This window comes from Adiantum capillus-veneris, chromosome 11, assembly GCF_014529385.1.
Source record: "Adiantum capillus-veneris isolate H3 chromosome 11, ASM1452938v2, whole genome shotgun sequence".
NCBI classification, from domain to species: domain Eukaryota; kingdom Viridiplantae; phylum Streptophyta; class Polypodiopsida; order Polypodiales; family Pteridaceae; genus Adiantum; species Adiantum capillus-veneris.
This window is the reverse complement of record NC_140941.1, coordinates 29,007,838-29,079,926: the sequence shown is the minus strand read 5'-3', so window position 1 is coordinate 29,079,926 and position 72,089 is coordinate 29,007,838. Positions and strand designations below refer to the sequence as shown.

The following is a 72,089-nucleotide window of genomic DNA, read 5'->3' as shown; positions in this document are numbered from 1 at the left end:
TCACTACAATATTCCTTTCTCAATGGAATATCATGGCCGAACAATGGCCTAAAAGTGACCAAAAACTACCCGGCATGTAGTCATTGCTCGATGGCCAAAATTCAATGATTGGTGGTTGGCGTTCAATAATTGATGGTCAAGTTTCAGGTGGACTCATCTACATGTGGAGGGCTACACATTGACACATTTAGACATTGACACGTTCCGGACCGTGCAACAAGAGAAGCGACCTCTAAACACTCCTCAAGACCCACATGTTGTTCAATTGGGGCTAGGAAAACCACATGTATGAAAAACAACAACAAACCCATAGCCAAGCCCAAACAAGAAAAGGGACATCACCTAGTTAGGGGATGCGAACTAGGATGCAAGAGAGTTTTCTTCATGACCAAGAAGAGGCACAATAAATCACACACAAACACCCTTACCCAAACACATGTATCAAGTGGTGCAAGAAAGATGTAGAGCAAAGGGGAGAGAGAAAGAACTGCAATATCCGGTTTGCAACTTGTAAAGTGATGTTTATTATGATTCTATCATGAAGCTTGCATAGAACTAAACTTAGTGAATTCTAAACATTGCCATCACACATACATTTTCTTAATGTTGTGGAACCTCTCACCACAATACCCTCTTACAATGGATAAGAATTAGGCAATGAAAACACATTAAATCACTTTCACAACAAGCTCAAGTGACACAACTCAAAAGATACAAATCATCTTGAATTCACCAAACACAATGGATGGAAGAAGGTTTGAAAGCTAAATCACATCTTTGAAGCACCACAACTCAATTTTATTGATGGTGAAAGAGCATGTACAACAATGATCTTGAGAGCATGTACAACAATGATATTGATGGTGGAAGAGCATGTACAACAATGATCTTGAGATGTGAAACTCTCTCTCTCTCTCTCTCTCTCTCTCACACACACACACACACACACACACACACACACACACACACACACACACACACACACATGCAACATGTAACATAAAAAACAATATGGTGACTACACCTAGTCTCTCTCTTACACATATAGAGTTGTGGTACTATGTAAGAGATGATTTACAAGAAGGACAGGGGCCTATTTATAGATTGGAGACCCCTTAATCCTATTTACAAACTAATAAACCAACATTAAGATACTTTGAATATCATAATATGGCAGGTCTCCCTTGTCTACTTGAGTCATGGAGGTGGGCTCAAGGAAAGGGCATTGCTAAGGGTAAATGAAGATGAAATGAGAGAGAGAGGGGAGAGAGAGAGAAAGAGTTTTTCCTATATACATGTCTTGAGGTGAGGTGCCTTTTAAGGTTATGCCAATAGATAATTGTGTTAGTAGGTTAGTAGCTTGAGGAATGACTAGAATATGCATACAAGGTGGATTGTAGGGGAATTACAATGGCTAAGTCTTCAAGGGGGATGAGCAATCACATGGAATGCGTGAAAGTTATGAAAATAATGGAAAATTTTATCTAATGGATCAATGGAGCAGTAAGTGTTGACAACTCGTATTGTAGTTGTATTTGTTATTAAAGTCCTATTGGATTGAAGAATCTGGAGTACTCAATGCGAAAAATCCTCCCTTTGAAGAGGTTAACTTGGATATACTATTGAAATTTTGTGATTTTGGAATGGGTGAAGAGGGAATGATAAGATGGGGGTGATTTAGAGAGAGACATGGAGTTACATGTGTGCAGATGCATTGATTTGAAGCTATGGAAATGAGGAGGGAGGGGAATGGTGAGGAAGGTGAGAGAAGAAGATGGAAATTGCATTTTTGAGTGAGGTACGGAGAGGATGAGTGGGTGTGTGTATGTGGAAGTGTGTAAGGAGTAAAAGAGATTATGATGCCTCCTTGTGTGAAATTATGGGCAGAATGAGGTCGGCTAAAAAAATCACTTTCAAAACCACGAGCTTAAAAAATCCCAAAACAATCTAAGCATATTGCTAAATGAGTAGGCTATCTTTTTGATGTTGACCACTTCTTCAAACTTGGAGTGGAAGTGGATACAAAAAATTCCACCAATACACATGTCTTTTCTCATTGCAAAAGTCTTTTAGTGACCTTCCTTTTGTTGAACTTTCATAAAGCTTCAAGAGTTGGCCCCCCCCCCCCCCCCCCCCCCCCCCCCCCCCCCCTCTTCTTTTCATGCATGAGAGCATGACATAGGATTCTCAAGTGATTATAAACATGTGTATGGAGAATGATTATTCTCAAATATGAAATATATACATGATGGGAAAAAACAAGCTTGTGCATATACTATTCACGGAATCTAGAATAATGGCACCTTATAAATAGTAAATTTCAAAAAAAAAACATAAAAAATATAGGGAAATTAAGTGAGGACCCTCATTTGTTTTTATTGATGCAATTTATTTACTTGAAGGAAGAGAAAATGCATGTAGAAAATACTTATCTAGCAAAAAATGAATAACCAAGTGAAAAGTATTTTTGTGCATTTTTCTTAGAGTGGATTCACACAAATATTTAGGAAGGCTTGCATGAATTTGTTTATTTTTAAAAAGGGGGTATGCACAATGGTAGGGACATTATGCATGCAGTGAGCCAATGTAACTGACATGTTTAGGTAAAAAATAGCACACATTTAGGTGTAACTATTAAAATAAATATCAAAATAATAATAAAAAATACATATATCTATGTCCTCCATAGGATGAAATACTTACACACAAATAGGCCATAATATATATTTTTATTTTAATTTTAATTTGTTTTTTTGGTTCAACTAGCCAAGTGACTAGTTAGTTTTGAGGGTTTTCAAGGACATATAGGAAAAGTCCCCTTACGCACACACGCTATGTACAATGAAAAAGTGAGGATATCCATAGTGTTAAGGTGATTTTACTAAGGTGAGGAGACTGACTATTGCAAACATATATATCCAAAAATTGGCTACCATTTAGCCCCCCCCCTCCCCCAGATGATGGTATATTCTTGTACCATCATAAGGCCTCTTTTCTAGTGCAAGTGTGTTGGTTATTATCAACGGTTTATTTTAAACATTGCTGAGATAGCTCGTCCATTGTACAAGCTTCTTATTGAGTTTCACTGGACCGAGGAGTGTGACCATGCTTATGAATTATTAAAAAAAGGCCTTGACAAGTACCCCAATCCTACGAGTACCCAATTGGAATGCAATTTTCCATATGCATATTGATGCATCAAACTTTTCTATTGGGTGTGTTAACTCAATCGAGAGAACATAAATTATACTACCCTATTAGCTTTGCAAGTTGCCAATTAAATTATGCCAAGATGAACTACACGACTACAGAGCGAGAAGGTTTAGCTATGATTTATGCTGTAAATAAATTTTAATATTACCTTCTTGCTACCAAGTTTGTGTTTTACGTAGATCATCAAGTGTTGTTGTATCTAGTAAACAAGCCATGTTCCATGGGAAGAATTATGTGATGGTTGTTAATTTTGCTCAAATTTTATTTCACTGCTGTTGTAAGACCTGGCAAGAAACATGTTATGGCACATCATTTGTCTTGCATACCCAATGGTGAAGTCCCTCTTTGAGTTGATGATGAATTGCCCGACACTTCCTTATTTATAATTGAGACAATTCCTCAATGGAGTGAAAAGATTGTGAATTTTTTAGCCCCAAAGAGCTTCAAAAGGATTTAGCTCCAAGGTTAATCAAGGAATGTGAACCTTATTGCTTGATTTTTGGAACTCTCTATAAGCAAGGACAAGGTGAAATTCTGAGAAGTCGTGCCGGTGAGGATGAATATTTGTATATTTTGCAAGAAGCACACATGGACGTAGCTGGTGGTCACTTTTGAGGAGAATTGGATACTAGAAAGGTATTACAATCAGGCTATTGGTGACCCACTTTATTTAAGGATGCATCACTCTTTACGAAAGGATGTGATGAATGCCAATGTTATGCAAAACGAAGACGATAGAGGCTCATCATACAGATTGGGACTTGAAGCTTACATCGGCTCTATGGGCTTATCGTACTAATAAAGTGGCCATTGATTGCACACCATTTAAAATGGTGTATGGTCAAGAAGCAGTAATGACATGGGAATTCATCATTCCTAGTCTTTGAGTAGCTTCTCAAGAAGGTTGGGATGGTAACCCATTAGTCAAGCATTTATATATCCTTGAAAGGCTAGAGGAAGAGAGGCACTGTGCATAATGCGCTTGTGGAGAAAGAAGTGGTTTGATTGCCATTTAAAGAACAAGGACATCAAAGTCGGTGATCAAGTTTTTATGTACGAAGTGCGCAACAAGAAGAAAAAATTGAAATACGATGGCAAGGAGCCATATAGAGTATGTGAAATTACCCCACAATGTACCCTTCGTGTGGAGACTCTAGACGGAGTTGAAACCATTGGATTCCTCAATGGGAGTAAATTCAAAATATACTATGATCCCTTAAGCCAAGAGGAATTACATGCCAGGATTGAAGCTCGAGAGCAACAACAACATATTAGACGCCAATGAGAAGCCAATCTAGGTGTTTCACATCCTTTCCAAGTCAAAGCAGATGACAATTCTATAGACTTTGTTATCCTATGGAGTGTGGTGTCAGCTAGGAAAACCACCCTTATCCACAAGTACCATCGAAGTCAAGGGTTCCAATAAGAAGAAGACCACTTATTTTGGAATCCTACACACTCTTGTCATTTATGACAATGGGACTGTGGTTCAAATCTTTTTGGTCATGCTTGTTGGCACTAAGGAGGGTAACATAAACCTAGGGTGCATGTAGATGTCTGCAACTAAATGTAGTATTGATCGGGGAACCCAGAGTATCACAACACAAAAACCAACTATCAACCCTACTCCTCAAGAAGTGGTCCCTGAGTTATCACCTCTCGAGGAATCATAAAACAAAACATTGCAGATCCAAGAGGTTAAAGCATCCGTACATGTAGCACAAACCTCTAAAACTTCAACTGCCATGCCTAAAAAAAGAGAATGTGGAACCCATGAATCATCATGTTTTGACAATGGAAACATACAAATGGGTCCTTAAAGATTTGTTAACAACCACTTTCAATGTTTAATGTGGCTCAAAACAAAAGCCTTGTAAGAGACGCCCCTATTAGAAGCCCAAGGTTACTATGACAGGAATGATCAAACCTGGGTGCCTGAATGTAAATTTTGTTCTTCCTCGTCACCTATAGAAACATGTGAGTCAAATCTTGTAACTGCGGAGCCGATTAAAGACCTCGGGAAGGGAAGACCACGGAATACTACATGCCAGTCCCAGAGATAGTTTGGGTACCAAAGCAAGACCAATTTGTATCAATTAGCACATGAATAGGGAATTCAAATGAAGCTTCATGTAGTTCATCCACAAAAATACAAACTTCTACACAACCTCCACCTACCATTGTAAATATCCAAAAAAACAAGTAAGAATTAGCACCTTCCAACAATGTTACAAGTAAGATAATGGGAGATACCTTACCACCCTTGCAACTTGATGAAATACCTCAGGTGGCAAAAAAATATTGGTCAAAGTCCTCACCCATTACAACTTGGAACAAATGGTATCAAAGGGTGACAACATCTTTCTAAAAGGTATGATACCCAAAGAAGGGAGAGTTTTTACTAACATTCATATTTCGCTTGCTTTCCTCTTAACCTTCCTCCCTGACCTCTTAACCTCCTAATTTTAGGGAATGTATATATATAGCCCTATACTAAAACCCAAAGAAAAGAGAGTAAAAGAGTAAGAGCTACTAGACAAAATGCTTGAAACCAACAAGATTTGGTCCATAAACCAAAACTCATAGTGACACATCACACACAATCTGTGTGTACAAATATGGCTAGTTCCCCAAAGTCATTCACTCCTACCTTGGGTCAAAGGCACCCTCTTTACTTTTCTCAAGTGTTTCACATGATCTACCCTATGCTTACCTCTGAATGGGATTTGGTAGATACACTAGTGGGTGAGAAAATTTTTGAGGAATTAGGATGATGATACATCTCTTGACTACGACTGATCCCTACTCAGTAGAGAACGTCTCTCCAATTGCAAAAGCTTACCTTTTTGAGCAAGATGAATATCCATGCCTAGTGACCTTCTTAGTGAACCTATGTGCATCTGATGATAAGAAGATTTACATGATTTCACGGATGGGACACATGGTCTCATAGAGGATGACTTTATTTATCTTGACGATGATGAGGATAGAGGTTTAGACTTAGGACTGCCAGCCCATCTATACAATATCTTGCTCCCTTGACCCTATAGGGGGATGCGTAATGATAGTTTAGGGCTCTTTATGCTGTTTTGATTTTGTTCAATAAGGGTTGGTGCCTCTTCCCACTGATGTGCCTCCTAGAGGTAATTCCTAGTGTTTTCTAGTCTGTACAAGAGCGCATTGTAGTAGCTGGCCTTCCAAACATCAGGCAATATTTTTCAAGTCCATCATCGAATCAAGCATGATGGCCACTACAAATAGGCGTTTCTTGTCCATTATCGGTGCTTGTTGTCTTTCTAGAATCCATGTTTATTTGCTTTGATCGTGATTGGTAGCAAAATGTTCATCACATTTGCTTACTATTAGACATTAGATTTGATAAAATTTTATGTCATAGTCGCTTGTCTAGGTTTATTGATCAAGAATTTTGGCTAAGCTAGTTTAACCAAGCTAGAATATTAGAGATCTTCTCTTAATACCGTAGAAGATGCCTTCCTATTTTTCAATGGTTACTTATGCTCTTAATCCAATATTATGAAGCATTGCGTAGAATGTGCTAGTGCTTTCTAGTGGGATTAACTCCTCTTAACCTTTAGCTCAAGTACTATACAAGGAGTTTGAGTATTGTGATGAGCCTAGGGAAGGTAACAATGTCAAAATGACCCCCAAAGTTACAAAATTGAAATGCAATCAAAGAAAAACAAACAAAAAAACATAAAACAAAAGTGCCAAAAATATAAAATCTTAAGCTGAAAGAGAAATCCCAGCTTGATTTGGTACTTCACTAAGAGGTATTGCCTATGGTATTAAATTCCTAGAGGTTCACAGTGTGGGTGCTTTTCCTTGAGAAGGAAAAAGCCCTGGGCATACAAAATGATCACATACATCAAATGACTTTGAATCAATATGAAAAAAAAGAGCCCAAAAGATCAATTAAGGCTCTATGTGAAAACAAAGCATATATCATAAACACTTTGGGGGTCCAACAAAGGAAACAATTCAAGCGATGATTTCATGTGCAATTTCCTTTATCGTATCTTAACTAGACGATATTCTAGGTATAGCCTCTAGTTAGCCGTGGGACATGAAGCACTTTGCTATCGCGACTAAACAACTTAATTGGCTATAGAGAATTGAGAAGCTTGTCCATGGTATTAATAGTTGACATTTAGTGCCTATTGACAATGAAATTAGAGACCCTAGAATTTTTGATTTGTTGATCTTTACAAGTGGTTATGTGCTTGATTATATTTCATTTTAATGTTTACTGTTCAACAAATTCTTGAATATAATGTTACCAATCATTATGTGTGCCTATGCACTACATATGTGTTCTTATGAGAATGCAATTACTGTGCCATTTTTGGTTGATTTTACAGTGTTCGAGTGAAGCTAAAGAGTCGAGCTCTTGCAGAGGACAAGTGAAACATCTTATAGAATTCTACTTCTTGATTGATAGAACATCTATGGGCCACTACTCGCATCAAAATGTTAATGACTACAAGACCCTATGAGTGGACCCACCAAGTTCCTACCTTTTGAACATACCTTCCTAAATTTCAAGGATGAAATTTACATCAGGAAGGGGGGGCATGTCATCCTTATTATTATTATTTGTATTCAATTATGGGTTGGGATTGTTGGTCTTGTAGTCTATAGTCTAAGGCTAGTGATCACCGATGAGACGCGCACTAGACTGTGCACCAAACTTGTTTAGTGCTAACTGGTTGAATGTGGGCGCCCGTATATGAAATGGATGGACCCAACCCATAGGTAAGGTTGTACAACTAATCTTTTGATTTATTCTGAACATATGAAGTTTGCTCTTGCCTTATCTTCTTCCTTTGTTTGTCTGTGAGCGTGAGCGTGTGTGTGTGTGTGTGTGTGTGTGTGTGTGTGTGTGTGAGAGAGAGAGAGAGAGAGAGAGAGAGAGAGAGAGAGAGAGAGAGAGAGAGTGTAGGAAATCAAGCAACGCGAGTATGACAACAGCGAGGAGTGCGGTTAGCAGCACAACAACTTCTTCCTCTCAGTGCGCACACGGATTCCCTCAGCAAGATTAGCATAGGAGGTGAGTGACACACTCATGTGCAGTCATAGAGCTTGCATGTATACGTAGGTTGTGTGCTTGTAGCCTTGTGTCTTGCACACGGTGTTTAGAAAGACCTCGGCAACAACGCCAAAAATGTCAATTGTTGGGGAATTGCTAAACACCGTGTGTGAACCATAGGGCTACAAGCACACAACCTACGCATATAGGCAAGCTCTATGACTGCACATGGTTGTGTCACTCACCTCATGTACTACTGTCGCTGAGGGAATCCATGTGCGCATCAAGAGGAAGAAGTTATCGTGCTACTGATTTCTCTCCTTGTTGTTGTCGTACTCCCACTGCTTGATTGCCTATAGTCTCTCTCTCTCTCTCTCACACACACACACACACACACACACACACACACACACACACACACACACACACACACACACACACACACACACACACACACACACACACACACACACACACAGAAAGACGAAAAGTCAAGAGAAAACTTCATAAGTTCACAATAAATCAAAAGACTAGTTGTACAACTTTATCTATGGGTTGGGTCTGTCCTTTCACATATGGGCACCCACATTCAACCAATTGGCACTAAACAAGTTTGGTGTGCATTCTAGTGCCCCTCTCATTGGCGATCACCAGCCGTAGACTATAGACCTATGGGACCAACAATCCCAATCCATAACTGAATACAAATAATGATAATAAGGATGACACAAAAAGTTAACAATGATGAAGCTCTCTTGTTGGCAACCAATTGGCTCTGATACCACTTGTAAAGAGTGCATGCATGGATGTGTGTGTGCTTAGCATTCTATGGAAGGAAGGAGAATGTAGAGAGTTTGGGTGGAACTCTCTGTAATCTATATTATCAATGAATAGATATAAAGTTAGTACGATGAATATGATGGGTTTTTGACTAGCTGGCTTGAACCCTAACATCTTATAAATTGCTGTTAAAAATTGAGTCAAGAACACGCCTAGGTTGTTGAGCACTTGAGGATGCCATGGAAGCAAGTAGTACCACCTACACAAAGAAGTATATGATCAATCCATGCACACCCAAGTTCTCAGCTGCATATAGAACAAGTTTAGAAGTTATACAAAGATAATCAATGTCACCACTATGAACCTCCACTTGTGAGTTGGCTCATTAGTAATATGGTAAGCATAGATATGAGAAGATAGGAAAATCCATGGGCCAACAAAAATCCATCGAGGTCAATCATAAATGCCTTTGGATCACTCTATAAGAGAGAAGGAACCTCATTTAGGTATGTTCTTCTAGAGGTGAAGGTGCTTTTGGGCACACTCTTGAAGGCCAATACCAATTTCCTCTATTGGGAGGGTACGTTGATGCAGCCAAAGTTGGTCCGTGCAAGAAAGAGGTCAATGCCAGGCTAAGGATGAAGGTAGGAGCAGTGCAGAAGGCTAGAGCAGGTATCAAGGTCCTGGGCAGCCAAAGGGTACTGGAGGTGTATGCTTAATGCAACTTTTTAGGCTAAAAGGGCTTCAAGAATGGTCCAGATGGGATAGCTGGTAAAGATGACCAAAGTGCCAAGTCAGTGGTGTCACGCCTAAGGTTGGATGGTGGGCCAAGGGCCAAGGGTCAAATCCGGATACACATGCGATACAGGGGCTATATGTAGCTAAGAGCCAGAGGGCAAGGGGCCTATATATAGGCAGGCTGGGTGGTTATGAGCATGTCTATCTTCCCTATGGCCTTTCACTTGTATCAGAGCTCAGGGGAGGGGAGAGCTCCCTCCCTTTCAGAGTTCCATGGATATGGGTCATGGGCAAGATCCCTTGGAGGGAGGAGCAATGGAGGTGAGGCATGGCATCCCTCTCTCTCCCTCTCTCTCCCTCTCTCCCTCCCTCTCAGAGTTCCATGGATATGGGTCATGGGCAAGATCCCTTGGAGGGAGGAGCAATGGAGGTGAGGCATGGCATCCCTCTCTCTGCGGTCTTTCTCTCGCTCTCTTTCATCATCAAGCTGCATCCCTCTCTCTGCGGTCTTTTTATTGCTCTCTGTCATAATCAAGCTTCCAAGGATAGGGGCATGACATCTCATGGGCATGATCCCATATGAGAAGGCGGAGCGAGGCCGAGTGTAGCGGCCGTGTGCAGGTGCTCTTGGAGCGGGGAGAGATTCAATTTTTGACCTACTTGAAATCCTACGCAGGTGGGTTCATCGGGTTTGCAGCTCCAAGGGGAGAGAATCTCGACCCTAAGGTGTGGCAAGAGGAGCAACACAGTGCATGGGGTCTCTTCTTTGTCCTCGCACTGCTCTACAACAGCAGGCCGCCGACATCATTTTTTCTTCTTCTTTTTCCACTTGGAGGCTGCCCATGGTCACAAGGTGGCCACTCTTTTAAGTTTCTAAGGGTGCATACCCACCCGAGGCACACACCCAACAATCGCAGTGTTAGCACCCCCTGCGTGTGCATAACTATGGATGTAGAAGGGCTACAAGGTGCGAGTTTTTGAGAGATGCAGCATGCGAGATGTTAATAACACAGATAGAGTTTGCCGAGGATAAGCCGGTTCAAGAACCATGGGGTCTTGAACATAAAAATCATGAAAGGGGTTTGACTTGAACAAGTTTTCAGGAAGAGCACCATGATTGAGGCTAAGCAACAATACAGGTTTGAGACGTGTTTCATGCTTTTCGAGTTTTTTAGCTTTATGATAATTTTACAATGCAAGAGTTCTTTACGAGATTTGCACAAGTTACTTCTTGAGCAAGGTAGCGGTGGTAATGAATGTCTATACACTGCAGCCATGCAAGGCAAAATGTTAAGAACCATTGACATGCAAAAGGTTGTTGGTCTATCAGCTTCAACCCAACAATGGATTCAAGGAACGCAAGGTAAATAGAACGGTATCCTCAGTGGGTCAACAAGGTCATCGATATGCAGATTTATTTAAAGCTTGTTACCAACCTCAGTGAGTCGACAAGGTCACTGGATACGCATATTTATTTAAAGCTAACTTGCTTCTGAGTTTATTTTGCTGAAACTTTCATTAGTAAAAGCAAGCTTCAAGACCATGACTCATGGTGGAAGGGGAGTTTGTTCCAAGGGATGTTTGTCAAGGACAAATGTCACAGTGTTCAGGCAAGGCCTGTTGCATACCAATACAGGCAAGGCCTACGGCATGTAAGGCAAACGTTATTAGTCAAGTTGATGCGAGTACTTTACAAGGTATGTATGCTTCCGTGAAATTTTCTTTTCCATGCTTGTGCAATTTCACCACTTAAGGCACAAGCAAGGCTTGCGAGCTTACCAAAAGCATGATGTTTTTGTTTTTCTGAACACACGGTAAGAACAACCAATCACAGTCAAGTACGGCTTGATTGAGCAATGTTCTCATTTAACAACAATGCTTCTTCCCATGCCTGGAAAAGGTCAGGGCATTGTAGTACTTGAGCATCTCATGGAGATCGACACGGCCTATTGATAGACTTGATAAAGGAGAATTAGGTCCCTCGGCAAGACCGACCATTACCTACAATTTGCCAAGGTCAATTATTTGTGAATGCTTGACAAGGTCGACTTCCTTTTGCTATAACATTGTACATTACCGAAGGGGTTTGGATTGCAAAGGCAACACCCAAGGTTACATGTGCAATACTACTTGCATTTCACTAATTTCAATTAGTGCTCATAGGCCTTTGCAGAAAGGAAGTTTGGGCAGGTGCCTTTCATTACAAATAAGTGAACACTATGTTCAACCTCCAGTGAGATGACAAGGTCATATAAGACTCAAGAAATTTGGGCTGTAGTGTCCAAAATAAGTTTTTGCATTCCGCAGTTATGGACCCACTTGTAGGGTTTGATTTGGCACATGTTGTCACATGGGATACAACATGGTCTAGGAACTCAAGGAGTTTGGTTTAGCTAGTGTGGAGCAAGGCTAATGAGGGTCCCTCTCACTCCCACCATAGAGCGTTTGTAGTTGCCTCCACGCACAAGTACATCTTGTACTTAAAGGCTGTTCTTTTTCCAGACACTCTTACATGAGACATATTCCACATGTGGAAAATATGCATCTCAGGGACTAACGCTGGCACCCACTATTTCAAGTATGTGTCACGACAAAGTCCCTAGGTACTGGTTGAATCCGTTTTCTAGACCATTTTCAACACGTCGTATCAAGAACAATTTTAGTGGCAAAACATTGTTGGATACTCAGAATGACTTGTTAAATGTGCAAGTGCTGCTAAACAACATTAATAGATGGTTATTTATGCATATAGCAAGGCTATGAGTTATTAATGAAAAGGTTTCATTGTTTGTACCTAGAAGTGATTAATGTTTCACCTTCTATTATGGTTGAAACGTTTTAGTAAGGCTTGCAAATGATTGCAGGAGAAAGTATTCAGTTTTCTTTCAGAACTATTTACATTCCTCTTTAATGTGTGCTAGGAGCATTACATTTGCAATTAGTATTGGAAAGGATGATCATGGATATACAAGTTTGGATCGGTTTTTGCTAAATGCATGCACACTAGGTGTTATGGGCCCTAGTGTTTAGCAAAGGCTGATTTGGAGCGGTATGCATATTCATCACATTAGTTGCTTATGACACATTTTTCACTCTATGTGCAGTATCTCTATAAGATTACTTTTGTATCTACCAATCCTCAATAGAGGTCATGGCTCCGTTTGGGTGCTGGTGGATCTTTCAAGCTAACCAAGATGGTTATTGAGGACATTGTTGATTCCTTAGCAATGCTGTACAATATTGTGATCCCCGCTTACCAGTCATCTAGGAAGACTGTCTGTAAACCGTGGGGAAAAACACCTCACTACTGTCAGTTTTTCAAGGGGATAGGCAGATAACAAAGTGTAGACTTGTGCATAAAGGATATGCAAAGTGCGTACATTAGCACCAAGCAATCCAATTAGTAAGCATTTCTTGCTCTACTTGGAGTTTGCTTACCATAAGTTAACACTAGGTTGGTAATGGGACACTTTTATGTCCTGTGAAGTGACCATTTTCCTTGAATTATGTCAAGAGTTTCAAAATGGATTTTGACGTGCTATCTGTCTAGAAAGTTGTCTCAGAGCTGAAAAAAACTCGACATTTTTTTGGAATATCAATTTCATCTTTAACCTTGTCCTTGCACAACATTTCACAACCTAAACTGTGTGAAAAAACAGGTCCTGTTTTTGGCTTTTTTCAACTTTTTGCAACTATACCACTCTAGAATTCATGTTTGTGAGGTCTATAATGCTAGATAACTATCTTTAGTAGTCCTCAACATGTCCTGATGCTTCTAGGGAGAAATAAATAACCTACCAAATTACAAAAATTGTAAAATCCTGTTTTTTAGCCAATTTTAGCTCTTCTATGATTTTTTTGGTGGCTTTCATGATATCCAAATGCAGTTTTGATTTTCTATGCCGCATATTGTAACATAAAGCTAATATTCCTTGAGTTTTGGGGCACCTAATACCCTATTTTGCATATAGTAGACAACGATGGTTGATTTTTTCAATTATAGAAGAAAACGAAACATTCTAGTATATCAAGTATAGCTTTTTCAATATTGTTAGTTTCTTGTGACAACTACATGCATTCTGTAGGTAGTAACCATATCTAGTCATAAGGATCAAATTTGGCTAGATATTGAATAGTTTCTATGGGATTCTACAACTCATAATGTTGAGCCCAGTTTTTTCATGTTTGCTGTATTTAGCACTTCATCTTTGTCCCCAAGATTCCCCTTGGTAAGAGATGTATTATTCTTTTGACATGATCCATGGCTCCTTATGAACCTAAAGGACAATAGGGAACTAAGAAAACATGCATATATTATTTGTATTGAGCGTGGCTATAGAAACTTTGATGATAGGTTTGCAGAATGGTAAACATTCAACTTTTTTGTACCTATTTATTTTGGCAAAACAAAAAATAGTGATTGAGAAGCAATCATATGTTCTGATCACCAACCCATTGAAGTTAACTAGAGAATTTATCTCAAGTCCTACAAAAATCCCTAATCTTATTTTTATGCAACAAAACGTAAGAAATGAATGTTTTGATGAAAATGTACTGGTCCATCAACTTTTGAGGCTTGGTGTGACCAAAAGATGAGAAATTTTACAAGTTTCTTATTTCTTCCATGTGTAGTCGGCCTTGAACTATAACCTCATGAAAGGATTTTACAAAATGAGTGGATCTACTATGGTTTTGGAGGTTTTTTTCAAAACCCTGAAAGGACACTTTTATGTCCTGTTAGGTTACCAACCTAGTGTTAAAGCATGTTTGCGACATGTTTAGTCTCTTCATGTATAAGTAAGGTTCTCAACCTTGAACACTAGTTATGGTGGGGTTGTTTACATATGAAATTTGAGAACAAGTCAAGGACCTAAACTTGCCTGATGAGTTATGCCAGCAAGTTCCTTTCATGGAAAGTGAAAAGAGGTACTGTTTTGGGTACATCTTGTTGTAATAACTCATTTAGCATGCTCATCTGTGTTCTAAATGGAGTCTACACATTAGGATTGGATAGGAACCGGCCACACAAAATGGTTATTGAGGACAACAATGTGGAAAATCAAGATGTTACTCTTGGTTTCATTGAACCTCCTACCGAACCGTGTTCCAACCAAGCAAAAAGCTGGATCCATGAAGGATGACACTATGGAAAACATTAGTGTATCATCACTCTTGTTTTTGAGGACAAAAATGATTCTCCAAGGGGGGAGTAATTTTAGACCTAAGGCAGGATGGGCCAAGGGCTAAGGGTCAACTTTGGATACACATGCCATACATGGTTATATGTAGCTAAGAGCTAGAGGGCCAAGGGCCTATATATAGGCAGGTTGGGTGGTTATGAGCATGTCCATCCTCCCTATGGCCTTTCAAGTGGTCTAGAATGAAGTTTTCGAGGTGCTCTAGAAGACGGCCCAGACGGCTCGTCAAACGGAGCCCTAGTGTGCAAGATATTGCAGTTTAAAGTTCAAAAATCTAGCAGATTTGAGACGAACAAGTCAACAGGGGATAGGTGGCCCAATTGGATGTTAGAAAATAGATGCGTGAAGCTCAAATTATGGAGCATGCATGTCTTCTCGGATTGCTAATGAGAGCTTTGGATAGCAAATTATGGCTAGTTAAAGTTTTGCCCACTTGACCACATTGGAGGTCGTGCCATTTGGCATCTTTTGGGCCTCAGCAAGATTTTAGAAGGTGGAGGGCATCATGTGAAGATAGCACAAATCAATCGCTCGTCAATTTGATGCTTGATCAGCGAGATACAGCAAGTCAAAATTGGTGACAGAAGAGAAGGATACAAATAGTTTTCTCGGGTTTTTGCAGCTTTGGATAGCAATCTTACAGGAGTCAAAATGTGGTGAGATTTGCACATCCCTCAACCAACACGATGGGGACCCGACATGGCTTTGCGGCTTGGCCATTAGATATGGGATCAGTAAATGGAAGGGGTTCAAAGGCAAGGGTATAAAAACGGTGGCTTTATGAAATTTTTGTGGTTCCTCTTTAACTCCCAAGGGTGGTCACCCCTAGAGCTACCACATGGCCGGCCTAAGCCCACATGCGGAGGTGAGACTGTGGGTTGTGGGGCATAAGGGCGGTGTCGTGACCTCTTTGCAATTGTGAGTTAGGAGAGAATGAGCTCTCATGAGCTATGGCGGTCCGTGTGTTGGCTCTATTGGTGGTGCTCGCGGCCCTGCAGGGGCACGTGACGCTGGTGTATTGAGCGTAGGAGGATGGTGACATTGACAGTGGCTGGTAGCCAGTGGCTTGTGCGAGCGGCAATGCGATGCTGACGTGGCATGGGCAACCCGTAGGCGGCTAGTCCCACGGCCCCTTAAGGTCCAAACATTTTGAGAGCAATGGAGGAGGGCACTAGTGACCTCTCTAGTGCCTCCCCAACATGAGGTAAGGGTTAGTCCCATAGAGAGAGAGAGAGAGAGAGAGAGAGAGAGAGAGAGAGAGAGAGAGAGAGAGAGAGAGAGAGAGAGAGAGAGAGAGAGAGAGAGAGAGAGAGAGAGAGAGAGAGAGAGAGAGAGAGAGTTCAAAAGCAAGAGGGAGAGGATGGCTGGACGGGAAGGTCAAAGGGGACCCAAGCTGGGCCGAGTGCAAGGGAACATGTCCTATGGGGAAATAAAGAGAAAGAGAATGGGGAGTAATTAAAGTGGGAAGGTGAGAGAACCTCATGAATGTGCATCCGAGAGAGAGGGAGCCCAAAGGGCTCTCAAAGGGGGTAGGCCAAAGCAAGCCGAGAGGCAAGAAAGAAGGAGAAAGAATTCAAAGGATCCAAGCCCAAGGGGCAGTTAAGAGCCAACCAAGGTGAGCAGATGGGGCAAGAAATTCAAAGGTGAAAGGAGGTAAGTTTAGGAGGGAAAAAATAGAAAATAAAAAATGAAAAAGCCAAGGGGCACTAGCAACATCGCTAGTGCACCCCCTTCTCAAGCACAAGCCAAACAGAGGAGTTAGAGAGTAGATGGAAGCAAAGAAGCTCCCCCCTTCCTAAGTTGCCAATTGAGATGCCAAATGGACCAATTAAAGTAAAATATCCAAAGTTGAAGACACCCCACTATAAACGCCATTTTTTTAATGAAATGGGGGCTTTTTTTGTGCTGTTTGAAGCATGCAGAGTGGAGCTCTTTGACAAAAGAGTGTGCCTGTCAAAGCCCTTTGTAATGTTTCTTGAAAATGGCCATTGTGATGGCATTACAAGCTTTGAAATGCCTCTTGAAGTGTAGTCAAGCCACTATTGCCCAATTCTAATGTTGTTTCACCTTCCCTCCCTTTTCTCTTTCTCCTGCTCTTGTGTTTCCCCATGGTGCGGGTAGTGTGGATGTGTGTGCCCCCCCCCCCCCCCCCCCCTAGACTGAAGGTGTTTTGTGTGAAAGAGTGAGATTGAACACTATGTTCATGTGTAAGGATGGAGACTAACCATGGCAGTAGGTGTGTGTTGTGTGGTGGACTCGTGGAGTGTGTAGGCATTGGGAAAAGAGCAAGCGGTGCCCTGCTAGTGAGAAGTGTGTTTTTGAAGGTGTTTTCTAATAGGCTAGGGGTGCTTTGGATACCCTGATCTATAAAGAGGCCTTTGTTGTTGTGCCGGGTGTGTTCCCCCATCCCCCCTCTCCATGTTATGGTGCCCCCATTGAGGAGCACGCTGATTTCTCCCAATTGATAAAAAAGAAGTGATTTTTCGTGTTGGAAGTCATGGGAGCAAAGAGCTATGGTCCGATTTTCACAGGCAAGGAGGGTAGTGAAGAGTGGATGTTGGATTTTGAGTTGTATATGCTATTATTGCGTATGCCAAATGAGGATAGCAAGATGCAGACATTTTGTTTGGTGATGTGTGGAAAAGCCAAAGTTTGGTATGAAGCTCTAGAAGGCGAGCGAAGGCACGCATGGCCGCCTCTACGGGCAAGGTTTCTTCACAATTTTTACACGGAGGCATCCCTAGTCGAGATGGATGCAAATCTGAAGGCGCTTAAGTAAGATTTACGTGAAGAGTTCAATTTTTCTTTTAGTCATTTTGAAGAGTGTTGGGAAGAATTAGTGGCAACCATGCAATTGGCTAATGGGGATTACGTTCAGTTGGATAAATTCATGGCATGTCTGCACCCTAAAGTGAGAGAGAAAGTCAATTTTGAGAGTCCAAAAAACTTCAATGGTGCTGTAGCAATCGCACGGTCAAAGAGAAGAAAGATAAAGAAGAAGATAGAGCAAGCTGTGTCAGGATATGAGACAATGGCCCCCCATTCAACCCCAGAGTATGAGGGAGGCTATGCACGAGGAAAATGATGGAAATCAAGGTGTAGCCGTTGTGCGGCAGAATTGGGTACATACTGTGAAGGACTTGTCCGAGAAGATGCAAGAGTTGCGGCTAAGCGTGATGGATAGAGGACAACTGAGAGGAGCAAGGGGCAAGATAAGGCCACTGCCAGGTAGGTGCTACAATTGTGGAGAAGAGGGACATTATGCCCCTGACTGTCCTCAACCGCCAAGAGAGAGAGGAGGTATTTTCCCGCTGTTTGGTAGAGGCCGAGGTCAAGGGTAGTTCAATGGTCCAAGAGAGAAAGGAGTGGAAAATCCTATTCAGCCAGCTTCAACAAATGGAGGTGAAGTCCCAAGGGTGGATATTATAGGGGTGGATAAGCTCCTCACCTCCCTAAGAACCAATGAGTGCTAGGGGTCATCAAAATTCTACTGAAGGCTGACAACCTAGACCTCAAGCTTGTGGTAAGAGCTTTCCTAAACCTTGAAGAAGAGTGGGCCACCCTTCTGCTTAGACATGTCTATAAATGCCAAATTAGGGTAATTAAAGGCCCTATCCAATCTAATAATTGTGCTATTCATCAATGTACATGAGGTTCACATCCTTGGTTCAACTTTTTTTTTCAAAATCTCTAATGAGAGTTTGGTGCAAACACAGAAGAAAAATGAAGCTTATCCTTGAAGGGAAAGATTGGGCATATTGTTTCTCTAAAGACTCGACTCTAACCTACTATCTCCTTTCCTTGGAAGGACAATACCCAGTAATTCAGAAGCTAATGAGCAAAGGAGTGCAGTTCTGTGTAGACTTGTGGAATAAATATGATAAGATATTCCTTACCCTTGGAGAAATAGCAATAAAGTACAAGCTTTCTCCTCGGAATGAGTAAGAGAACGACTTAATGTCTTCCCAAAACACCTGCTATGGACAACTCAAGATCAACAAGAAGTGGTAGGTCAACCTCTCTAAGATACAATGGATGTTATGGAGCCTTATGATTCACTTGCAGGTAAGGGGTGCCAACTTCAACAAATGGCTTGATGTTTAGATCAAGCTGGAAATGTTTTATGATTTGGGTTCCATTGTTGTAGTCCACTCAGTCATCACAGTAGCCTTGGGTCTGTCTAACAACTAGCTAAAGGAGATGGGAGGCTGGGGTCAAGAGTTCTTTGATGAAGGCTAGATCTAGCTAAAAAGATTGAAGATGCAATACTATTCCTGGACAAACTTCAAGGTGTCATTGAGGAGCTGGCCCATCACTAAGTACTTAGTATAGATATTTCCCCCCCCACAACCTCTATGTATATAAGCAAAGGAATTTGGCTAATGATCTCCCAAAATATGTTCTCCCGATGTATCCGCACCCAATCCACGAATCTCTCCCCTATGCCATGTACTTCCTCTCCTATTTGTTTACAGGTTCGGATGTAGCTGGCATTTTTTCTATTATAATCTAATTCAAAGCTAGATCAATATGTTGGACGTAACATACAAACATTATTGTAAGCTAAGAACTCATCAAAATTAATTGCTTAGCATGAGTCAAGCTAAACAATAATTTGACCAATCCTAAAGGATAGGTTTTATTTTAATAAGAAATGCTCACACAATGTGAGCATTTATATTGATATACCAGAAAAAATGACCATACAATGTGTCCACACACAGAGAGTGCCCTGGGTAGCCACCTCCAGACAATTATTGTTCAACTTTATATGCGGCCACCCTTACAAGCATAGCACATAAATAATTTTTTGGATTTCCACCCTACCATACATATAGTTTGCATCAAAATATAAGAAGAAGAACTTGCTAGGAGTGCCACAAGGTGATCACCATCTGCTACTTGAAGACCATGTCTTTTGAGAAGGCAATAAAACTATCCACCAAGGAGACTTGCCATCACACCATGCCAACCGACATTTAAAGAGCAAAGCACCCAATGGAGCACCAAGAAGGTACCATCGACCTACCAAAGAAAAAGAAAACTATTAGTGGGGGTCATGCCTTGTGGTGGAGAGCACCCATCGACACCACCAACTCAACCAACCACTACCTTCCATGGTCCAATCTCGAACAGTGGATACGTAGAACCAGCCACCAAATCTCTCTTTGAGGAGAGGTGGGAGGGGGTTGGGGCCACTCCCTTTAATTTTTGCTAAAAGATAGTTTCTTAATATGTATCCACAAAGAACATAAAACTGAGGGGAGCTATAAATTTTGAGAATTCAGATTTTAGGGGTGGCAAAACACACACCCAAAAACATGTTAGGTGAACTCTACACTTTTTGTTCTTGGTTTGCTCAAATGAGAGCACGAGAAAAAGACTCTCGGTCCATTGTTCACAGAAAACCTGTAGACAATTACAATGCACTTCCTATATTTTGGTTTTTGTCTTTTTTTTTTTTGCAATTTGGAAAAACCACAAATATTTCCATAGGCCTGATATAGTTTTCAAAAAAACTTGCAAGACTTTGGAGAAGAACTTATAATTCTCAATTGCCCAATTTTTTTCTACTTGTTTACTTTTATTTTTCTATTTCGATTATGGGGATCTACTAGCATACGAGTAAATAAAATCTATTAGTTACAAATATCCCCCCTCCTCCTCCTGGCCCTATGCACTGCCTCCACCATTGCATCCCTCCCTCACATCCCTCGCCTCACATTAACTTAGAGAGAGAGAGAGAGAGAGAGAGAGAGAGAGAGAGAGAGAGAGAGAGAGAGAGAGAGAGAGCCTTTGTCATGATGATTCCACACAAAGAGTTTCATATGCTTTCACACACACACACACACACACACACACACACACACACACACACACACACATATATATATATATATATATATATATATATATATAGAGAGAGAGAGAGAGAGAGAGAGAGAGAGAGAGAGAGAGAGAGATAGATATGAAAGCATATGAAACTCTTTGTGTGGAATTATCATGACAAAGGCTCTCTCTCTCTCTCTCATGCATGAGTTTTTGACCTAGTAGACAACAGTTCACTCTTTTGATCATAACTTCTTCATCCAAAATCCGATTTGGGCGATCTATGCCTCAACCAAAGTGCACAACGTGCTTTATGCATTGATGGTAAAAAAATAAATGTAGAGTTATGGAAGGCTTTTTTGTAGAAGCATTTCGAAAGTGAACAGGTTCGGGGAAGTTGACTCTCATCTCTTATTTTACATATAATGTCTTCCAGCACTTGCAAGGGTTCTACTTCTTCTTCAAAAAGGTCCATAACCATTGTAGAAAACGATCTAAAATCTCCTAAGTGTGGATACAGCAACACAACCACTCAAGCAACGACATCCGAATCCATGATCATGACATACGTGGTATCGTTGCAAGAGATGGTAAACAAACAAGGTGAAGACTGATGCAACTTGAAGAAGAAGTCAAGAAATGTAAACGTTCTCTTGTGGACTTGAATGCTTTGAAGGAGCACATGGGCAAAGCAGAGCCTGACCATGTATTTAAAGAGGAGAAATTTGACACCATGAGCCAGGATGTATGGGACATGAAAAATGTATGTACAAACAAGACTTAGGTTGATGTATGTGGTGGTAACAATGTGATTTCAAATTCCTCCCTCATGCAAGCTATGGCTCAAACAACAAATTTTGAGAATGTGGATGTAGAGGACTTTAAGGAACGGGAGTGACGCTCCAAGAACATTGTTATTCATGCAATTATCAAAGACAAGTTAGAGACACCTCCTTCTCTTGCCATTGTTATCAAAAATTTCTTCAAAATCCACTTTGGTATGTCAGGAGTTATGGTTTACCAAGCACATAGAGTGGGTAAGCAAGAAGCTTCTCGCTTGGGAGAAAGGCCAATTGTATGCACCATGCCGGATGAGACCAAAAAAAAGATTATCCTTGAGACTAGCTAGATCTATTTGAGGGATACAAAATGTTTTGTATGTGAATATTGCACTATTAAGCAACAATATATGTGTCGCAAGGCATATGAGGAGAGAAATAAGAAAAACAAAGAGATATCTCATGAAGAAAATGTGCCCAAGGAGGAGGCAAGTCCATTGAGAAAATAGGAATACATGACCTATGCGGCCGAGTTTCAATTGAAAGTATGCTTTTGGAATTGCAATGAATATCCGTGGGATGCTAGAGTTGGCATATATGAACTAGCTAGCAATGCCAATGTTGAACTTCTTCTTGAAACTTGGAAGCATGATACACAAAGGATTGATGGGTTGGAGGATTGCAATGTACATTCATTGATATGATAAAAAAATCTCAAGAAATGAAGAGGACAAGGAGGGGTAGCATGTATGGTTAAGAAAGGATTGGAAGATTTTGTATCAATTGTGAAAGATGACAAGCACAAATGTTATGTATGTTTGAAAATTATGACACAAAAACGAGCGCCCATTTTTGTAGCCGGTTGCTACATTCCTCATCACAATTCCCGCTTTTAATTATGAGGAGAAGTCACAATACTAAAACTTGATATGAGCAAATGTAATAGTGAAGAATGATTGACTACCCCTTCTTGGAATGATCACATGCTACTCAACTCCTAGCATTGCTATGTTGAGATGGATTGCCTACATAAAGTCCTTGAATTTGGAATTTAAGCATATTGCAGGTAAATATAATCCACTTGCATATATGATTTCTAGAGCAAGGTATGAAAATGAAGAAGAAATGTTGGTCGAGGGTGATCATATAGGCCTCATACCAAGGGTGATCTTGTTTGCCTATCAAATGTACTTGAGTCATTTATAGAGGACCTATATCAAGGTGATTGGTTACTCATTGGTCATTATCTGAGCCCTTTGACAAGGTAAGAAGGGTGGACTAATTGATAGTTCAAAAGAATGCATAGAAAGCCTGTGGATACTTTTTGAAAGATGGGTATTTGTGGAAGCATCCAGAAAAAAGAAATGGGATGCCATTGAGAGTTGTGAATGATAAGGACACTGAAAATGAGCTTATCAAAAAGTTTCATGAGAGTCTTTATGCTAGACACAGAGGTGTATGGGCCACCTTTGCTAAAATGAAATAAAGTTATTGGTGGAAAGGTGTGTATAAAGATGTATCTTACTTTGTGGAGTCCTATGAAACTCATTAAATGTATTCAAATGTGCATCACTATAATGGATTTCTCCCTACTTCCCCATTGGCTATAGACTAAACGTAGGTAGTAGATCTAGTTACAATGCCATTGGGCTTATGGAAGATGAGATACATAGTGCTTGCATGAGAAGACATAACTAATCAGGTTAAGGGTCGTGCTCTAAACCAAAAACGCATGAAATGGATATGTGAGTTTGTCCTAGAAGAGGTGATTAGTCATTAAAGCTGCATTGGTAAAATAATAGTAGGCATCGGTGAGTTGGATTCTGGCAAAGCCAAGGAGTTTTTCTCTAGGTTGGGCATCAAACTTGCTCTCACTACTGCTTACAATCCTGAGGAAAATGGTAAATCAAAGCATGGGCATCCTCCTCTCATTGAAGCTTTGGGTAAAGCTTGCAATTGCAAAGATAAACTAGAAGAGTGGCCTAGATTATTGCCTTATGCTTTATGGGCTAATTGTACAACTCATAGCTCAGTTATTGGCTATATGCCTTTGAATTGATGTATGGTGAGAAACCTATAATGACGATTGAGGATGTTATTCCCACATGGAATGTTTTGCCTTCGGAGGATGGAATGAGTAGGAGTGAACTTCTTTCTTTAAGCATGCAACAATTAGAAAGAAGGCCTCAAGATGTTGAGATTGCAATAACACAATCGAAAGTTGCAAGGTTAAAGAATAAAGATAGGTTTGACAAAAGATATAGGCTTAGACCTAAAGCTATTGAGGAAGGTGATTGGGTGTTGGTGTATGATAGTAGTCTTGACAACCAACAATTGACAATAAGAAATGTTTTGGTCCTTATGTGGTTAAGCATGTACATAGGAAATGAAGTTTCACATTGCCAGAAAAAGGATCAAGTTGTTCAAAAGAAGAGGTGGCATAAATCCCTTTGACTCAAAAGAAATTCAAAATGAGAATCATGATGAAAATTCTATGGCTGAGAATGAAGGAAGAGAATATGATGCACTAGACTTCATTGAAGATGAAAATGGGATTGACGTGTATGTTGACTTAAATGGAGAGTGAACCTACAAAAAAATATGTGTGGCACATGCCGGAGGATGTGTAGATTTAGAGGGGGTGGATTTTGTGCCGGGGAATGTGAGTAATGTGAAACTAAAATACCTACCTCGATTTTAATGCTTTTGTTATGTGGGACCAAATGCTATAACGTACATAGTGTGATATATGAAAATATGAATGCCACGCTCATAATTATGTACAAACCTTATCGACAAGGTGAGGCCTTAGACGTGGAGCTATGTCCTATTTCCTCTCAAAAAATATGCTTGATGGTTTAAAAATGTACAAATGTCAAGTGTTTTGAAGTGGCACACTCGTTTTTCCTAAAAAGTTCAATACGGACGATCTCGGCAAAAAATAGCCAATTTCATGCGTGGCTGTAAAAAATATGTCCAAAGTGCTTGACAAGTTTCAAAATGAGGTATAACATGTAATTTGAGACCAAAGGAACCTTTCAACAAATTTAGAGATTTTTCCCTGGTTGTTTGGGCTTTTGGCGGACAAAAAAGTGAATTTTTAGACTAAAAATGACCATAATATGGTCAAAATAGGCCAAAAAAAGAAACGAATAGATCAAAATGCCACATCAATTATGGTCCCATCCTTTCTCAAGGGGAGAGAGAGGTCATAGAGACTAAAATTAACTCATTTAAATATCTAACGAAGGAGATACAACCATTGCAAGAGAAGGTGCTAGTGTAGTCCTATGCTATTTCCACCCTATGTTCGAGGCTACAAGGCAACCAATTAGGGTTTTACCTCTTCAAATGATTATTTTAGCTTGTATAAAAATGTTTTTAAGTTTTCATAAAATTGTCACAACCAAGAATTGAAGCGTTAATTTAGAGTTTTCAATAGGGAGAAAGAGCATTACATTTGTGCAATTGGGAGAGAGGCAAGACCAAATCTTCACAGTGACACACGAGTTTTGAGTTGCTGTTGGTTCTTTTTTAGACTGACGATTTCATGGCTAGAGTTTTGATCTTTTGGAGTGTGTCTTTAGCTTCAAAGGTTCTCCGGTTCACTTGACTTTGCTTCGAACCCTCATCGTCAGAGGCCCGATGCTTTGATTGCCGCACTATGCACTTCTTGACAACGTCCTATAATTTAGTGGGTTTGTTTGGAAATATTGAGAGCATCACTTGCTTGGAAAAGTGCTTGCACCAAGTTTGCAAAGGCAATTGCAATTTGATTACTTGTAAGGTTTGCAAACAAAAGGTCTTCTCCTTTTCAAGCTTCAAAAAAATAGCATTGTAATACTCGGGTTTCTTTGGTATATACATATAGATTGAATCCAAAAAAGGGGGATTTTAAGTTTAAGGGATTTTTGAAAAGATTTAGATACTTGTGTGACTAAAGACGACACATTTGAGGTACTCAAAACTGATAGTTACATCATACATTATTTGGGAACTTTATGTAATGCTCATGTTTTGATTGATTTTGTTGATGTATGACGTACTTTTATTAATGTTTAGCGGTACCTACAATTTAATCAAGTATGGTCAAAATTAGTTCTCAAAGTATTATGTGCAAACTTGGGAGACCGAAACATGATCCAAATGAAAAGATGTTGGATGGCTTCAATTGAATAAACAATTGGGGGTAGAGCTAAATGAGGATGTAAATGGAAATGGGGATGCTAGTAAAGAGGCAAATGTACTACAAAATGAATCTATAAAAAAAGGAAACTTCACAATCCTTCTTACCGCATTGATTCAAAAGCATGCATGAACACCATATTAGAGAGTTTGAGAATTTAGAGCCAATTTGGGAATCACCAATGTATTGAAGATTTGCCCATATGGACAAATTTCAAATTGTTTTTAAAGCTAAAGCCTTCCACAATGTAGTACTTGAAAAGCTCTTTGGAGCTATGCTCTCAAAACTTTGGTTAATATTTGGCCATGTGATCAAATATTAAGCTTGTTTTAAAAGTGAAAATTGAGAAATTCCTAAATTCACTAATATGGTGTTCATGGGGTTATCTTATTTTTGCGTCCGATGATAGTGAGAGGGAAAAATGCTTATGGTGTATGGAGTATGTCTTTAAGAGCCCCTTTGCTCAAGAGGGCTCAATGGCCTTTAACTCCCAAATCTTGATAGACATGTCAAAGCAAAACCACATAAGCTTGCTAATCAATAGTGAAAGCTTAGAGCACATAAGAACGTTGAACCTATCCAAAAGCATGTTGAGCTTAATGTAGTTGTGGAAAAGCATTGCATTATTATGGTCATGCAAACGATGTATTACATTGTGGTGTAAGAAATGTCCTTGAATTCTTATTATAAGCAATGTGAGCTTATGCGGTATATGCATACTCCAAAATATGTCAGTAAATTATGAGTACTCAACATACGCAAATAGGACTTTGGGTATGGAGTTTATCAAAACGGTAAAAGAATTATATCAAGAGGAGATGAAATAAGCTATCTCTAAAATCCCGTTCTTTCTTTTGATTGATGACAATATTGATCTAACATTAGAGAAGCCACTATTGTCTATATTATCTAATTAGAAGATGGTGGTAAAGACTCATGCGTATGAAAATTTGTGACAGTAGTTCCATTAGATGATGGAAAAGCGCAAAGAAAGTTTGATGACTAATGGCTCTTGGAAAGGATGGGGTTAATGCTTGAGAAGATGGTTGGGATGGTGCTTCTTATAAGTGAGGTGTGAATAATGGAGTACTTCCAAAAATCCAAGAAAGGATTCCTCGCATCATAGGTGTCATTGTGTGGCTCACTGAGAAGCTTTGGTAGTAAGCAATGGAGTTACAAATAAGGTGCATGCATGGGTTGGAAGATCTACAAATCATCATAAGGAGTTGAGGGATATTCTTAAAGCATTTAGTCTTAAACCATTCAACTGCTAATGATACATGATTGACTTATTCAAAAAGAGATATTTAGGAGATACATTTTGCCATCTTTTTAGAAGGGTGAATGTAAGAAATAAGCTGGTTATGTTTAAAAAAATATGGTTGTGTTGATATACATGCTTTGCCAAAATGCACCCACCTAAGCTTCTTCTCTTGAACGCACTCCTTTCCTCTTCTATGTGCAACAATCTCCTCCTAAGAGTAATGAGCCTTGAGCTTTGATATCGTGTCAAAGTTGACGGTGTGGAGCCAAGAGAGAATGCACGAGAGATAGATAGATATATAGATTTTATTATTGTCCTTGGAGGTCAAATATGACCTATGGGACTAAGGTTACACGTGATGTAGTATGTGTGTGTCGGATGAGTGATTCTCCATGATCCGAGATTATGGTGATGAGAGACACAATTGAGAGCCCACATTGTGGTTGAGAGAGGAAAGTGTGTAGGTCTAAGTCATGGCTAAAAATGTGAGAGAAGCAAGTTAGGATTGTTGGGTAAAGGCCTTCACGCCTTGCCTAGTTGCCCAAGCTATGGGCGCTTGCTCATTGACCACCTTATTGCTTTGTACATATACAAACAATAAGGGGCACCTCATCTTGAGTGTTGCTCCACCCACACACCTTGACTCCTTCTCCTTCTTCCCCTTCCCGCACGCACCGCATACCGCACCATGCACGCATTCTATACAATAGCATTCTTCAACTAGTATCAGAGATACGGCTTGGCAATCGGCACGTGCGATGGCTTCCGAACGGGGCATGGAAGCGATAGAGCTTGGCAATAGCAAATCCAGCACAGCGGAATCGGATCGGGGCACATCGGCCACATCGGATGTAGATCCCAATGAATCTCAGAGCCCGCATGCGCAACCCCTCTTAGGCTTGGAGAATTGCGGAAGTCATGGAGATCCTAGGGAGTGCAACAAAACAAGCTTGGAGTGAGCAATTGCTCCAATTGAGCAAGGAAATCAAATCTAGAAAGAATTCAAAGGAGACATTGTGTGGTTGTATGTGAACCCATTGAAAAAGTTGAGCAATGTGCAGTAAATCTTGGAATTGGTGCTTGGATTTGGAGCATCTACAGAGTTGTATAGTAAGCCGCGAGGGGCAATTTTTAAAACTCAAGTCAAATGGCGCTGACAATCGGAGCTCGGCCCAGAATTGAGCAGCAGGGGAAGTCAGCAATGAGCATTTGAGGTTTAGTATCCAGCGTTGTGTGAATCTTGAAGCAAGGAAAGGTTATGTGCTTGTGTGTTGAAGCAAGCAAAAGCTAGCAACCAAGAAGAAAGAGAATCGGCATCAATTGTGGAGCTCAATTGAGAGAGGGGGGGGGGGGGGGGGGCCACAACATTGAGTTAAGCCAAAGAAGAGCAAGCAATACTTTTTTTTTGTGTGGTTGTGTCCCCCACACACACACACATCTACTAACAACATAATCTACTAACATAATATGGCGGAAGAGGAGCCCTTTACACGTGTCCTAAACTACAAGCGGAAGGCTAACCTCCAAAAGTGGTCACGTACTCCAGTTACAAGTGTGTAGAGTTTTCTTCATTGCATTCAGTTACAAGTGTGTAGAGTTTTCTTCATTGCATTCAGCAAGCGTTCTCTTTCTCTCTCTCTCTCTCTCTCTCTCTCTCTCTCTCTCTCTCTCTCTCTCTCTCTCTCTCGCTGGGTCACGTTTGCTTCTACTGAATCCCTTCAGATAATAAGATACGATGCCCTATATCTTGTAGCAACATCCTGCATCACATAGCTCACCAACTCCCCTCTCCCCTGCAAACTCCTTATCACAGTACGGCCTCTGCTCACCTACCCGTCAATTGCTCTACCACACTTGAAAACAGGTGGTGGACTCTCTTATGGTGCGCACATGGGATGTTCATGAAGGACGTCCGGTGAAAAGGGCATTCCAACACAGCAAGGCCCACCACGCCCCTGCGTGTATAGAAACGGCTAGCCAACGCAGTGGCCGCAATGGAGCCCCTCCCCCCCCCCCCGCCTTCAACCCGTTCAACAGCAGTTTGCTGCGTTCGCATGGCGGGAGCTCACCTGGCGGGAGCTCACCTGAAGAACTTCCAGGCCTGCAAAAGCTGCAACAGCTTTACGTGGAGCTCTTGGTTGCTGGTTGCTCTGCACCATATACGTCAGCTGGAAACGCTCGCTGGCCAGAGTAGCTCATGTGCGCAATGTGACGACTGGTAAGATGCGTTCACTCTGCCATCGGACGCATGGCTGAACGTTCCATGTGCGCTCTACATGTGTGTGTGTATGTGTGTTAAGCTTGCCGATGTTCTCTGCGTTTTCCACCTACCCCACATGCCACCTTATCCTGATTCCTCATCCTATCCATTGATTTTTAATCAAGCTCGAGCTCCTTGCCTTAGCTTCGATATCTCCTAAAACTGCCAAGCTCTGCGCCATCAACTACGTCACCGTTAACATCGATGCCATAGTTACCGGCCCCTGTCCGCTATAGATAAATCCTCAGCCCTGCCTTGCAGCAGACTGTACCTTTACGTAGCTCTTAGCCGCGGCAACAGCCTACAACTACCCACAATTCTTAGAATGCCACGTCCTTGAGCAAACTAGAGCTGCGCCTCATCAGTAACCAGTTGTGTAGCTCTCAACCTTGGCAACATGAGGTTGTAGAGGCTGCAGTTGTCCCGAATCTGTAGAGGGTCATCTCTCTGCGCAGGGTGCAGCTTCTGGCTCAGTACTGGTGCTACACCTGCATTTTGTAGATTCCTGCTCACCACCCCTCAGCCTTGGCCCTTTATGTGTGTATATGAAAGTGAACATTCACACGCATGCATGCAGAGAGAGAGATCGATCTAAGTAGGTTGGACCTCAAGCTGGTTACAGAGAGCAGGCAACAAGCATATATATAAGATGGATTTTGAGAAGAAAAAGCCCATTTGTGTGCTTGAGAGAGAGAGAGAGAGAGAGAGAGAGAGAGATTTCCCTTGCAGTGTCCGTGAGATCTCGCTCTCTCTCTAATGGACTGCCTTTCTCGCAAGCTTCACTTCCTTCTTCCCTTGCCACAGCTAAGGTACATCATTCCCAGGCTCAGCATGGCATCTCGCCTTGCTCCACAGGGCTACTCCGTCAACTTTGTGAAGGCTGAGAAATCTCCTTCCTTTGTAGCAACCCTCAACGGAGAAAAGCATGATCTTGCAGAGATGTAGGAAGGTCCACTTTTTCCTGCAAATGCAAAGCCACATTGAGGTTGTGCACTCTACCACGCCTGTCCAGTGATGCGTCATCGTGGCCCATTGATCGTGAAAACTCTCTATTCAATGTCCTAAAGCATAGTAGCTTGCCGGAAGAGAGGCATGGGATGGTGGAGAAGATGGTGCAACATCCTTTAGTGTTGTTGGGTTGTCAATGTCATGAAGCAGTAACCCATCCAGGCTACTATGCTGGTGCCGTATTGCTACCTCCAGTTTTTATAAACCGTACTCTATAATGCTTTTAATTAGTAAGCAGTAAAATGATATGAGGAACCAAATGTACACGTCAAGGAATCTGAGAGAGAGAGAGAGAGAGAGAGTTTTGCAGGGAGTAAAGATGCATGGTCTCCTCTCTAACTGTCTTTACTGTTTTGCAGACGTTTGCAATACAAGGGTTAAAAACATAGAACACAGCTACATAAAACGTTTTTGTATTAAAGTTGCTATGTAAGCCGGTTCCACTTTTGTCAACCTAGCATATAACTTTCTTTTCATAGTAGGCAATGTTTCATGTTAACACTATAGTTTCTTGACATCGTTCCGCCATCATCAATCGGAAGTTTTATTCCTCTTAGTTTCTTGGCATTCAAACATGATGCTATCTTTTAGAACTTCTTGATGGGGTTGTGGTGAGTTGCCATTGTATGGTATCTTACCCATCCATGCTGGTTGTATTGCTTGCATGCAATAATCCTCCTTTGTGGCAACATAATCTTCTGCGTGAGTGTGTGTGTGTGTGTGTGTGTGTGTGTGTGTGTGTGTGTGTGAGAGAGAGAGAGAGAGAGAGAGAGAGAGAGAGAGAGCGAGCGAGCCTCTGTGAACACACTTGCTTCATCTCAATACCCCACACACACACCACCAAAAACTACCTACTGTTGTTATCCTATGACGAGAGAGAGAGAGAGAGAGAGAGAGAGAGAGAGAGAGAGAGAGGGCACCGGCCAATTGCAAAGCTGTGCACATGTAGAGCATTCAATTAATGACCTTGCAGTAGAGGCAAACGTGACCCGGAGAGAGAGAGAGAGAGAGAGAGAGAGAGAGAGAGAGAGAGAGAGAGAACACTGGCTGAATGCAATGAAGAAAACCTACGCACTTGTGATTGGAGTACGTGACCACTTTTGGAGGTTAGCCTTCCACTTGCAGTTTAGAACACGTGTAAAGGGCTCCCCTTCTGCCATATTATGTTAGTGGATACAATCTACTGTGTGTGTGTGTGTGTGTGCGTGTATGTATGAGAGAGAGAGAGAGAGAGAGAGAGAGAGAGAGGGCAACGGCCAATTGCAAAGCTGTGCACATGTAGAGCATTCAATTAATGACCTTGCTAAATCTATAATGAGAGTAGAATTGTAGGTGGATGAAGGGCTCTAATAGCTCCATGTCACAAGCATGACAACGCTTAGAGGTCCGTGATGCATCAAGGGGCCTTCTTCCTTCCATGCAATTGACTTGAACGATTGCAAACATGTTGAAGGGGTTGTCCTCCGTTATGATATGATCAATTAGTGAGTTGGGACTCGCAATGCTTGATGCACACAACATAAGAGAGAGCGCTGAACATTGCATGAAGGCATGCGTGGGTTAGAAGTGTATGTGTGTCAAATACTTTCATGAATAGAACATTGTAAACATTGAATGGCTAGCCCTTTTAAAGAGCTAGGATTTCTATAATCTAGATTCCTACTAAGGTTTCCTAAGGAAAAATGTTGTGCTCCTTGAAGAATGATTTTGAAAAGATGAGAAGCATTCTTGATGATCAATTGATTCACCTTTGAACAAACTTTCCTTTCATGCTACCATAAGTAGCATTGCCACCAAAAGGCAGTGGAAGTTTCACTTCTTAATCACATTGAAATAGCACAATTATGAGAACTATAAATATAACACACACACACCCCCCCCCCCCTTCTCTCTCTCTCACACACACACACACACACACACACACTCAGCCGAGGGGGCAAGGAGAAGAAGAATAAGAAGCATAAAAGCTTTAATGTAGTAGGAAATAAGTGCTAAGTTCTTTTTATCTAATGTGAAGTGAGGACCTATTGTCAAATGCAATCACTTATGCTTTCAAAATGAAGACATGAGGTCTAAGTTGAGATGACTCCACCTCACAGAGTCAGAGTCGGGTGTGTGAGTTGTAATTTCAAAGTTCCTGCTCTCTATAATTAAAAAAAAAAGAAGAAGACATGAGGCCTTAGTTGAGATGACTATATTATACATAAAATCTTTTTGTTCATGGTGTGGGCCCTTATAAGAGTGAATGGATTCAACGGCATACCTAACATGTTGATGGATATAAAGGGATACTCATTTTCAGATAAACTTTCGACCGTGGAAGTGGACACCTAAATAAGATTCAATTTAGAATGTGGTCATTTGGGTACACACACATATATAGAGGCATTTGAAAGCGATTATAGAGAAATGTAGGAGATATAGTGTGAAATCGTGTGTGAGCTTGAGAAATTGTATAAGATTGACATTCACAATTGTTGGTAAAAGCAATAAGACTTACCTAAGCTTGGGTAGACCTTTCCAAACCAATGAATCTTTGCGATACCTACATGCTATTATCTCGCTAACCTTGATTGTTCAATCTTCTCTCTCTCTCTCTCTCTCTCTCTCTCTCTTTCTGATCTCTCTTTTTCTCTCTCTCTCTCTCTCTCTCTGTCTCTCTCTCTCTCTCACACACACACACATACTAGAGGTGTTGTGAGGCTTAGGAGGCTATGTTTTTTGTTTGACTATTACCGTTAGAGCATTGCCTTGGCTATATTAGAGGGGTCTTCATACTAAGTCACTTTAAATTTTGTGTCCATTATGTGTTTGTCATGGGGAGATGTATAAAGAGACACACACACACACACACACACACAACGGTGGTAAGAGCTAGCGAGCGTATCTCTCTCTCTCTCTCTCTCTCTCTCTCTCTCACACACACACACACACACACACACACACACACTAGAGGTGTTGTGAGGCTTAGGAGGCTATGTTTTTTGTTTGACTATTACCGTTAGAGCATTTCCTTGGCTATATTCGAGGGGTCTTCATACTAAGTCACTTTAAATTTTGTGTCCATTATGTGTTTGTCATGGGGAGATGTATAAAGACACACACACACACACACACACACACACACACACACACACACACACACACACACACACACACACACACACGTAACGGTGGTAAGAGCGAGCAAGACCTGCCGATAGACGGGTCGGGTGAGCTAGTATGGTGGAAGGGAGATCTCTTTCCATGTGTATTCCTCTGCGAGTCGAAATCTCAATTCCAAAACGAGAGCCGACTCCAGCGTACACGCTCCAAGCCCCTTGAAATGCTTGGAGCCCAAGAATTTCAAAGCTATCAAGCCGATTTTAGTGCACATGCTGCAACTCCCTTTGATGCTTGGAGCCTAGCTGAACCCCATCCTTATCGTCATGTCGACCTGGAGAAAGAGACGGTGAGAAAGCACCATTGCCACGACTTGATCTGTGTGTGTGTGTGTGTGTGTGTGAGAGAGAGAGAGAGAGAGAGAGAGAGAGAGAGTGAGAGAGCACTTGCAGGTGAGAAAGAGAGTGAGAGAGTTGGCTGCTCACTGGAATTTGAGGCATCCGAATATGCGTGTGTGTGTGTGTGAGCATTCGAGGCCACGACCTCCGAGCGAGAGAGAGAGAGAGAGAGAGAGAGAGAGAGAGAGAGAGAGAGAGAGAGAGAGAGAGAGAGAGAGAGAGAGAGAGAGAGAGAGAGAGAGAGAGAGAGAGAGACTAGAGCACACTGCTTTGTTGCTCAAAGCCTTGCCTTGCTCCCAAGCTACCTCTCACCCCCGCCAACGCCCCAAGCTGCAGCTGCCGCCCAAGTCAATTACCATGGAGGTCTGCACGTAGAATAAGAGAGAGTCAGATAGAAAAATGCAGCCGGCCGTGCACACACACACACACACACACACAGACGTATGTAGGTTGCACATAGAGAAAGAGAGATGAGATAGCACATGCAGCTGGCTAGCTGTGAAGAGATTAAGTTCGCGCAGAGAGAGAGAGAGAGAGAGAGAGAGAGAGAGAGAGAGAGAGAGAGAGAGAGAGAGAGAGAGAGAGAGAGAGAGAGAGAGAGAGAGAGAGAGAGCAATGTAGAACGTGTTGTGTGTGTGTGAGAGACACACACACACACACACACAAAGAGAGAGAGAGAGAGAGAGAGAGAGAGAGAGAGAGAGAGAGAGAGAGAGAGAGAGAGAGAGAGAGCAATGTAGAACGTGTTGTGTGTGTGTGAGACACACACACACACACACACACACAGAGAGAGAGAGAGAGAGAGAGAGAGAGAGAGAGAGAGAGAGAGAGCATTTTCTTTCTCATTTCAGACTTGGCAAGTCAGCGGGTGGTGCAACAGGGACATTTTCAGTCGGGTCAACCAGGTAAGCAAAATTTGTTTTAGTTATATATCTATTCATTTATAAAATTAGTGTTCTGGTTCTTTTCATTTAGTTGATTTATGTTAGAGAGAGAGAGAGAGAGAGAGAGAGAGAGAGAGAGAGAGAGAGAGAGAGAGAGAGAGAGAGAGAGAGAGAGAGAGAGAGAGAGAGAGAGAGAGAGCATTTTCTTGCTCATTTCAGACTTGGCGAGTCAGCGCGGGTGGTGCAACAGGGACATTTTCAGTTGGGTCAACCAGGTAAGCAAAATTTGTTTTAATTATATATCTATTCATTTATAAAATTAGTGTTCTGATTCTTTTCATTTAACTGATTTATGTTCAAAGAGAGAGAGAGAGAGAGAGAGAGAGAGAGAGAGAGAGAGAGAGAGAGAGAGAGAGAGAGAGAGAGAGAGGAGAAGAAGAAGAAGAAGAAGAAGAAGAAGAAGAAGAAGAGAGTTTTAACGTCGTAGGAAATTATCCCAAGAGACCTTAAATATCTAGCCGACAAGGAGAAGTGAACTCAAAGCAAAGGGCCGACATGAGAGAGATACATGGACATGACCGGCAATGGACCGACATCATTTTGTAACTATGCCTTTTTGGCATAGTTACAAAACGATGCCGGTGGAAAGCTGTTCGTCGTTAGACAATGTCAGAGGAAACTAAGCCTTGCGTGTCCATAGCCTAAACAAGAGAGAGAATATAAAAAAACAAAGAGAGATCAAACCGTTATAAACTGGTGAATCTGATATCATTTTTGGAACTGTGTGTGGTATGTGTGATCACTGACACAATGGGTGCCCAATGCAATATGAGAGAGAGAGAGAGAGAGAGAGAGAGAGAGTGAAAAATTTTATATCAAAGTTTGCAAAAGGCCAAAATAACTTATGAAACCAAAAGGATACATCCATGACGAAGCACATAGGGGAAAATTAATGTGTGTGTGTGTTTGAGAGAGAGAGAGAGAGAGAGAGAGAGAGAGAGAGAGAGAGAGAGAGAGAGAGAGAGAGAGAGAGAGAGAGAGAGAGAGAGAGATAGTTCTATTATCGTCCTCGGAGGTTAAATATGACCTATGGGACCAAGTGAACATGTCACATGGTGTGAGTGGAGGTCATAAGTGACTCTCGATGCTCAAAAATGGTTGAAATGAGCGTCGCAATAGAGAGTCCACATTGTGGTTGGGAGAGGAAGGTATGTAGGGAGAGCTCATGGCTGAATATATGGGGAAAAGAGGACCTAATGTGGTCAAAAGCTGAGCACTCAAGTAGTGTGTGGTACTCACTCTCTCGCACTTGACGAGGGCATAAGGTGCAAAGTCGATGAGACTCCTCGCTAGTGCCCCAATGTCCTGTCTCGCAACGTAGAGAATGGGAGCTAAGACGAATGGAGGCAATGGTGCGGATCACACTCAATGGGATGGGCTCAAGGATGTAGGGATGGGTTCGGTTACCACGCTCGGAGAAGAAGAGAGATTTGTAGTTTGGGGCAATGTGTGTGGTGTAATGGCTGAAGCGAGAACCTCTTGATTTCTCCCAAGCCGTGATACATTGGCGTTGTAAGAAGGCCTCATTAAATTGGGAGAGAATTAAAAAAAGACACAAAAAATTCTTTGAAAAATGGAGAGAGAGAGAGAGAGAGAGAGAAGAAGAAGAAGAAGAAGAGTATTTTAACGTAGAGAGAGAGAGAGAGAGAGAGAGAGAGAGAGAGAGAGAGAGAGAGAGAGAGAGAGAGAGAGAGAGAGAGAGAGAGAGAGAGAGTTGTTCCTTATGTGCACGGATATACAAACTTGCATCATTCTACACATGCAGATACTCCTAAAAACCACCTGCTTGGTGTTGTTGTCCTGCGGCATGCTTTCTCCCTCTCCCACTCTCTCTATGGCTCTCTTGTCGTAGAAGATGTCCAGTAGCTATAATGAATTGACTAAAACCAAAAAGAGAATGGGAGTGTGGGGATGGGCGAGAGAGAATGCAGTCACCACAGGAAATAATGGAAACGAAGCCATAGGTTTAGTGCCTTGCATTGGTAGGAACCTCTAAAAGGCACACAAATTTTCGGTAGGTTGAGCCTATAGGAGGGTGTAGAGTCCTAAACACACTAATGCCTTACGGGTTGAGCCCACTGGAGGGTGTAGCGCCTTGATCACACGGCCCAAGCACTCTGCCCGACTTATTTCAAGATGCTTGGAGTATTAAGTCAATAAGTACGACACTAAAAGCTAGATCCCAATAATATCTAGAAAGTGCAATATAGATGAGGAGGCTTAGAAGAGCAATATCTAATGCTTTCTTTTATATCTAGAATGAGCACTGCTACGAAATTGTGCCATCGGATATGTAGAAGACAGAGATGTACACACTTGCATTTATTCTCTATAGAGACTGATCAAGACTGATCTTTTGTGTGCAGAGTAGTAGGCATCAATATTAATTAGGAGGTTCTTTATAGGGAACATGAAGTTGTCCCCAATTGCAAAAATGAACCCAAAAAAATAAGAAAGAACCCCTTTACAAACATGATTCTTAGAAGGTTCAGCATGCTTCAAGTGGCATGCTGGAGCTTTCTAATCTACCAATCTACTACACATCCAGTTGTCACATACACTCACTCAAACATATGTAAACAAGTAGCAGTAGGTTAATAGTGATAGTGTCCATTGTGTGTGTGTGTGTGTGTGTGTGTGTGTGTGTGTGTGTGATGAAGGGATGTATAAAAATAGACACACATGCACATACATCAACCTATAGTAAGAGCGAGCGAGACCCGCCAATAGGCGGCCGTCGTAGGCGGGTCACGCGAGCTAGTTGGAAACTAATGTTGGTTATGCACCACACACACACACACACACACACACACACACACACACACACACACACACACACACACACACACACACACACACACAAAATCGAGGCAAATCAGCATCTATAGGTTGATTTAAGGCTTGGGGAGAATTGGAGAAATCACACAGAGCTGCAATCGAGTAGTGAAGTGCTCATGGGTCAGAGCGGATTTCCTCCAGGGGAAGTCGAAGGAAGAAAGAAAAGCACCAGAAGAAGAAAGGGTGTGTATGATCCACACTCACACAGTTTGAGAAGAAGCTGAAGATAATTTAAAAAATTGAACTTTTTCTTAATCTCTCTAAGAGTGTGTTCCCACACATACGAGAGAGAGAGAGAGAGAGAGAGAGAGAGAGAGAGAGAGAGAGAGAGAGAGAGAGAGAGAGAGAGAGAGAGAGAGAGAGAGAGAGAGAGAGAGAGAGAGAGAGAGATAGATTTTATTATCGTCCTCGGAGGTCAAATATGACCTATGGGACCAAAGTTACATGTGATGTAGTATGTGTATGGCTGATGAGTGACTCTCGATGCTCCAAAATTGTAGTGATGAGAGTCGCAATGGAGAGCCCACACTTTGGTTGGGAGAGGAAAGTGTGTAGGTCTAAGTTATGGCTGAAAATGTGAGAGAAGCAAGTTCGGATGTGATCAAAAGCTGAGCACTCTAGTAGTGTGTGGTACTCAGACTCTCGAACTTGCAGTGAGCATAATGTGCACAATCGATTTGACTCTTCTCCATTGCCCCAACGACCTATCTCGCATCGAAAGAAATGGGAGCTAAGCCGAATTGCTGCGATAGTGCGTATCGCGGACAAGGGAATAGGCTCAATCATGTAAGTGTGAGTACGGTTTCCTCTCTCAGCGAAGAACACGGTTTTGTAATTGGGGGCAATATAGGTGGTGTAATGTATGAAGCGTGACCCACCGGATTTCTCCCAAGCAGTAATACATTGGCGTTGTAGAAAAGCTTCATTCACTTGAGAGTCAATTGAAGAATCATGTAGCAAGTGTAATGCATCCCATCTCCCAAACCACTTCTTTATGTCTTGCATCCATCCCGTGCTCAAGATCTTGCTTTTATGCGTCTTTTGAACTTTTTTGCTTGCTTCCCATGCAATTGTAGGAAGTCGATGTGAGGGGTTTTGACGCATCTTTATCATGTACTCCACAACCCTTTCCATGCCCATAACCTCAATTGGAAGAGATCCCGACTCAAGAAGTAGGAGCATATATGGTGTTTGTGTCTTAACTTGGAGAAAGTTTGTAAGAAAATGCTTTTGGACATTCTCAAACTCTTTCCAAGTAGACTTTGAGATGCTCCCGCCCCACACTTCAACTCCATAAAGAAGAACCGGTGTCACCAATGCATCAAAAAGATACTTCTTGAGAACCCAACACTTGATGTTTCCCGCATTACACATGTTCTCAAATGCATAATATGCTCTCTTTCCTGCTTCCAAACGACGCATAGCACATTCATGCCACTTGTGATTGGATGGAACCTCAAGGCCAAGGTACTTAAAGCTCTCAACAACTTCAAGTGTCTCGTTGTTGTACACAATGCATGGCTTCTCCTTATGGTTGGTTTTCACAAGCATAACCTTTGTTTTGGATTCATTTACAATCAGCCCACTATGCAAGCAAAAGTTCTCAAGGACAACCATAAGCTTTTGTGCATCTTCTAAAGTGTGTGCTAGAAGCACTACATCATCCGCATACAACAAAAGCATGATTACCGCATTGCAAATAGTGACCTCTTCAATGCCTTCTTCTTGCATAAAGTCAAGTACCATTTGTTCCAATTGATCGATGCATAGACCAAAGAGAGTTGGTGACAATGGACATCCTTGTTTAACCCCAATAGTGCTTACAAAAATTTCTGAAATTTCTCTTCCCATGCGCAATTGACAAATCAACTTCTCATAGATTCGAGAAACCGCAAGCATAAACTCACTTGGCACTTGGAGTTCTTCCATCCTTCTCCACAAATTGTTACGTGGAATCATATCAAAGGCTTTCTTAAAGTCCACAAAACAACAATACAATCGCTTTCCTTTCAACCGACTTTCCTCCATGAGAACACGAAGAGTGACAAGATGATCAATGGTGCTATGGCATCGACGAAAACCCGCTTGTCCCTTTGCACGCTTGTCATTCTCTTCAGCCCAATCACTCAATTTCATCTCCATTATGCACCCAAACAACTTTGCCATAAGAGACCCAATCATTATAGTCCGGTAGTTGCTTACATTCTTTACATCCCCTCCTTTATGCAAAGGCTTAACCCAATTAGTACTCCAATCATAAGGCATACCATGTTGAAGTGCAAGGTTGAACATATCACACATCCACTCATGGGTAAAATCTCCCGTCCATTTGATCATCTCCGGCTTGATACCTTGAAGATCTCCCGCTTTGCGAGTGGCCAACTTTTCAAGCCCACCGCATACATCCTCAATAGTAAAAAAAGACGGCATACATGGGAGTGAACCATAAAATGGCATTTTTTCAGTATTTGCTTGCTCATATAATTGCCTACAATGTGTGTACATATCCACTAGACTCAAGTTACCAAAATTCTCAACCCGCTTGCCTCTCAAGTTTCTCCAAAATCTTCCACATGCATGTGCCTTTTCTTGGACTTGAAATTCTTGTTGCTTTACTTCCCATCTTCTTCTCTTCTTTTGAATCAATGCCTTGTATCTATGCAAATGACTTTGATAGTTGTCTTTGTCCATAGTTGCATCAAGCTTTATCAAGGACTTTCGAGCATCTTGACATTCTTTATCAAACCACCTTTTGCGTGATCTATCTTTGTTGATACCATGGAGATGCTTTATGGCAAAGCATTCTTCCGCACAAGAACAAATAGCTTTCTTGAAAGCTTCCCATTTAGTTTCCAATGGTGCATCACATTGAAGCTTTGTCATCCATAATTTTTGCTCAACCATTTCAATGTACATTGGTGCCCGTTTGAAATCCATACATAGTGATAACTTCTCTTTCCTTTGGCTGAGATTATCATGTTTAGTTGCTTCTCCACATGAAAGGTCAATACATAAGGTGCGATGGTCGGATTCCGGGGTCCATTGACCAAACATAAAACTCTTTATGCGATACATGATGGCTTCAGAGAGTAGCATATAGTCAATCACACTATCCCCATTATGTCTCCTACATGTAAATCCATTGGTTCCACTCCACAAAGATACACCATTGGCAATGAGCATACCCATGCTATTACACATGTGTAAAAGTAACTTTCCATAGTGATCCGGCTCTTTCTCATCCATTGAAGTACGATCATACAAGTGAACTTCCTCCAACTCCCTTGAAATGTATGGCATATCAAATTGTTGAGTATCATGTTGCAATGTTTTTGTGCGAGCATTCATATCCCCAAATACAATAACATCACCTTCACCTTTGAAATAAGCAATGTCCTCTTCCAAATCAGAAAATGGTTGATCTCTATCCATGCAAGCATAAAAGGGAGAATCATGATGAGGAATGTAGCAACCGGCTACAAAAATGGGTGCTCATTTTGGTGTCATAATTTTCAGCCATACATAACATTTGTACTTGTCATCTTTCACAATTGATACAAAATCTTCCAATCCTTTCTTAACCATACATACTAACCCTCCTTGTCCTCTTCGTTGCTTGAGATTCTTTGACCACATCAATGAATGTACATTGTAATCCTCCAAGCCGTTAATCCTTTGTGTATCATGCTCCCAAGTTTCAACAAGAAGTACAACATCGGCTTTGCTTGTTAGTTCATCAATGCCAACCCCCGCATTCCATGGGTATCCATTACAATTCCAAAAGCATATTTTCAATTGTAACTCGGTCTCATAGGTCACGCATCCCTATTTGCTTGAGAGACTTTCCTCCTCCTTGGGCACATTTTCTTCATGAGAGATCTCCTTGTTTTTATTATTCTTTTCCTCATATGCCTTGCGACGCATATTTTGTTGCTTAATAGTGCGATCTTCACATACAAAACATTTTGTATCCCTCAAATAGATCCAGCTATTATCAAGGATAATCTTTCGCTTGGTCTCATCCGGCATGGTGCATACAATTGGCCGTTCTCCCGAGCGAGGAGCTCCTTGCTTCCCCACTCTATGTGCTCCATAGACCATAACTCCGGACATGCCAAAGCGGGTTTTGAAGAAACCTTCAATAACAATGGCAAGAGAAGGAGGTGTCTCTAACTTCTCTTCGGGAATTCCACGAATAACAATGTTCTTGGAACGTCGCTCCCGTTCCTTCAACTCCTCCACATCCACATTCTCAACATTCTTTGTTTGAACCATAGCTTGCATGAGTGAGGAATTAGAAACCACATTGCTACCACATACATCAGCCCAAGACTTGTTTGGAGAGAGAGAGAGAGAGAGAGAGAGAGAGAGAGAGAGAGAGAGAGAGAGAGAGAGAGAGAGAGAGTTTCAAAACTCTCTTGGTCACGGAGAGAGAGTGCATGCGTTCATTGCACGCATGAACATACACATAAGTGTGTGTGGGCACAGGCGAGTAAGCCTGAGTTTTTTCTCAACATTGACGCGATCCTCCCACGACGACTTATTTTTATTTTTTGGTGGCTACGGCATCGACTAACACCTTTGTCCAACAACAGAAGACGGCTCGGCAGTCGCTCGAAGTGTCCGTTTCAACATCGATTTGGGTAGCTACAACATCGGTGCTTCTGTCCAACAATGGAAGGTGGCATCAAGCACTTTCCTGGCCTCGAGTGAGAGCAGTTGAGATCTCCTTCGACATAGCCTTGCCATTGGCTTTCTTCCCTCGACCATTCCAGAGCGGATTTGCTCTGACAAAAATTCCCCGGCACCTTGGCTTTCCGACCTCGACACAGTAGGAGACAGAGAAGCGAGAGCAGCATCGGCTCTACTCTAGCCCACATCTGGAGCGGCTCGGCTATCTAGCATCTCCTTGGATCCCTCTCCCCCTCTATGTCATTCCGGTTTCAATGGTTCCCCAGTTTTCAGCTTCAACGGCACACATCGATGCATAGCAGCTCCGACGGGCCATTCGGAGCAGTTTTTCTCGTAAGCATGGCTCTTGGATGGTGATTTCAACCACACACAGCTGGTTGATTGTGCTTTGTGCTTGGTTTTCGGTTGACGTGTTTTTTGATCAATGAGGTAGTGATCTAGATTCCCAACGTTTTGATCACAAGTTGCATTTTTTTTGCAATGCAAACTATGTATGACTATGTCCGTTAGTTTAGAGAGTAGTTTCAACACCATTTTGTGTGTTTTTTGGTATGTATGCATTTATGGATAGAACTTGAGCTAGGTATAGCTTGCACGTATCAAGGTCATAGGTTTACAACATTTTTGGACATGTACATTTGTTCATAGAGTAGCTCGTTCAGGAGTGAGCCTGTTTGCCAGGGTTTTGGCAATTGATGTATACCATTTGTGGATTTGTTTACTGAGACACTAAGTGTCTATCTATGATTTGTGTGGTATTGGTGACATTTTTTTCAGTTTTCACTCGAATTTCAGATAAAACTCTGCCAGATTTTTTCCACATTCTCGCCATTTTTCATGTGTACATGTAGCCTTACTCTCTGATGGTTTAGTGGCCAAGTGTTGACTCCCACTTTGACAGGTTTTGTTAGCTTGGACATAGACTAGTGTTCTTGTATCCACTCTTGCAAGAGTGAGGATTGTATATGCTCGTGTGGCTACAGGTAGATAGTCACAGGCTTTACAAGTTGTACATGTTTATTTGATAGATCTTTGCCGGCCTATTTGAATGTGTTTTGAGCATTGTTTGCTCACTACTTGTACGTATGGTTATGTGTTTTTTGTTGTTGAGTTGTCTTTCCCAAATTGTGTGCTTGCAGATAGCAGATTGTGGAGCTATTTTATACATATGGAAGCATTGGTTTTGGTGCATTAGATCATGGGTTTCATGATTGTTTAATGGTCGAATGCTCTCCCACTTTGTTGCCAGCTTGACATGGTCAATGGTTGAGATTTTTCTTGAGATTTTTTCTCAGTTTACAGGGGAGACTGTGCCAATTTTGTCTAGGATTTCTCACCATAGTTTCTTGACATTCACTTTTGGTTGCAAATATGTGTGAAAGTTTAGAGCCTACTCGTGAGAGACGGCGATCTCGTAGTTGCTCATATATGCAGTGTTGGCATTGTGGTCACACAGGAAACATTAGGCATCATTGTTTTAGACGTATGAGACAAGAGTGGAGATCTATGCATGATGCAAATGAGGTTTCAGCACATGCTAGAGTGGTGGCTTCATATGCCAGTGACAACAATGTCACGTTTCCCTTTAGCGTTCCTCCTCCTTACATGTCTTTGAGAGGTGACACTTCTCCCCATAGGTTGTAAGATGCGGATGCAATTTGCACATTACACCACATTGTGACTAGTTTAGCACCTTCACTATTAGGAGTTTTGGCTGTAAGCACTTGGCCGATGATTTGGAATTTCAAATTGCAGGTGTAGGAGATGTTTGTTTGTCATTGCCCAGTGGTACATCATATACGCTATGATATGCACTATGTTCCTCGGTTGACATAGATCTTGATCTTAGTGAGACGATTAAAAAATTATAGGTGTCAAATACTGCTTAGACAACAGTCTTTCTAGGTGCATTGTGGCTCATTAGCGATTTCCAAAGGACTCCGCAGTGCCTTGGTATATCCGATGTTTGTGTCTGAGGTTCGAGATAGCATGGTCTCGGTTTTTCTGCTAGCATGCTTTGAGCGAGAGATGAGACGTGTCTCCTTTGCGGGTGAGATCCACCATCCTCATGAGACAGAGTATTTAGTTGTGCAAGATCTTCTAGTAGACTCTATAGAGATAGAGGTAGAGCGAAAGTGCTCTAGTGAGACACAACATGTGTTGTCAAAGTCTGTGCATGAAGAGGTAGAGAAAGTCTATGCTCATGCTAGAGGCTGATGAGTTGATGCTAGGATACACAACTCTCTATGGGTGAGAGGGGCATAGACATCCTAGTGTGGACGATGACACATCCATACCTGATGAGTTGTCTTGATGATGTAATGATTGCAGATAGCACTCATGAGGCTAGTACAGCCAACTTTGCACATACTTTGTGGCGTTCGAGCATCTCATGTACGACCTACTAGTGGCAAGGCCCAACCTAGTAGCTGCAGTGGGAGCGTTTGCGACAAGGATTGTCAATCGTACGATGATTTACACTAGCATGATGCATAGTGGATTTTTATAGACCATACAGAGTTATCAACGAGATTTACATGCAGGCTCTAGCATGGGTATCCCTAGAGCCGATACAGCTGCATGTAGATCGTCTGAGTGAGCCAGTGGGCATAGGTTGAGAGAGTCTCTCACCCTTTTTCTTGTACATACTATTTTTTAGCTAGTAAGACCCACTTATTAGCACATTCACCTATAAGTGGTGGGAAAAAGGCCTCTGTTCCTTGCTCGGCCACCCAAGATATTGGGCATGTTGAGATAGGCATGTCCTTCTTCTTCAGCGACCATGGGAAACACATGTACATGTGCATACTATTTGCTATTGGCATTTTGCGTTGTAAGCTTCTAAGAAGGGCAACATGGAGAGTTGTCAGCCGGATAGCCACTCCAGCTTTATGCATAAATAAAGCCAAGCCTATGCTGTACATACACTATGCAAAAGTATTGCTATTCCCTTTTTTATATTGAGTCCACATTTTTAAAAAGTGTGTGTATTCTTCTCTCTCTAATTGTATGAGCTATGGATGCCTTCACCTTCAAGCCGCCTTGAGCTTATTGCCATCAGCCCCAACAACTGGTATCAGAGCTAGTGAGCACCACCACAAACTTAGCAAGATCGTGCACATCTTAGGAAGCCCCAATATATTTTTTTAAGTAATTAATAGCTCAACTCGGCGTCTTCAATTGCCTCAAATTGACAAGCTTGCATTGAATTAATCAAACCCGAGCTCGTGGATGTTCTTTCCACATTGAGGCAGCCCCTCTCTTATGCTTTGAGAGCTCCATAACTGAAGATCAAATCTCTTACGCAAATTGGACGGCTTCATTGTCTTATGGCATCTCTTCTCGACTTCAACATCATGCTGATCGGCTTGTGCAGATGCAATTGAGAAAGCCAAGCACCCCCTCTTACAAGCTATGATCAAGTAGAACGCATAAAATTCAACTCACCATTCATTTGATGGCACCTGCTCTCCCTCTGTATTCAAACATTATCAGAAAATGCTATTGGGTTTGATTTCTTTGTATCGTTTAATGTGTATGTGTGTGTGTGTGTGTGTGTGTGTGTGTGTATCAGCCCCGCCAGTAGCCTGCACAATTTGGCTTGCGTGTAGCTTCTGTGTGTCGCCATCAAGCAAATCAATGAGAATCGATATTGAAGCTCACACACACACACACACACACACACACACACACACACACACACACACACACACACACACACACACACACACACACACACACACACACACACACACACACACACACACACACACGCCAATTGACGGACAGTTGTAGCCTCCGATCGGACTCAGTGGATGCATTTGCAACAGGAGGGCGCCCCTTCTTGCACTTTCCAATCACAAGATAGCTTCTACATCGTCTGAGCTTCTCTTGAATGGCTTATGCTACTTCTGTATCACTCGCCATTTCTCAGTTTGAGTATAAAGACTTTTTTTTAAAAAAAAAAGGTGTTCATTTACTTTATGATGCACTAGTGGAGTTTCACACTTCCACAAGTTCGGACCTATGCTCAACCTACAAATTTGATAGCAAGTTTCCCTCAGATCCATATACAGATTGCACAATATTGTATCGGGCATTCAAGAACTTCAAATTTTACGAGGATTTTGATTCTCAAAGCTTGCAAAGAGTCTATTCATACAAAGCTTAAAAAGTCTAGTTCTCAACTTCAAAGTACTTATGGCTAAAAGCTTTGACTCAAGGCACACAATCGAGCTTCAAAGTTTTTCAAAACCTGGGGAGGTGCTACTAAGAGCAGACACTGACAATTATAGATATGGTTATCCTTCGCCTTTCATGTTTGAGGGGAGGAATCCTTAAGGCTGTGTTACACCATGTTTGTTTGAGACCATGATTTAGTCTATGTGACTGCTTGCCTGTGTGGCATTGAGTCTCAACCCAGCTTGCTTTAGTATAGTCCATGCCTAAGGGGAGGATTGTTGAGATAGGCATGTCCTTCTTCTTCAACAACTACGGGAAACACCTCTACATGTGCATACTATTTGCTATAGGCATTTGTCCGATGAGTTGTAAGCTTCCAAGAAGGGCTACATGGAGAGTTATCAGCCGGATAGCCACTCAGCTTTATGCATAAATAGAGCCCAAGCCTATGCTGTACATACACTATGCAAAAGTATTGCTATTCTCTTTTTTGTATTGAGTCCACCGTTTTTAAAAGTGTGTGTATTCTTCTCTCTCTAACTATCTGAGCTCTGGATGCCTTTACCTTCAAGCCACCTTGAGCTTATTGCCATCAGCCCCAAAAGGGCATCCGCCCGCTAACCACCTTATTGCTTTGTACATATACAAAGAATAAGGAAGTAGTAGCTCATCTTGAATGTTGCTCCACCCACACACCTTTCACTCCTTCTCCTTCTTCCCCTTACCGCACACACAACACCGCAAATCGCACCGTGCACGCATTTTGCATGATAGCACTCCACGGATGTAACCAAAAGCTGATCCCTCTAGTAGTGTGTGGTAATCAGACTCTCAAACTTGCAATGATCATAATGTGCACACTCATTTGACTCTTCTCCATTTCCCCAATGCCCTGTCTCGAATCAAAGGGAGTGGGAGCTAAGCCGAATGGTGGCGATAGTGCATATCACTAACAAGGGGATAGGCTCAAGCGTGTAAGGGTGAGTACGGTTTCCTCTTTCATCAAAGAACATGGTTTTGTAGCTAGGGGAAAATGAGTGGTGTAATGTATGAAGTGTTATCCCCCGGATTTCTCCCAAGACATAATATATCGGCGTTGTAGAAAAAATTCATTCACTTAGGGGTTTATTGATGCATCATGTAGCAAGTGTAATGCATCCATCCCGTGCTCAAGATCTTGCTTTTATGCGTCTATTAACTTTTTTGTTTGCTTTCCATGCAATTGTAGGAAGTTGATGTGAGGGTTTTTGATGCCTCTTTATTATGTTGTCCACAACCCTTTCCATGCCCATAACCTCAATTGGAAGAGATTTCGACTCAACAAGTAGGAGCATATATGGTGTTTGTCTCTTAACTTGAAGAAAGTTTGTAAGAAAATGCTTTTGGACATTCTCACTCTTTCCAAGTAGACTTTGGGATGCTCCTGCCCCACACTTCAACTCCATAACAAAGAACTGGTGTCACCAATGTGTGAAAATGGTACTCCTTGAGAACCCAACACTTCATGTTTCCCGAATTATACATGTTCTCAAATGCATACTATGCTCTCTTTCCAGCTTTCAAACGATGCATAACACATTCATGCCACTTGTGATTGGTCGGAACATGAAGGCCAAGGTACGTAAATCTCTCAACAACTTCAAGTGTCTCATTGTTGTACACAATGCATGGCTTCTTCTTATGGTTGGTTTTCACAAGCATAACCTTTGTTTTGGATTAATTCACAATAAACCCACTATGCAAGAAAATTTTCTCAAGAATAACCATAAGTTTGTGTGCATCCTCTAAAGTGTACGGTAGAAGCACTACATCATTTGCATACAACAAAAGCATGATTACCGCATTGCAAATAGTCACCTCTTCAATGCATTCTTCTTGCATAAAGTCAAGTACCATTTGTTCCAATTAATTGATGCATAAAAAAAAGAAAATTGGTGACACTGTATATCCTTTTTTAACCCCAATAGTGCTTGCATTTTGATTTTGAAATTCCTCTTCCCTTCGCAATTGACACATCATGTTCTCATAGATTCAAGAAACCGCTAGTATAAACTCACTTGGCACTTGGAGTTCTTGCATCCTTCTCCACAAATTGCTGCATGGAATTGTATCCAAGGCTTTCTTAAAGTCCACAAAGCAACAAAACAATTGCTTGCCTTTCAACTGAATTTCCTCCATGAGAGAACAAAGAGTAACACAATGATCAATGGTGCTATGGCATCGACAAAAACCCGCTTGTCCTTTTGCATGCTTGTCATTCTCTTCAACCTAGTTAGTCAATTTTATCACCATTATGCACCCAAACAACTTTTCCATAAGAGACCCAATCATTATAGTCTAATAGTTATTTACATTCTTTACATCCCCTCCTTTATGCAAAGGCTTAACCCAATCAGTACTCCAATCACAAGGCATACCATGTTGAAGTGCAAGGTTGAACATATCACACATCCACTTATGTGTAAAATCTCTCGTACATTTAATCATTTCCGGCTTGATACCTTGAAGATCTCCCGTTTTGCGGGTGGCTAGTAATTCAAGCCCATCGCATACATCCTCAATAGTAAAGAAAGAGGACATACATGGGAGTGAACCATTAAATGGCATTTTTTCAGCATTTGGTTGCTCATATAGTTGCCTACAATGTGTGTCCATATCCACAAGACTCAAGTTACCAAAATTCTCAACTCACTTGCCCCTCAAGTTTCTCCAAAACCATCCACATGAATGTGCCTTTTCTTGGACTTGAAAAAATTGATGCTTTATTTCCCATCTTCTTCTCTTCTTTTGAATCAATGCCTTGTATGTATGAAAATGATTTGGATAGTTTTATTTGTCCTTAGTTGTATCAAGATTTATCAAGGACTTTTGAGCATCTTGACATTCTTTATCAAACCACCTTTTGTGTGATCTATCTTTGTTAAAACCATGGACATGCTTTATGGAAAATCATTCTTCGGTACAAGAACAATTAACTTTCTTGAAAGCTTCCCATTTAGTTTCCAATGGTGCATCATGTTGAAGCTTTGTTATCCATAAGTTTTGCTCAACTATTTCAATGTACATTGGTGCCCATTTGAAATCCATACATAGTGATAACTTCTCTTCCATTTGGCTGAGATTATTATGCTTAGTTGCTTCTCCACATGCAAGTTCAATACATAAGGTCTGATGGTCTGATTTCGAGGTTCATTGTCCAAGATTAAAACTCTTTATGCAACACATGATGGCTTTGAAGAGTAGCATATAGTCAATGACACTATTCCCATAATGTTTTCTACATGTAAGTCCATTAGTTTGACTCCACAAAGATACATCATTGGCAATGAGCATACCCGTGCTATTACACATGTGTAAAAGTAACTTTTCATAGTGATCCGGCTCTTTCTCATCCATTGAAGTACAATCATATAAGTGAACTTCCTCCAACTCCCTTGAAATGTATGGCATATCAAATTTGAGTATCATGTTGCAATGTTTTTGTGTGATCATTCATATCTTTAAAGACAATAACATCAGCTTTGCCTTTAAAATAAGCAATGTCCTCCTCAATCAAAAAATGGTTGTTCTCTATTCATGCAATCATTCTCCTTTTCAATTGTGAATACTTGCGCTGACAAGAACTTAGGACCTTTGCTCCAAATCTCACCACATATTGCTTGCCATCGTCATCATATTGCCCGATTTCCCATCCACTCTAACAATTACATGTCTTCCACCTTCATAGTTTACTTTCCTCAAAGTTGAAGACATAAGAAACAAATTATTTAATTTCCTCATGGCATGTGTATGCATTTGCTCCCATTGGAAATTTTGGTTCTTTCTCAAGAGTTGAAAAGGTTCTGCTACATGCACATAATGTGGAATTCAGATAGCATAAAGCACACATGCACCCAAGAACCTTTGAATTTTAGTCACATTTATACATGTATCTTTCATTATTTGAACTACATCAATCTTTTTTGGACAAGTTCTTCTAACATATGGCCCGCACATATGTCCTACAATAAGAACTTCATTCATACCAAATGTTGACTTTTCCCTAGATAAGGTAAGGTTCACTTCTTCTAAGCTTGACAAGATCTTATCACAATCATTGATATGATTTGACACATACTTGCGGCACCCCGTTGAGTCCAAATCCAGATCTAGATCAATTACATCACATCCTTTGATTGGCACATCATTAAGAAAGGGCATTGTAGTTTGAGGTATGAAGTCACGTAGTACTATGTTCATACCATTCATCATATGCACAATTGAATTAGTTTCTCCCTGAGGTAAGGTGCACATCCCTACCAAACCCAAAGGTGTCCTTATGGCAGTCAAGTCCTTGCTTTCCATTGCTAGTTGGAACTAATCATACCTTGAGTAGAAATTCCCTATAGAATATATCACACTTTTTGCAAATGCCTTTGCAAACTCACATTTGGCCTTATACTAACATTTTTAATTGTAACCTTATTAATTCATAGGTTTCATATTCTAGATAAAGCATAAAGAACCATTTTTCTTTGGAACTATGAACCACCTATTTGAATATGGATCACAAGAAGTGTCCAAAACACCCATGTTTGATATTTTCATTGAGAAAATCAATGAGTTGTGGCAAGTGAATCTTTGGGATTGAAATAGGACATAAGTTCCAAGGTACATGAGGGATAGTGAAGATTACCGTAGGATCAACACACCCTATCTCATGCGGCTCAAATGCAAAAGCCTCCTTGTGCTTGGAAATAATTTCTTCAAAACATATTCTTTCAACCTGTGTCACATTGTCCAAACAACCAACCTTTAACTCCTTCAAAGAATCTCACATAAAGGTATGCCCATTCTTACTTGGGTCACAAAGACTAGGTTGCAAAGCACCTATCTTTGTCTTATCTTTGCAATCTTTTGGTAGAGTTAATGCCACTGGTTTTCAATTTCTTTGCCATATACTTATACTTTCTCTCCCCTTGTACATCAACACATTGAGAATTTCTAAAATCTTCAATGACTTTGTACATTTCTATAGAGTATACTTTTGCAACCTTGTTACCCATGGGTGTACGTACATTAGGGTGTACATACTATTGGCCATTGTTAGTACTAAACCCTACCTTGTATGCCTATTCATTCCATGCTTGTTCTCTGTGTGTGTGTGCGTATGTGTGTCTTCCCCACTAAGACATATCAAACTTTCCCGCTTACACGCCACTGTGCTATCCATGCACAGGTAAATCTCCTAGACAACCCCAACTCTCTACTTGGACACTCTAGCATTCTCCACATGCAATTAGACACTCTAATAACTCTCTACTTGGACACTCAACTCGGAGAGCTACAGATGTGCATTTTTGAAAGTAACATTTTTGAAGCGTATTTGCACCATTGGATGCATTGTATGTATTTAAGTGTGTACAAACTATGTTTATTGTTGTGTGTTTTTGTGTGTGTCGATACTTAATTATCGTTTTTGTGTGTACAAACTATGTTTATTGTTGTGTGTTTTTGTGTGTGTCGATACTTAATTATCTTGAAGTATAATGTCTCCAAAGGACCAAAAAAAGAAGGATGATCCCAAAGGGAATTAAAAGTTTAAGTTCACCACTGAAGGTAGCTATAAAAAAGAAGTTTTCATATTGTTTGATGATGAAGCCTGAATCTTGTCCAAGGATTCTTCTATGCTAACAAAAACATGGTGGTTTGCTAACAAGGAGAGTCAGTGAGAGTACCACATTAATGGGCTAAAAGAGGAGTGGAAAGAGGTGCTCATAAAAATCTACATGGAGATTTATTAGGTCAAAGCAGTCATCAACAATGAAGTGGGAGAAGCCTTGTCTCATGCATTTGCGCGCTACTATCAGGCATGGGGAGAAGGTGGATTGGAGTGACTTTTGAGAATAGGAGCAAGAGAGCTGCTCATCATGCTATGTCACCATCCATTGACTCTAAAATGGAGTTAAAAAAAAACCTTTGATGCCATATGCATCTCAATAGCTGCATGAAGACGAGGTGACCATCATTCAAAAATAGAGGACCCATCATGAGGAGAGTCTCTCCATAACCTCCATTTTGCTAGCCTAAAAAATGGATGAGGAGAAGGAGCCAGAGCTCTCTCTACATGAGCATATGGGCTGAAAGACACACATTGAAAAGAAAATCTTGACGAGTGAAAAATCTTTAAGTGAAGTTCAGCCAGCCTTCAAATCGTTATGTGGTGTAGTCCACAACCCATTGACATCGCACAACTAGAGGCTACAGAGAAGCCAAAGTTGAGCCGTACCATAATGAGATGACAAAATCAAGAGTTAGCTCAACAACAAAAGGAATTGGAAGTAAAATTGCAGTCCACAGAACAACACTACCCCACAGAATTACACCCTGCACCTGAACATTTCAAATCCTACACCACAGAGGAACATAAGGTTGTGTATACAAAGTCTCAAAGAAAACCTATCAACAAAAGCAATGGAGTCTATGATGGTCCAGTGATAGTTAAGGAAATAGAGCTAGCAAACCCAGGAGAAGAGTCCAAACCTGTTTTCATTACCCAAGATCTGACAGAGACTGAAGAGTGTGTACTTAAAGAACTTCTCAAGGAATTTAGGGATATATTTGCTTGGACATATCATGATATGGAAGGTGTTCCACCTTCCGTGGTGCAACACACAATCCCCATGAATAGCATGGCTAAACCAGTTCAACAACGACCCTACCCAATGAATCCTAAATATGCAAAGATCGTTCAAGAAGAGATTTAAAATCTTGTGAAATGGGGATTCATATACCCTATTGAGCACTCAGAATGAGTGTCTCCAATAGTGATTGTGCCAAAAAAGAATGGGAAACTCGGGGTGTGCATGGATCTCAAGAAGGTCAATGCCGCCACTAGGAGGGACCATTATCCCTTGCCATATTCAGAACATGTGCTTGAAAGAGTTGCAGGGAAGGAAGCTTATAGCTTTTTAGATGGGTACTCTGGCTACAATCAAATCACAATTGCGCTAGAGGACCAAGCTAAAACAACCTTTATAACCGAATTTGGAGTGTTCGCATTTTGTGTTATGGATTTTGGCTTAACCAATGCCCCATGCTACCTTTCAAAGATTAATAAACACTGCTTTTAGAGAATATTTGAGGGAGTTTTGTGAAGCTTTCTTAGATGACCTTTGTGTTTATTCCTCTTGGAAAGAACATCTATCATGCTTACAAAAAGTGTTTGAGAAGTGCAGATTGTATTGCATCTCCTTAAACCCTTTCAAATGCCAGTTTTGGGTTAAACATGGAGTCATTTTAGGGCACATAGTGTCCAAAAATGGGATTTCCACACATGAGAGCAAAATTAAAGCCATTGTTGAATTTCCACCACCTACAAACTATAAAAGAGTTCAAAGGTTCATGGGCCATGCTGGTTATTACCAATGGTTTATTTTAAAATTTGCCAAGATAGCTTGTCCTTTGTACAAGCTTCTTATTGAGTTCCAGTGGACCGCAAAGTGTGACCATGCTTATGAGTCATTGAAAAAGACCTTGACTAGCACTCCTATTCTAGAAGTGCCCGATTGGAATGTAATTTTCGATGTGCATATTGATGCATCAAACTTTGCTATTGGGTGTGTTCTAGCTCAACTAGGAGAACATAAATTGGACTACCCCATTAGCTTTGCAAGTTGTCAATTGAATGATGCCGAGAGAAACTACACCACTACAGAACAAGAAGGTTTAGCTATGATTTATGCAGTAAAGAAATTCCGCTACTACCTTCTTGCCAACAAGTTTGTTTTCTATGTGGATCATCAAGCCTTGTTGTATCTAGTAAATAAACCTTGTTCCATGGGAAGAATTACATGATGGTTGTTAATTCTCCTTGAGTTTGATTTTACTGTTGTAGTGAGACCTGGTAAAAAACATGTCATGGTGGATCATTTGTCTTGCATACCCAATGGTGATGCCCCTGCTAGAGTCGATGATAAATTGCATGATACTTCTCTATTCCTAGTCGAGACCATACCTGAATGGAGTGAGAAGATTGTGAACTTTTGAGTTAATGGTTTTCTACCCAAAGAGCTTCGTAAGGACATAGCTTAAAAACTATTAAAAGAATGTGAACCTTATTCTCTCATTGCAGGAACTCTCTACAGGGTAGGGAAGGACAATATTCTTAGATGTTGTGCCCGTGAGGATGAGTATTTATACATACTGCAAGAAGCCCACATGGATATAGCTGGAGGACATTTCTCAGGGGAACTAACAGCTAGAAAGGTGTTGTAATCAGGCTATTGGTGGCCTACCAACTTCATGATAGCTCACCATAAGTCCACACCTTATTATCTCACCATAAGTCCACACCTTATTATCCACAGGCAAATAGACAAACTGTCAAGTTTCTCTTTGAGAACCTTAATATCTATCTTGACCAAATTGGTTGGGATTTAAACCTGACTTCAGCTATATGGGCTTATCGTATTGTGTACAAAGTTGCCATTAACTGCACATCGTTTAAGATGGTGTGTGGAAACTTTGTACACAATACGATAAGCCGATATAGTTGAAGTCAGCTATATGGTAACCCCTTAGTTGAGAGATTATATATCCTTGAAAGGCTAGATGAAGAGAGGAAATTAGCTGTGCAAAATGCACTTGTGGAGAAAGATAGAAGGAAAAAATGGTTTGATCGTCATCTAAAGAACAAAGATATCAATTTTGGTAATAAAGCCCTTATGTATGGAGTGCGTAACAAAAAGAAAAAGTTGAAATATGTGGGAAAAGGATCATATATAGTATGTGAAATCAACCCACAAGGAATCATTTGTGTGGAGACTCTAGATGGAGTTAAAACCATTGGATTCCTCAATGAGAGTAGATTCAAAAGGTACTATGATCCTCTAATCCAGGAAGAGCTACGTGCCATACATCAAAAAAAGGTAGCCAAGACACAAACATAATTGAAGAAGATAAAAGATCAAGCTGAGGCTAAAGAGCGACAACAATGCATATGATGCCAACGATAGGCCAACCTTGGGGTTACACATGCATTCCGTGTTGAAACAAACGATGATTGGTTGGACTCTGACACACCTCTACGATACCCTATTGAGCTAAACAGCCCCTATGGAAAAGTGCTAAATAACACCTTATTGGACACGGGTGCTAAATATAATCTGTTGTCATATGGAGTTTGGTGTCAGTTAGGGAAGCCACCTCTATTTAAGAGTATTATCCAAGTCAAGGGTATCAACAAGAAAAAAACTATGATTTTTGGTATCTGGCACACTTCTATCAGTTACGACAATGGAGTTGTATCTCAAGACTTTTTGGTCATGCTTGTTGGAACTATGGAGGGCAAAATAAACCTTCGACGCACGTGGATGTTGGCAACCAAATGCACTATTGATTGGGGTACTGGTAGTGTCACGACGTGACCACCGACTCTTACTCATATCCTTGAAGCAAAGTCACCTACGTTGTAGACTCTAGCGAAGTTGCAGGATAGCCAAGATTCAAAAGTAGTTAACTCGTCCTTGTCGACGATTGCCCATGAATCTAGCACTTCGACCCTTATAGTTGTAGCAAGCAGTAATATTGCAAGTACTCAACCTGCACGACCTAAGGGTACATATCAATGGGTCTCCAAGGCCTTACTTCTAGATACCTCAACCCTTCCATTCATTTCAAGAAAAACTTTTCATGAAAAACCAAGAGCGCGCTCTAGGAGATTCAAGACCAAATCATGATGGATTCCAAAATGACTATTAGAAGCCCAAGGCTACTATGATGGAAATGATCAAATCTGGATACCTAAACGTAAAATGTATCTTTCCCTATCACCTACAAAATCATGTGAGTCAATCAGTGTAGCTCCAAAGCCAATGGCAGACTGTGGAAAGGGAAAGATCATAGAATGCTACACACCTAGTCCAGAGCTAGTTTGGGTTCCAAGGCAAAACCAAATTATTCCACCTAGCTCAGGAAGGGGGGAGTCCCATGAAGCTTCTAGCTCCTCATGTAATGCATCCATAGAGGTAAAATCTTCTCCATAACCTCCACCTATAATATTGGACCTCCATGAAGCTACAAAGGAATCCACACCTCCCAGTATTCAAGAATCACCTGATGGACCACTTCAAGTTTGGTCCTGGGAGAGTACCTCACCACCCTTGAAACTCCATGAGGCACCTAAGGTAATAGAAAACTACTGGCAAAAATCCTCACCTATTACCAACTAGAAGAATTGGTTTCAAAGGGTGACGAGCACATTTCAAACAGTATGATCTACCCAAGGAAGGGGGGAGTGTTTACTGACATCCATCATTCACATGCTTCCCTCTCAACCTTCCTCCCTGACCTCTCAATCACCAATCTTAGGGAATGTATATACATAGCCTTATACTAGTTCTAGCAAAAAAAAAAAAAAAAACACAAATAGCAAAAGAGCAAGAGGAACTAGCAACAAGAGAGCACCCTATCAAATCCTACACATAAGTCCAAATTCACCATGTCACATCAAGCAACACACAAAAAGAACTCTTAAGTTTTAAAGACCTAACCAAATCTATCTGTATCCTCAGAGATGGCTACTTCACCAGAGGCATGCACTTCTATTTTTTATGAAAGGTACCCTTTTTATTTTTCTCAAGTGTTTCACATATGCTACCCTGTACTTTCTTGCAAATGGGATTAGTAGAGAGACTTGCACGTGAAAGAAATTTTGAGGAGGTAGAATGGCTAATACTTCTATGGCTAACTAGTGATCCCTACCTAGTAGCGAATGTTTTTCCAGTGGCACATGCTTATTCTTTTGCACAAGATGAGTATCCACGCATAGCGAGATTCTTGATTAACACGCTTGCGCAAGAGGATGACGAAGAAGAAATAATAGAGACAAAGGAAGACTATGGCCTCATCGAGTTAGGTGTCTGGATTGTGTTTTGAGTTTGTTTTCTAGGAGTTTTGACTTTTACACTGACATGCCTTCTAGAGGTATAGTTCCTTATTGTTTGATATTGTTATGTAGGACTTATATGGATTTCCATCCACATGGCTGAGGACATCGACTTCGACAAAATGAGCAACGCCATACCTCCAGGTGTCCTACTTTCCATGATTCATGCTGGTGGATATATATAATTGCTAATTGTGGTTTTTCATGGTTTGTTTGAGTGCAATAGTTATGTTTGTTATCTTCCATTATAGATGTATAAATTTGTCTTGCTTAAGTTGATTGAACTAGAGTTTAATCTTATAGATGATCCTTGAGATTAGGAGACCGTGACTTTAGGTTAACTCATTTACTTGACCACTAGTTCTAGTTGATAAAATTATCTGAGTGTTTGAGACCTTAGGAATGTTTCATGCATAGAGAAGCTTGCTCACTTAAACAACAAAAGACATTAGTGAGAATACCAAGGAAATGGAAGCAAAAAACATAAGTGCCACAAATGAAAAATCTTACGCTGGAAGAGAAATTCTGGTTTGATTTGGTACTTCACTCACATGGATTGTCTATGGTACGAGAGCCCTAGAGGTTCCCAGTGTGGGCGCTTTTCCTTGAGAAGCAAAAAGCCCCGGACATAGAAAATAAGCACACACACCAAACGATTGTGAATCAAAGTAGAAGAAAAAAAAATGACATTTAAAAGACTTCCATTGAGCTTAAAATTAAAATTTCAAGCTTTTGTTTGGAGTTGTGAGAGCTAGTTGGCTAATGAAAGCTGAAAAGCACAATTAAGAAATCTTGCTTTTAGATAATCTTCTTAGCTTAGTTAGTACTAGAGAAGTTGTTTTAACCTTAGTCATAGCTAACTAATTGATAAACTCACCCATAAGCCCAAAAATATTGATTAATTAATTTCATCAAAGTGCAATTTATTTGTCCTTAATGGCAGTCTAGCATTTCATGAATCTTGCATTTACTCATTTCCACATGTACTTTACATTAATCTTATGATTTATTGCCATATAATTCCACTTGCATAAAACAGTGACTTTGCCTTTCAGATTCAAATCCAGATGCTCTACAACATGGACCAAATAGGCTTTCTCTCACTAGATTCCGAGGGCGGAATCTACATCAGGAAGGGGGGCATGTTACCACCAAGCGACCACCTTTTATGTAGCCATGGGCCGGGCTTGTTGGACCTGCTAGTAGTGTATCATGTTATTGGCCGGGCTTGTCGGTCAGGGAATGGTTAAGAGTGATTGCCGATGAGACGCGCACTCTAAGACTGGAACCTATAATGTTTAAGTAAGATTGGCTAAGTGTGGGCGCCCAAATGTGAACGGGCAAGCCCATGTAAAATTCAATTTAAACCTAAAATACCTCATTCTCTCATTTGTGCAATGCGAAAAGAGTGCTCTTGCTCCATCTCCTTCTCTTCCTCCTTTGTGTACTACTGTGTGTGTGTGTGTGTGTGTGCGCGCTTGAGAGAGAGAGAGAGAGAGAGAGAGAGAGAGAGAGAGAGAGAGAGAGAGAGAGAGAGAGAGAGAGAGAGAGAGAGAGAGAGTGATCGAGCATTGCAGCGGCACGACGGCGGTGAGGAGGTCGAGCGTGGCGCAGCGGCGGCTCCTTCTTCGCGGCGAAGAATCCTCGGCGACAGCAAGCGTAGAGCGGTGAGTGACACACCATCGTCATCTTTGAGCTTACTAGTTTAGGCTAGTTGCGTGCTTGGAGCCATATGTGGCTCGCACACAGTGTTAGACAAGGCCCTTGCTTCAATACATGCGGCAAAATCCCACAATTGTTTTAGTAATGTTGGTGCAGTGTGGAGCATAAACAAGTGTTCTTGTAGGGTTAATGATCATACCTGTCGAATCTGGTGGAGTAAATGCTATCGAGGTGGTCGCGGTAGGTAGAAACAAAGTGAGAAATTCTATATTTTTGTGTCTCTCTTTCTCTTTCTCTCTCTCTCTCTCTCTCTCTCTCTCTCTCTCTCTCTCTCTCTCTCTCTCTCTCTGTGCAAACGAGTTTATGTTGCTCCATTTGGCTATATGTTCCCAATCTACCCAGAATGCCCCATTCATACTTACCTCCACTGATCATATCTTGTTGTTCATATCACCTACAGTTTGAACCGTTTTTCATTCTGATATTCGGTCGACAAATGGCTTTTAATCTGTAGTTTTGATCCTTTACAAGTTGGCTCAAAATCCATCGTGTGTCGAATATTTCCATATTTGCCATGTTCGAAGCCCTTGCTTTGAAGTTTTGGCATTTTCTTTTAAAAGTCAATTCCGACTTTCATGGATTAACTCATTAATTTTTGTTGATTATTTGTTGTTTTTAGCTTTTTTGTGCTAAAAATTTAAAGAAAAATAACTTATAATTATTATTAGTTGGCCAAAATTTTACCAAAATTAGTATAATCACTCATACATACATATTCTTAGCCTCACATTTAGATGTTGTTAATATGGCTCATGATTATGCCTGCTAAGAGTTAAAAAGCTCTAAAAAATTGTAAAATGAAAAGAAAAAGAAAAGAAGACAATATATACAAAATGATGAGTATCTTGCTACATTTTCCCCTTCCTAGAGTGAGTTGGCCCATACGAACATGTGTCAAAGTGCATGGGCACGAAGTATGTGTCTATGCGTAGCCGTATGTTGTGGCTCTATAATGTGAATTGAGGATATGCATGGGGTAACAAAGTGTTGTGAAAGATATGGGTTCTTAACAATAAGTTCAGTGGCTTTTGATGGTGAGGTTAGGTTGAAGCTGCGTGGTCCAAACATAAGTAGTTGCAGAAGACGCGCTCGTTCTTTGACAGTGGCATCGAGAAGTTGTGACACTGCATTGTCTTTTGATTGAGGGCTCTGTTTTGGACGCCATTGAAGTTTCTTTCATGTGGACTTCAAGGTTGAGGCATCTAGTGAGCAAGTTGGTTTCTATTTCTATATCCAATTGACTTCTTTTGTTTGTCGATGATGTGATTAGATAGGCCTGGTTTGCTTGATAGAAGCCTTGGGTGGTTCGTTGATGGTTGGTTTTGGTTTATGCATCATGGGTGGACTTGCATTGCCATTTTGTTTGGGTATCCATAATTCATCGGTCTGGTTTGCATAATGGACTTTTTAATGTAGATTTTCCTGACCACCTTTTGAGAACATCGCTAGATTGAAGCAGGTGTTGGTTGGAGAGGTTCCCATATGTAGTCTAATTGTACAAATGGTGTCGTGTAAGATTTGTCATCTAGCATGAGTTGCAAGGTATCATCCTGCCAATTTGGTGTGGCTTGATCAGTGTGCATCCATGGCACTCCTAGAATAATTTCTTTGTTAAGATCCATATCCTCGACCACATGAAACTGATGAGGATAAATTGTTCCACCAATAGCTATTGGTAAATTTACATGTCCCAGGCTGTTCATTGTGCCTTTGTTTGCCACTTTGAAGCCCATAGTATTTGGCGTTAAAGGTTCCTTTGTTAATTTCATGAAAGTGGAGTAGTTGACAACATTTGCTCTTGCTCCAGTGTCCACTAATGCAAGCTCGGTGGTGCCATCAGCACGTTGCAACATAATGCGTAGATCTATGCCACCTAACCATGTGTGACTCCATTTGTATGGATGCTATGAGAGGGGAATTGGTACAATTGTTATGTTGGTCATTTCTCTGAAGGTTTGCCCGCTCCTTTCGCTTTAATATTCTGATTTTGGCTTCTTGCTATGCCTGTTTCCGAATGTCATGGGCTTGACTTCTGCATTGATCTACTGCATGTATTGTTTAAGGTTGTTCTGTTGTCAATGGAAGAAGGTATTTCTATAATCTGCATCCACTCATCCGAGCACTCATCCAATTAACCATCTCCTCACCTGCCAATGTTGCAAGCTTGATGTTGCCACTTTGTGATATATCATGTATTACAAAAGGCCCCATCCCTCGCCTTTTGAGTTTTTTTGGAGTGTTGTTTTAGGGTATACACCAAAGCCTAATCCCCCTTTTGGAACTCCTTGCTATTACATGTTGATCGTGGAAAGCTTTCATTTGTCTTTTTTGAGCATATATCCTGGCTACCACTCTCACTCTTGTTTCATCTAATTGCTCCAGGGTGTCTAGTCTCTCCGATAGATCTGTACAATCCATCCTAATTGTGTTGCGACCCGTAATGTTTTAATTAAGAATTCCATAGGTAGAATTGCATTAATCCCAAACACAAGGTTAAACGGAGTGATGCCGATGGAAGTTTTAAAAGCTACCCTGTAAGCCCATAATGCAATGTGTAGCTTTTGATCCCAATCATTTCTTGAGTTTCTGATTATTTTGGTGAGCACCCTACATAGGATTTTATTGGTACTCTCACGGCTTGTCCGTTTAGCTTGTGGGTGATAGGGTGCTGATTTGCGATGGATCACCATGAAGTCGTCAAGTAAGCTTTTAATGACGTTGTTTAGAAAGTGTGTTCCTCTATCACTCACTATTTCAATGGGTAGACAGTATCTACTAAAGATATGTTCAAAAAGGAACTAAGCCGTAGTCCTTGCATCATTTTTCTGTGTTGCTTTTGCTTCCACCCATTTGGTCAAGTAATCTATTGCTACTATGATGTATTGTGCACGCAACCTATATGCAAGAGGTATGATGGGGCCAATAAATTCGATGCCCCATTTGGCAAAAGTGCGTACTCCCATCATTGGCCATAATGGCATTTCATCTTTCCGTAGTGGTGGTTTTGTGCGTTGACATTCATCACATCTTTTGACATAGGCCTCTGCATCCCTAAACAGGGTTGGCCACCATATGCCTGAGTGAAGTACTAGCTTTGCAGTTTTATGAGCAAAGAAATGTCCCCCTAGCTAGCCCGAGTATGCTTGTTCTAGGATAAAGAAATATTTGCTTTTTATAGCACATAATTGTAATTGTTCATCTTTTCCTCGCCTATACAATTGGTTTGCAATTATCAGATAATGTTTATCTTCTTCTACAGTTCTCACTCTTGCCTTACCCCATCCCTCTAGAAAGGTCTTGTTTTTTAAGTACTCGGTTATGTGAGTACTCCATTTGGGTGCTTGTACTACTCGAAACAGGGTGGCATGTTCCACTGGAGGTCGCTTTGTACAAATATCACATGATTCTACAGAAGTATGGACGTTCTTTTCCATGTTTTGCCAGTATACTCCTAGTCTCTTTAGTCTTTGGTATGTTTGCATTTCTCCATTGTGAAACCCCATATTCTGTATATGAGCCTTTTTGAGGTAGTATTCGTATTCATCAGGCTGTACATATAGTCTCAAAATCCCATCCTTATCGTGCTTGTACAGTCATCTGGATAAAAGCTGGAGATTTCTTGTTTGATGTATGATTGATGGTTGTCTTTCTATCTGTAATGATCCGATTGTGAGTAGAGGGATGACCTCTTCACTCCATCTTGGTGTGTGTGTGTGTGTGTGTGTGTGTGTGTGTAGTCCCCTTTTTTACGATTACTGTGAAATCAAACTCAAGCAATAGTATAAACCAACGAACAATCCTTCCAGTGTTGCAAGGTTTGCTTACCAGATATAACAATTCTTGGTGATCTACGAAGAAAATAAATTTGTTTTCAAGAAGGTAATGTCTAAATTTTTTGACAGCATAGATCAGTCCTAGGCCTTCTCTTTCCGTAGTGGTATAATTTTTCTCCGTGTTGTTCAACTGACTACTAGAGTAGCAAATGGATTTTCCTCTCTCCTGGCTGGACTAATATGCATCCTATGGCATAGGCTGATGCATCAACATGAACGTGAAAGATCTTGCTCCAGTCCAAGGCTCCCAAAATTGAAGCACAAATTAATCCCTACTTCAATTTGTGAAAAGCCGGCTTGTATTCTTTTTTCCGTTCAAATTTAGCAATGATGGCATACAACAGCTTAGCTATTACAGCATACATGTATATGAAGCACCTATAGTACCCGCATAAATGACCCATAAATGCCTGCACTTCTTTCATTTTCGTTGGTCTTGGTAGTGCAACAATTATTTGTATCTTTTCTTGATCCATGGAAATCCTGTTTTTGGACACAATGTGGCCCAAAACTTTACCTTGTCTTACCATGAGGACACATTTTTCTGGGTTTAAGCAAATACGACAAGTTCTACATTTTTTGAAGACTTTCTCTAGATGCATTATGTGATCACTTATCAGGTGAGAATGGACACAAAGATCATCCATGTAAATTTCTAAAAATTGTCTGAGATATTCCTTGGGATGCATGACTCATTAGTCTTTGAAAAGTGGTAGGTACATTGGTCAGGCCGAAAGGCACTACCGTGTATGCAAATATGCCCCACTCTGTTGTAAGATACATCTTATGATGATCTTCTGCTTTTATGGTTAACTGGTTGTAGCCTGAGAACCCATCTAGAAAACTGTAGGTCTCCTTCCCCGCAACTCTCTCAATAACATTATTTGTTATTGGTAGTGGATAGTTGTCCTTGAGGGTGGCATCATTTACCTATTTCAGGCTAACACAGACATGCAATTTGCCATTCTTTTTGGGTACTACCACAATCGGGGACACCCAATCAGTGTGTTCAATCTCGTAGATAAACTCCACATCCTTCAGTTTGTCTATCTCCTCCTTAATTTTCTTTGCAAAAGTCTCATTGTATGTATAACGATGTTGTCTAAGTGGTCTGGCATCACGTTTAAGGGGTATCATGTGCTGACAAATCTTTGGATCTATCCCCTTCAAGTCTTTGCATGACCAAGCAAACACATCTTTATACCACGTGAGTGTATCTATCAAAAGTTGCTCTTCTTTTTATGTACAGCCTGTGGCAATGTATGCCGGTTTAGGCTCCTCACCTGGTTCTCCTAAGTTTATGCATTTGCCTTTTTTAGGCCCATCATAGGAAGTTCCAGGCTCTTTTGGGTCTCGTTTGGGCTTCTGCACTATAATTTTTCTATCCTGAATAGTATAATTTTTGTAGTGGCAAGGTGCATCAAACTTCAGTTTCCAACTCTACCATAAAAACTTCATTCAAAGTTCGTTTCAACTCATTGTATTTGTGTTTGCGCTCAGTTTTGGACAACTTCGTGGCCTTTTAAAAAATACTCTCTGTATGTGTCTTTTGTTTGCTCTTCTTCTTCAATTTTGTTTTGGTTGAGTCGGGTTTCATGTACCCCTTCAATATCCCATCTTTAAGGCAATCAGCTGCTTCAACAAACCTTAAATATTGCATTTTATTTGTTAATAGAGGTACTAATTATTATTTTGTCTTGTTTCATTTGTTCATATATTTATTTAGATATCTACACTGTCTTTGAGGATTTTGGTTTGAAAAAGCATAGTAGATCACTTGTCGATCTTTTCGTTTGATGTCTTGATCTAAACTACTAGAAGGCTCGTTGTCCATGTTGTCTTCTAAAAGCTTATCCATGGAATCCTGGAATGCTTCCTCATCAGTTTGGTCAAGGTCCCTTATCAAGATCTCATCCACTATGCGTCGCAATCTGCAACCCCTTCTCTGTGAGGGATTTCCAAATTCTGATTTTGGACTTAGGCTGACACTCATCATATCCTTTCTCATCACAGAATTTGGTCAGGGTCACCTCATTCATGCACACATCAAGAGTGGTCAGTATCTTCTCCCATCCAAAAGGTTCAAACCTCTCTTCCGAAAAAGGCTCTAGTACATATGCCTCATCTTGTATTGACATATCATGAATGAAATCTCTTTTTTCAAACTACCACCCTCAGAAGCTCCACATGTCCAATTGTGATCTTTGTTTTGCAACCAAGTAGGTATTTCTCCTTCTTGGTCGGTTGTGGAGTTTAATTCCTCTTCAAGGGTTCGTTCCACATCTTTATAACTATGGTCCATGACACTGATCTTTGTAGTGACATCCTTGTTTTGTAGGTAGATGTGGTCGTAGCCCCAGTCTTGTACCATTTTGAGATGACCCATAAACGGTCTACCCAATATGATATGAAAATTGCTGCTATTATCAAAATTCATAATAGCAAATGTGTGTTCATACACGATTTCATGAGAGGTTACGACGATTTGCTCTAAAATGCCAATAGGTCTCTCTAGATACCCATCCGCTAATTGAAGTTTCATTCTAGTTATTCGGAGAGCACATTTTCCCCATTTTTCCCACATTGCTTTGGTGGCTATGGCAATTTCGGCTCCACTATCCAATATTGCTATCGATTTTATGTCCATTGTTCTTCCACTCCAAGAATTGGCATAGGTGCTTGTGAATACATTCCATCTGTCGTATTAGCTGCCATTCTCGTATCCAAGGGCATTTTCTTTATCAAATATTTTTGGTCTTTGTATCCAATCCCTCGTTCCTTTAACTCCTAAATTTTTCGTGGATTAACACCTCAGTCTTTGGAGCAGTCAAAACTGGTGGTTCCATAAGAGCTTGAGCGGCTTGGATGAGCTCCTTGCACATCTTTAACCTCTCTTTTTCATACCCCGCGCGAGGGTACGTTAGCCATCTATCCTCCTGGGTTTGGTTAGGATTTAACCTAGCATCATAAGATTTTAAGATCGCGCATCCAAGGGTTCAAAGACCTTGTCCACCAAGATAGATCTCCCCGACAATATTGGATGGTTTTGTTACATTGTGAAGGAGTACGAGCGGAAGTGCGACACGAGAGAGAGTGCGAGAAGAAGAGCACGACGATATGGTGAACTCGCTCTACTGTAATGTGTAGAGCATAGTGAGTTCTTGTTAGGTTTTTACAAAAGAATATGTGTACATACCTGGTGGCCTGCCCACTTACCTGGGCGACCACATTGGGCTTTATACCCCAACAACCTCCCACTTAAAGTCCAATGTGGTACTTTAAGTGTGAGAGAAGCTACTATACAAGCTAATATACAAGAGATGTAGAGAAGTGATGTACTACCCTACACCTAACTGCTTGCGAAAATACGCAAAGCTCTTTGAAGAATATGTCTGAGGACATATTCTTTGTCCTCAGACACAGGACAATCTTGTTTGCTAAGTTTCACATATGGTGGCAGTGGAACACTCAATGCCTTTCCCTTCTCCATATTGAAACGTTGCAAAACCTTGTCAATATACTCTGTTTGAGATAGCCAAATCAACTTCTTTGATATGTCTCTCTCAATGCGCATAGCAAGTATATGACTTGCCTCACCCATGTCTTTCATGTCAAACGATTTTGCCATCTTTGACTTCAAAGCTGAAATTTCTTCCAAGTGCTTGCCAGCAACATCAACATGTCATCCACATACAAAATAAGGATCAGCCAACTGCCATCCTTAGCCTTCTTTGTATATAGACAGTGATCGAACTCACTACGTTTGTAGCCTTGAGAAAGCATAAACGTGTGGAATTTATGGTACCATGCCCTCGGTGATTGTTTTAAGCCATAAAGACTCTTTAACAACTGGCATACCAAATCTTCCTTGCCTTTCTCAACAAACCCTTCTGGCTGCTACATGTAAATTTCCACATCTAAATCACCATGCAAGAACGTTGTCTTGACATCCATTTGGTGCAACACCAAATCTAATATGGCAACCAATGCAAGAAAGCATCTCAATGTAGTCATCTTGACCACCGGAGAGAAGAATATCAAAGTCAATGCCTTGTTCTTGCTTAAAGCCCTTGGAAACAAGCCTTGCTTACTTTGGCTGACTATCATGAAGGGTGATCTTATACCTGTAAACCTATTTACAAGGTAGAGCCTTTTTGCCCCGTGGTAATTTAACTAGCTTCCATGTCTGGTTTTTATGCTGACTGCATGGACAATTGCCAATTCCCGGAGTCCTTCATTTGCACTGCTTCCTTGTAACATGAAGGCTCATTGCAATCAGTCAACATGACATAGTTCATAGATGGAACAAACCAATCACGAGGTCGCGTGATACGTCCAAATCTACGCAAAATAGGTGGCTCAGGCTCAGCCACAACCTGTGGTTCCAATCTATCCTGTCCTTGCTCCTCTTGAGCCCTGACATGTTGTCTTGCACGTGCAGGTCCATCTTCTTGGAAGACAACTCTTCTAATCTCCTCAACCCTCTCTGATTTAGAATGATATTTGGATTCATTAAAGTGAACATCATTGCTACGGATAACCTTTCTGGATTCGGGATCCCAAAGTCTGTACCCCATCTCACCAGAATTACCATAGCGTAGAAAGATGCACTTTCTACTCTTTGGCTCAAGTTTGTTCCTAGATTCCTTTGGAACGTGAGTATATGCCTCACAACCAAAGACTCTGAGATGTTTGTATGAGGGCATTTTGCCTGACCATACCATCTCTGGCACTGAATCCTTCTGCAAAACCTTGCTAGTGATCCAGCCAGAGCTACGCTTCACAGTAGTTTACTTTCCTGAGAAATATTCAGCAGAGTTTCCCCTGTAAACTGACCTCTGAACCAATATCAACCTGTCAAATGAACCAAGAAAGCTTCAGATTTTGCATAAATTTTGGCAGAGTCTCCTTTGTAAAATGGCTATGGTGTACTCAAAAAACAGACCAAAAACAGCTCAAAAAACCACTCTCTCTCTAACACTGTAAGCTGTGGGTAAACGTGTCCTCCATCTGTACTGTTTCTCACTGTCCTGTCACTGTCTTGTAAGCATAGACTGCGACAATGCCTCAATGGCAGTAAAGCAAAGATGCAATCCCAACTATCTAACTCACAGTCAATACATCCTAGCTGCCTATCTAAGGGTGCTCGAGGGATCGCTCCAAGACCTGTATCACCGAAAGGATCTCAAAATTTGAGAATCCCCCAGCTCAATAAAGCCTCACTCGACCCTCAACAAAGGCTGCAGTAAATCTGACAATACATAGACTTCCCACAAAGTCATACATCCACAAATTTCCCACTATATGTTGTAACCGCTGCAGCGGTTGTTTGCTGCGTGACCCACAGCCAGCAAACCCTCAACAGACATACATCATCTCTGACAATACATCCCATGTGGAAGTACCTGCAATGTCAGGATGAAATCTTGAATATCAAGCAGCAAACACAAGCTACCTGATGAACTAGTGGATGTCGCCTACAGTCTGTGTATTGATGCGCCCGTGTCGTATGTGACACGCCTCCAAGAACTGTGAGCCGTTCTTCGATGTGTAGACAGCCACAAATCAACACTCTGGGAGTACCGATATCCTCAGCACTTGCAGTCGTATGCCGAAACCCCAAATTTGCAGAGTCGGATATGCACCTGCCAAGACCACGTAGTCGAAAATGGCCTGCGCAGAACTTTGTCGAAGCCGAATGGTGGCCGAGATGACCTCAGAATGAAATTTTGAGAACGCCAAGCCCTTCGGGTTTACCCAAAGGATTTGGGGCCGTGTCTTCGCGTGTCGAATCTCACTCCAATCTGAGCAGGTGACTCTGGATACCTGCAAATGCTACCGCGAGCCTCGATCTGAGCTCTGATACCAGTTGAAGGAGTACGAGCGGAAGTGCGACGTGAGAGAGAGGGAGAAGAAGAGAATGACGATATGGTGAACTCGCTCTACTATAATGTGTAGAGCATAGTGAGTTCTTATTAGGTTTTTACAAAAGAATATGTCTACATACCTGGCGGCCTGCCGACTTATCTGGGCGACCACATTGGGCTTTATACCCCAACACATTGCCCTTTTTCTTAAGGTCTCTTTCCATTCTCAATTGTTCCTCTGTTTGCAATGATTTGGTTCCCAAAGCTGTTTTTTCTTTCTCTCTTTTGGCTTTTATCTTATCTCATTTTGCCTTCCAGGATTACCTAGGGGTTCTAGGAGACAAATCTTCTATCTCGGTTTGGCTGGTTGGGCCGTTCCTTGCAACCTCATGTGCTTGGGCTCTAGTTATTGCGTTTATCGGAATGGTTGGTTTTGTTTCTAATCCACTTGAGCTTGGTACCATTCCGATTGTTTTCATGGTTGTTTCCCTTTGTTATCAGGGGTTTTTGGACAATGTGGAATGAGATGGTCATTTGTACACACCTCACAGAACCCAAAGAGTTTGATACGTTCTCCTTTGTGTGGACAACTCCTTGCCCATTGATCACCACTACATTCATCGCATGGTCCTACTAATGGTGGAGAAGCTTGTGGAGTCCCCATTGGTTGTCCTGCTCTATGAGGATATCCCCTAGGTTTGTAGTTTTGGGTTTCCATGAACATAAGCATATTTTCATCGACCAAGTAATGGTTTCTTGTTGGTTGTTCTATGTAAGATGGTTTTGGCATCTCGTCAAAAACCATCCGTGGAATTTGTCCCTCATTAGCATAAGCATTGCCGTCAAACCCTCTCTCATAGGTATTGTCTAATTCTTCTCTATATGAAACTACTTGGACCATACTCTGATCAAAAGGTGCTTCTATAGGTTGTGAAATCCTTACCATGGCCCTGTTTTCTTGGGGTAAAGGAGGCTGATGTGGTTTTTATGCCCTTAGATTGCGTTATTTTTCCCTACTTGGTATCTTGGAGGGGGTGGTAATTGTTGCCCTCCATGTGGCCCGTATTGTCTTTTTCTAATATAGTTTCTATTATAGAGACATTCATGGGTTTCATGGTTTGTCCATTTTTGTTCAGTAGCACACCACTTTAGTACATGCATATGTTTACTCCTGGCCTCTGTTGAAGGTTGCACCATTGAGTTGGATGATCTCCTCTACAAGTGTCATTTTGGTGGGATGTTGTTGTGTGCTTGGGATCGTCCTGCTTTCTTGGTTCATCCTTCTGATCATTTGATCAACGTCTAGCATAGTTGGGTTTTTCCCACCGAGTTTCATTATGGACTCACTAGTGGTTGAAGAGGTGCTACTCATCCCTTGGTCTGTGTCCTCCGTCACATCCCAATATGCCTTGCAATTGTCTACCAAATACAATGCCTCTTTTGTGACTTGCTCAAAAGTAACACATGCCTTTAAGTGCAAGTCTCTTTTGAGAGTGTCATTTTGCAATCCTTCTATGAAAAGGACTGCAGTCTCTCATCGTGATGTAGTTCTCTAGTAGGGCATCTTTTTATGTATTGCTAAGAGAGGCTTCCTTCACATTTTCCTTCCCGTTTTGTCTAAATACATAGATCTGGGAGGGAGTATTATACTTAATTCCTATCTCTAGGAATTCCAATGAATTCTTGGAGAATTTGCTCGATACTTGGAAATTCTAGGCTATTTAAAGGTTGAAACCAGGTCAAAGAAATTTCATCTAGAGTCAATTCAAAGCCTTCCTATTGTGTATGGAAATCAGTTACCTATTCCACCCTCCACACTTGTTTGAAGATCAAAACAGGAGGGGTGCAAGGTTTTTGATCGTCTGCAAGAATAAAAACAAGAGAATGTCAAGGACCTCAAAGCAATTTGTTGCGACATTGCGGCAACTAGACAAGTAAATAGGAGATGCTAGAAAATGTGCCTTTTATTGGAGCCTAAAAAGGATTTGTACATGTCATGTCATAGCAAACTATCTCATCCTTCTGATCATTTGATCAACATCTAGCATAGTTGGGTTTTTCCCACCGAGTTTCATTATGGACTCACTAGTGGTTGAAGAGGTGCTACTCATCCCTTAGTCTGTGTCCTCCGTCACATCCCAATATGCCTTGCAATTGTCTACCAAATACAATGCCTCTTTTGTGACTTGCTCAAAAGTAACACATGCCTTTAAGTGCAAGTCTCTTTTGAGAGTGTCATTTTGCAATCCTTCTATGAAAAGGACTGCAGTCTCTCATCGTGATGTAGTTCTCTAGTAGGGCATCTTTCTATGTATTGCTAAGAGAGGCTTCCTTCACATTTTCCTTCCCGTTTTGTCTAAATACATAGATCTGGGAGGGAGTATTATACTTAATTCCTATCTCTAGGAATTCCAATGAATTCTTGGAGAATTTTCTCGATACTTGGAAATTCTAGGCTATTTAAAGGTTGAAACCAGGTCAAAGCAATTTCATCTAGAGTCAATTCAAAGCCTCAATTCAAAGCCTTCCTATTGCGTATGGAAATCAGCTACCTATTCCACCCTCCACACTTGTTTGAAGATCAAAACAGGAGGGGTGCAAGGTTTTTGATCGTCTGCAAGAATAAAAACAAGAGAATGTCAAGGACCTCAAAGCAATTTGTTGCGACATTGCGGCAACTAGACAAGTAAATAGGAGATGCTAGAAAATGTGCCTTTTATTGGAGCCTAAAAAGGATTTGTACATGTCATGTCATAGCAAACTATCTACCTTCGCAACGAAGATAGCTAAAACAAGTGTCCATTTTCTTTGAACTTCCAGTCGGAGATAATTCAAAGCATCGAGTCATGGTACAAGCCATTATAGTGGAAGTAGGAGGTGAGGCTACATTTTTTTGCCCTTTTCCTTATCTAAAACACTTTTCAAGGTCTTCTATTCAAATTCTATACTTGCTTTTGTATGTGTGCATATTGTGGCTTAGGCTTTGATGTTTCTATGCTAGAGTAGATCTTGTGGTTGCACCCTATCTTCATGCATACCATATGTTTTCCATTGAATTTTCATTTTGAGAGAGTAGTTCTTGTCATAAGCCCATGTGTGAGGCGAAAGAAATCCTAAGCAGTTGAAGGATTTCTGTAATGGGCTTCCAAGTCCATCTACAAATACCACTCGTAGCAGCATCATGGTAGATTCACCAATGACACCTTGCATTTTATTTTTTTATCAATCCCATAGTAATTATAAATTAGTTACTGAAGCTATCGATTAGGATTTGATGTACTC

At 41.0% G+C, this 72,089-nt stretch overlaps 1 protein-coding gene across 1 annotated transcript; it reads left to right on the top strand.

The window, feature by feature from the left end:
• Window positions 1–27,792: 27,792 nt before the first annotated feature.
• Window positions 27,793–49,339, top strand: LOC147447046 (uncharacterized). The gene is made up of 6 exons (XM_086523565.1): window positions 27,793–27,989; window positions 29,125–29,252; window positions 34,654–34,707; window positions 34,906–34,961; window positions 47,687–47,937; window positions 48,015–49,339. The coding sequence occupies exons 1-5, from the start codon at window positions 27,793–27,795 to the stop codon at window positions 47,750–47,752; spliced, it is 501 nt and encodes a 166-aa protein (XP_086379691.1). The 3' UTR covers window positions 47,753–47,937; window positions 48,015–49,339.
• The last annotated feature ends 22,750 nt before the right edge of the window (window positions 49,340–72,089 follow it).

Coding starts and splice junctions, on each gene's coding strand:
- LOC147447046 (XM_086523565.1), top strand. CDS start 27,793: ATGGCTTCCGAACGGGGCATGGAAGCGATAGAGCTTGGCAATAGCAAA. Junction 34,708..34,905: donor TTTTCAGTCGGGTCAACCAG/GTAAGCAAAATT, acceptor TGCTCATTTCAG/ACTTGGCGAGTCAGCGCGGG. Junction 34,962..47,686: donor TTTTCAGTTGGGTCAACCAG/GTAAGCAAAATT, acceptor ATGCAATTGTAG/GAAGTTGATGTGAGGGTTTT.